The sequence below is a fragment of the Hippopotamus amphibius genome, chromosome 8 (genome assembly GCF_030028045.1).
Source record: "Hippopotamus amphibius kiboko isolate mHipAmp2 chromosome 8, mHipAmp2.hap2, whole genome shotgun sequence".
NCBI lineage: Eukaryota > Metazoa > Chordata > Mammalia > Artiodactyla > Hippopotamidae > Hippopotamus > Hippopotamus amphibius.
Window position 1 is genome coordinate 3,779,113 of NC_080193.1, and position 53,935 is coordinate 3,833,047.

The window sequence follows — 53,935 nt, forward strand, 5'->3', positions numbered from 1 at the left end:
GAGGAGGTTCCAAGAAACATCAGGGAGTTGTTACAAAAGAATGGAATGGATGCTGGTCAGTCCAAAACAACTGATGTCAATGGTAAGTCCAGATACTGAAAAAGTTTCATCTCTGCTCATAAAGTTGAATGGTAATAGCTGGCATTGTTCCTTCCTTGACAATAAAAGTATTCTGGAAAAAATCATGAGGAGTAAGTTTGTCTTCTACTCAGGAGGCTTGTAATCCATTTGAATGGAATAATCACGTCCAATAGCATACTCTGGATGATATAGAGTTTCAACGTAAGTACTTGGTGGTCATGGGTCTGAGAGCCCAACTGTCTTGCTGACATGAAGCAGGACAACCAGCCTCCCACTGGCAAATAGTACTGTGATGCTCAAATCAGTGGTAAATTTTAAGTTCAGTGGAGAAGTTTCCTTATGTTCCTTTAAGTCTTTTGCCAAGTTGAACTGGTACATTTCTGTGAGTACTGGTAAATCAGATTCATCTCTGTATTACTGTAGAAGAGAGGAATGGACAGTGATCTCAATCTGCTCTACTCCTTCAGATCTGGTAGAAAGGGTCCCAAGTGCTGAAAATGACCTAATATACATAGGCATAGAGGCTTACTCTGTAGTTTAAAAAACAAACAAACAAAAAAGCTGCTGGTCAAGGAGTATACAGCATGGTCCTTCCTGTTCTGAACATTAAGTCTTGTGGGTGAGGTGCAGGTTGCTTCTGTTCAAAACCCCTTGGTGGAACTGGGTATAAGATAGACCAAGATCAGCTGTAGTCTTCTCAAGGACAGCCAGTCTAATTGCAGCAAAAAGTCAGGCAAGGGCAGAGTCAGGTAAATAGACAAGTAAGTAAAGTAGCTTTAGCAGGGCCAGCCATATCAATAGCCAGGCTACGATCTGGAGTAACAGGCAATTTAATATTGAAGCTCTGTCAATTAGTTTTAACCCTGAGTACTCCAGGGTTAATTCACAGGGTTTACTCTGGATACAATTTTCTGATCTTAAGGGGCCAGTCAGGTACAGCAACTTTCATTTTCCTACTCATCTGCCCAAGAACTTTCAGCTCAGGAGGCCATCTCCTTAATCCAGACTTGAGGTTCTGTTTAGGAGTCTATGCTACATCTGGGAGTGACAGGGTTGGGAGAGCCAGGTTCATCAAGGTTGGCCCTACTTTCTTTGGTAATTAAGTCTCCATCTTCTGTAACTCAGCCCATCTCTGAGAATCATCTTATCAACAAGTCAAGGCCTCAGATTGGCTGAATGGTACTGCTGAAAGATGAGGTCTGAGGCATGGAGATAGTAAGATACTAGGTTTGAGTTTCAGGCTTTTTCCACAATCTTATACACAGTGTACATTAGACTCTTGAACAGATGATCATCTTTACCTTAGGTCCCTCATTTTGACAGGATTAAAGGGATGACTGGCAGTGTAGATCAATGTCTTTTTCGGTCAAGTACAGGAGAAAACAAAAATTGAGCTGACATTTTGAAGGCAGTAGAAAAACTGAGCTTGTAGATAATTTCTTCTTTACAAGTAATAATTGTATATACAACCAGGCTACTCATCAGATTTTATTTGTTGAGGGTGAGCAGTGTAGAGTAACCAGACTTAGGCCTTGTTTGATGATTTGTAGACCGAGTCATATAATCATGGTTAGTCTAGAGGATAAGAGACAAAGATATAAACACTTCCAACATTTAACCAGTGCATTCGTTAAAGTAGTTGAGGACAGCTGGCCCTTCAGTCAATTCTGAAGTAAAGAAATGAGATTTTTCTCATGGTACAAATCAAAGTCTACTTGTTCTACATGATCTGGTCTGGGAGTTCATGAATCAAATCCCTCCTGAACAGATAAGTTGTCTTAATGCCTGAGAGTATTTCACGACAAGGAATGAAGTCAGACACTCTGATTCAGTGTAAAACAACAGTATTGAGGCAGATGAAATTCCATGAAAACATCCACAAGGACAGGGGACTGTGGTCTTGTGACATTAGGAAGAAGCGGCAGGAAGCTCTTGAGTCTACTGATAAAATCTTTAGCTGCAAGCTTTGTAGATTTCCTTTCCAGTCAGTCTACATTTCCAGCAAAAAGGTAGATGATATGCAATTTGAGATGCCCACCAAGTAAGCCATCAAAGCCTGGTCAAAAGGCCTACCTCCAAATATCATCAACATCAACAGCTGATGGTACCAGACATCAAAAGACCCATTTTAAAATCTCTCATTGGCTGGAAGAAAATTTTCGAAATGGCCACGTTTTAAATCTCACACACGAGAAAGGATGTTCAGAGACTGTCTCTTGTGGGTCAGGTATTACACGTAGTTAGAGCTGAGAAGTATTTATAATTTTGGAGCAGAATAGGCAGATATGCCAGTGATGGAGGAATTGTTTTAGCGATTTTTCAAAGGTTATTAGCTCATTTATCCTGGAAACAGCAATAAAAACCAAGGAGTAGTGTTTAATTGCCACTGGTTGAGTGATAGTGAGTTTGAGAAGATGAATAATAACCAGGTACCCTTTAGATAATGTTGCCAGTCTTTGAATTCTGCTTTCATAGTTCATGGTCTTCCCTTGCATATGAAGTAGAGTACCATAGCTGAGGATGGGAGGTCCAATGTACAGCTGGTCTAATATGGCCTTAAGGAGGCATCAACTTCAACATCAGCTTCAATACCCGGTGATTCATGTATCCAAGGAGGATCAAGACGTCAAGGTCATGTATTTCAAGTACCATTAGAGCGTCTGGTGTTTGTGAAAGAAGCTGGGTAAGGGGGTTTGTCAGTGTAGAGTATGTATGAATTGCTCTCTGGCTTCCAGGAATCACTGGAAGTCCATCTGTGGGTAGAGGGCTATTACTCTAGGTCCATTTGATACCACTTTCAGCCCATGTGACTACTCTGGGGGGCAAAGATATGCCCATCTTCTTGTACTTTTCTGAGTTTGCCCACAGTAAGTATTCCTAAGAATGTTCAGCATCAACTGAACATGGACTGTGTTGGGTAGAGGTGTAGAATAGAATGCCATTCAGGTCAAACACATTGTTGTCTAGGGCAGTGGTTTTCAAACTGTGCTCTGAAGAATTCTAGTTGTTGTAAAGAAGTCTCCTTAGGTGTCACCATGGTGGAAAAGTAAGATGCTTGTGGCAGGTTTCAGGCCCCCCACTTCTGCTTCCTCCAGAGCAGCTTCACTTTTACTCTAGGCTTCCATAAAGTTTTCATTCAAAGGGCTTCATGGCCACAAAGCCTTTGGAAAACCAATGATCTAAGAATAAGTTGTTCACAAAATGCTGAAATACAAAAAATAGGTCACAGAAACCAGAAACTGTGTGAGCAAAGCCTGTGGCAAGCCAAGGTGTTTTCCTATTTATTCTTTCCCTAATGTGGGCCACATTACAAAATGAAGTTAACATTCAAGTCTGTTACAAATTCAGATTGCCTGAAATTGGGCTTGTAAGTGACTATCAGAGAACAAGCCTATTGGTTTTAAGTGACAATAGCGCTGGGGTTTTACAGTCAGCATACAGCTGCAAAATGCATTCATTTCTTTGTAAATATTATTTCAAGAAGTCCCTGGCTGGATGACTTCAAGTATTAATAAGATCTCAATGGGCCACAACTCAAATCCTAAGAAAACATCTCCTTCTCACCCCTCCTCCCCCTTTTATTCTTTACCTCCTCCCTTCCCTTCCCAGGCTCCTCACCCACCTGAGATACAATTCCCTTAAACTAGACTTACAGCACAATTCTACGGACAGAGAAGTATACTGCTAAATATCATAGAATTCACCTTATTTTGTGGCAGAATTAACTCCCCCCCATTCCCCTTCCTGTGTATCCCCACAAATCTTCGAGAGGTTTCACTGACAGAAAATAAAGCTAACTGTCAAGGTGTGGGGCTCTCAGATGATGAAGACATACTAATTCAAGTAGTTATGGACAAGGTAAGAAAAAGGGGGGCGTTTCAAAGATGCTGTTTATTCCTGGGTCTGCAGGGCAATCTGTTGTCAATCAGGAAGCACTGGCTATACTGCTCAAAAGCAGTTTCCCATTCCATTAAAAGGAATGCTGCAAAAATAACATTCTGTGTTTGAGTACGTGTAGGACACACTGGACCAAACAGCTAAATGAAGCTCTTTATGCAAGCCTTCTGAGATCCTTTAATATACTACACTGCATCATGAATCAGGGAAGGGGACACATTTTACAGTATTTTACCACCTTGCTGGACTACAGAAGCTCTATGATATATATTATATGTGTATATCAAATATATACATACACACACACATATATGTGAACAGTACTGCTCAAAAAAAATTGATGGCTCATTCTACATAAATATTAGTTTGGAGATAGAGAACCACAGATAAGATCTTGGTGTCCAGGAATATTAGTAAGAATTAAACAAAACAAAACACATGATACGAACAGGGATCCCCAATCAATGAGGCCATCTTTGGGAAAACCATGAAGATGGATGAAAGATCTAAAAGTAGCTTTGTGTTTCATAATAGGTAATCTTGTTGTCAGATGAACATCTGTCTTGTTGACGGGACAATCTACCACCACGGAGACAGTCTACTGATAAACCTCTAAACCTCGGAGACACTGTCATGGAATTCTAGTCTAGGTACAGCTATCACAAGATTACATGTATGACATCCTGACTAATTCAGGACACCAGATCAGGAAGTTGGAAACTTTTCTGGGGTTCCCAATCTCCAGTTATTTTAACACTGTGGGTAAAATAGAGGCTAAATTAATTCCAAGGAGAGAACTGGACTGGGAGTCAGAAGGTCTGGCCTCTCTACCACTTTGTAGCTGTGTCACCTTGGACCACCTTTTAAATTTCCATTTCCTTGCTTGCAAAAAGGGATTATAATTGGTGTTGATAATTGAGATTAATGCATATAAAAGTGCTTTGAAACTGTAAAGTGCTATATAAACATAAGGGATTACCATAAAGGTTCTACCTGGATGTATCAAGAGGCCTTTTCTGGAATCTGACTGGAGCTTTGTGACATGCTGTTAAGTAAAGGGATTCCTTGGTAGAATTTCTTACATTTGTGTGAAAAGTTCTGGTTCCTGAGTAATCCCAAAGAAGATGCTGTGAGTTCACTGTGCCTTTGTTTTAATCCCAATGGGTCAGAATATCTGCTTGCTCAATCAGTAGGCTACTACAGATTTGAAATGGAAAAAAAATGGGGTCCAGTTTATACGTCCTGAATTTCAATCATTTAAGATAGTGGGGCATGGTCCAATGCGGTTCTCAAAAAGATGTTGCCATTCTTCAGACAGTGCTGATAACTAAAAATCCCCTGGTCCAAATTATTAAGTGTCTCTGAAGCCTTTAACTGAAGAAACGAAATGCACACTCATGGAACAAACTGAGCCTTTGTTGTGGTAAAACAGCTTTAGCTATTTGGCTTGAGGAGTTTGACTTCACTACAAAGGGCTGTGTTGAATCTGGGTAGAACAGGACAGGAGTGGAGGTGAAGGCCACATCATGATGATTCGCTGGATGCCTCCTGGGTCACAGTGGTCCACTGGAATGATGTCTTCTTCAGTAGTAAGGTGGTAGAATCACCATGGGCAAAAATCCAGGTACCAGATCTGTAGGCTGATGGAACAGCACAAAGGTGGTCAGAAGGTCCAGGTGAACACTCGGCAACCAGGAGGCACAGGACTGGAGGGGAGAGGGACAAAACATAAGATAACAAATGCTTGGAATTACAAACACAGGACTCTAACACTGGGATGAGGCTGCTGTTAGCACATCAGCTGCCTGATGGATACTAATTCTTGACAAGCCTGGCTTAGAAGCTGACAGATGATAAATAGGGGGAAAAAAGCCTTATGATTAATGATCAGTGATGATAAGAACAGAAAGAGTTTTCTGGCAAAGACTGTTTCCTGACTCTTGAGGATAAACTGTCTTAGGGAAGCAACAGATAGGAACTGACCCAAGTCTCATACTTTGGGGGAGTAATTTGATTGTATTCCGGTTGCTGGGCAGTGGTTGGTGGAGGAGAAAGAAGTGGCTCCACAGCTGGTATGAGAACTGGATTTAAATTTATATACCAAAACCAAAGCAAAGGAGATACTGTTGTTCTTCCTTTTCCATTGCCTTCCACAAACTGTCTCATGATCTTGTATTTGTAAAAGCTATTCTTAACTTTCGTTTTAATAAGATTCCATCTTGAGTGGGAGAGAAATAAGGTATGCAGGGAATAAGGCCCTGGCACCCCTCTGTAATACCCTAAGCAACACAGCAGTTTCTCTTTATAAAGCATGAAATAAAGGAAGAAACATGGCCCATAACCAGTGACTTTTTCCCTAATCAGGAGTAATTAGCTTATCACACGGCAACTAAGCAAACATTTATTGAGTGCTTATTCTGAGACAGCCTGTTCTCTAAATTCCTTCTTTCTATGAATGCTTCATCATATGTGGTAATATGTCTGGGGAAAAGATTCCCAAGACAAGGCCCTTGCTTTCAAGGGACCTGCTATCTGGAAAGAGAGCTAATGCATGCAAAAAAATACAAGCTACTGTATACAAAGATAGATAAAAGATACATAACAACACATTTTAAAACTTGAAAAAGATAATTTCTGGCTAAAGTTAGGAGATTCATGAAGGAGAGAGCATCTGTGTTGGATATTGAGGAAATGGCTGAGTTTTGATAGGTGAAGAAGCAGAGGAAGGCAATCCAGGGTAGAGAAGAGAGCACAAAAAAAGCACAGAGATGGTAAAGAATAAGGCATTTTGGAAAATGGCAAGTACCGTAGTTCACTTTGGATGGAGCATGGCCAGAGTTTGCACTGAGGGTTTGGCGAAAACTCAGGTCTCCGAATTCCCAGCAACAGTGCTGGTGGCAGTGCTTGCTCAGTCATTGTCTCTTTTCTCAAAGTAAAGACAACAGTCCCCAAATTCAAAAATAAAAAAATCCAGCTCCCGAGTTCCTGTCACACCTCGATAATCTCTTCCAGGTCCCAGATCCAGTTCTTGAGAATCTGGAGTCCACATCGTGACTATATTGAAAGACATCTGTTCCAGCAAGAGCAGAACACTGTAGTGAAAACCTTTCAACCTCCTATCCCGGACAGCTCATGTTTTGTCACATAATTTCAAGCTTTGAGTTCCAGTTGTTTTTTTCCTCCTTCTCCTGAGGAAAGCATCTTATCACCACAGTCTTAAGATTCTCTTGAGGTACATCCAGATTTAATTACAAAAGAGCTAAAAGACCAACACATTTTTCTCCAAAACAGTCGTTTCTCTGGAATTGAGATCATTTGTCTCTGCCCTCTAGGTAAAGGGAATAGTCAATGGATTTTTTCCCAGACATTTGTATGAAATAGCAGAACCGGCTAACAACTAACAGACAAAACACTTAAGTGTGTTTGCGTTTGCTTGCTTAGAGCTGTACCACTGGTAAGCACCACTCCACGAAATGAAAATGTTTGAAATCCAAGTGTTCAAACATTTCTATAGTGTTTGCTGGATAATGGCCTGGAATTTGATAAAAGCAGCTGACAATTAACAAGCAAAAACTGGCATTTTGGCCATCTTAGTAACACACTTGCAAGCAAAGAAAACACAAGGCAGGCCAAGAAAGAGTCAAGGTTTGAAACACTTTCAATCTACTGATTTTGAGGTTCAGCAGAAGTTCTAACAAAACTTTTCAGAGAATGTTAACCTTCAATTAATAAAGACAAACCCCCAAACATCTTCAGGAATTCCATGCATGGTTCAGTCTGTTCCAGTGAGCCAGCTTGCTAAAAATCCACCTGCACCATTAATTAGCTGGACTTGGCAGCACCATTTAAAAGTAAGCCTGCTCACTACCAACCACACACACTAAGAATATAAAATAGGAGCAAGAAATGTATGGCAACCATGGTCATGGAGAATGGTCAATGAAACAGTCAGAAACGTAGTCAGGCACCAGAAAACAAAAAGTTGTTGGGCCAAAGATTAAATAGGCTTCTTAATACCAGAAAACACATCCACTCCTAGTTTTAGCTGCTTTATATTGGGTGCCTCTGTACCATATGCGTCAGCCACCCTTCAGGCAACCCATGGTGAAAAGACTCACAATAGAAGCCAAGCAGTGGAGTGTTGTTACCCCGAATATCCACTATGCATAGAACAGCTCACATATCCCAGGGATTCAACAGGGGCTTCAAATTGGTTGTAACGGGTCCCAAATGACATCTAGGCCTCAGTTTCCTCCTTGTGGCAAAGGAATTGTGGTTCTTAACTCTTCTGGGTCACAGCCCCCACTGAAAACTTGCTGGCGATAGATCCTCATTCCCCTAAAATGGACATTCCCACTAATTTTTGCACACAATTTCAGGGAGTTTGGGAATATCCAACTCCAATCCAAGGTTCCCAGGTTCAAATCCAAGGACTGGGCAATTGCAAAGTTTTCTTACAACTCAAAAAAAAAAAAAAAAAAAAAGGCCAACCCTTACGAACAATAATCATCCCTTACATTCACCGACGCTTTATAGTTTACAAAGCGCTTTCAATCCCACAAACGTTGACAGAGGAGGAAACTGAGGCGCAGACAAATTACAGAGTGACTTGCCTAAAGTCACTCGGCCAGCTGGTGGCTAGGCCCGGAAGCAAACCCAGCTCTTCCGACTCCGGAGCTTGTTTCTCCACCCCGGAGATGCCGCCAGAGCTCCCGCCCCTCACTAAGGCGGCATAAGGAGGAAAAGGCAAAGTAGAAAGCCCACCACCAACCATCCCCCGGCCCCCTCCTGCCCCCCCAACTGGGTCCTTGCAGGCCCCGAAGGGTGGCGCCAGGCCTCCAGGCCGGCCCCGGCCACCCCAGCTTCCCCGGCCGCGCCAAATCCCGCCGCCGCCGCCGCCTCCCCGGGAGCGGGGCGGAGCAGCTGCCCGCCGCCGCCGACCACCCGGACGACTCCTCGTCGAATCGCAAACGCATAGGCCGCCGCCCGAGTTCTGCGTACGAGAAGAAAGACGCGGCGCGAGCGCCAACGGCCACCGGGCGCGCGCCGCGGCGGCCGGGCCTGCGCCCCAAGAGCTGGATGCCAGAGCAGGAGAAAGAGCCGCCAACCGATCGCTCGATCGACCGCGCGCCCGCTCCTTCGCCCTACCAGACCGGGGAGGGGGGGAGGGCGCGCCAGGGCTTCTTCGAGTTAGGGGCCTGACTCCCCGGCGACGAGACAAGATGGCTCCTCCGGTCCGCGCCGCAGCTGCCGTCCCGGCTGCGTCGCTCGGCCCGCCCCCGGTACTGTTTCTTTAAATGGCGGAGCGGGTCAGGAAAGCAGGAAGAGAGGCGCGCGCACTCACGTGATGGGGGAGGGCCCCGCTAACAAAATCCGGTCACGTGGAGACACGCTACCCACCAATCAGGAGGCGTCGCATGAGGGCGGGGGCGGGAGGAGTTGCGGCTCTGTGATTGGCCAAATGCTCCACAGAGGCCTCGGGGGCCTGGGGCGTCGGGGAGTGCGCGAGGCGGTGCGGATTGTGTGCACTGGCGGAGACAAAGCGGTGGCCAAGGTGGCAGTGGCGGCAGCGGCGGTGGCGGCGGAGCAGCCCTAAACGCCGAATTTTGTGGTACTAAGTCCGGTCACCATCTCATCCAGCTCGGCGCGCGGGCTGCTGGTCTCGCGGCGGCGGCGGCGGCGGCGGCGGAGGCAGCGGCGGAGGCGGCGGCAGCACATGGTTCCAAGAGCGCGCTGCGGTTGTTGGGTTCCAATTCCGTGGGGAGGGACAAAGGCAGCTGTGAGCGCCGGGCAACGCCCGGTCGGGTGGTGCGCTCGCCACTGCCCTCGTTCCAGGCCTTGAAAGCTGGGACTAACTTCTCTCCGTGAGGAGGAGACCACGGAACCGAGGCCCAGCGAGGGCCCTGAGAGGCTGAGGCTGTTGTCTGAGGGAAGTGGGGGAGGGGCGCAGCCCGCCTGTGTTAATTTGGGCGGGTCAGTTCAGTGGCGACTTAGTGGGTCATTGTGAGGTAATTTCACCCACTACCCGGAGGAAGTTGGGGCGCACAGCAAGTTAGGTTTGGTCCCGGGTTTGAAAACAGAAATCGGTCTTCAGCGCTTTTAGGAAATCTTTCAGTTGGGAGGTGGTGAAGCCGGAACTGACGCCATATGCACTTCTTCAACATCGTGGTTGCCAGTCTGGGGCTTATTTAAGGATCCTGGGATCATTGATGGCGAAGACGTGGGTGGTTGTCCAATTTTATGACTGAAGTTGCTAAATTTCCGGTTTGGTAGGTTTCCGGATTGGTAAATTTCCTCACAGGAAATTTAGAGGAACAGAAAAGAGGATCCAAGAGCATGAAGATGAAACAGTAATTAAATCGCCAACTCCAGTACCACCTACTTTAGGACCAACCACATTCCACTGAGTGAACTATCGCAAATTAACGCTGAAGCTGCTTAAGACTACAGATTTATGACATAATTCTTTCGAAAACATTACATCAAAGTCATTGAGAAGATTAAAAAAAAAGGAAAAACCAGTTTTTGTTTCAGACATCTTTTGGAATATATTTTGGATAGATGCTAGATAACCTTGTTTAAGGAGAATAGATTTACCAAATCTCTACCGGAAGGAATCCTGAAAAATCTGTTACATTGTAAGCGTATAGTTCCCAGTTAGTGGGTGAAGAACTGGAGACCTCACCGCACTCATGGCTTTCACAAATTACAGCAGTCTGAATCGTGCTCAGCTAACCTTTGAATATCTACACACAAATTCGTAAGTATCCTATAGGTGTCACTGAGGTCATTGATAACTCATTGCTTGATATTACTATGGAAATCCTTTTCCCAGAAAATTTTGCATTCTTACTTTTTGGAATGTGTCACTGGATGAGTCTTGAACTCTGTGGAGGAACTGAGATCAGTGAAATGTTTGTTGCTAATCCAGAAGAATATGATCTTCCATTATTGGATCAAAATTTATCTGACCAAGTGCAAATTAGTTCCTTGAAGTCAATGTATTGAGTTGCTTCATTCAAGTGTTTGATAGGAATCAGCAAGTACTGTTCTTTGGATCGGCGGAAGTGGGACTATTCTAGTATCAACTTCTCTTTGATGAGAACAGCCAAAACAGTTGGGTTGCAACAAGTCTTTTTTTTTTCTTTTTATAAGAAGGAAAAAAGGAATGAAGACATTTAAATGACAACTTGTGAGAAGAAATTATCTTTTCCCCAGAAAACAGTTGGTTTTATCTTCTGGGAAATTCGTCCTCATCTGTTTTTATATGCTAAGCAGGAAGCAATAATTTGATTAAACCCATGATTTAAATAGCCTTTCCCCAAAATGTATGCAAATCATTGAACACATACTCTGTTCATGGTTTTTGAGTTTGTGAGATTACCATCACTCCACATTGGTCTGGAATATTTCAGGGTTAATCCTTAGGCCCACTCTCTTGGAATTGATGCAGTGGGGGCATAACTATTTAGTTTTTTAGTATATTCATCTGGCATTTTTGAGATGAAGGTGAGTATTCTCTCATTTTAGTACCCGGATAGGTGGTGAGCAGTTAAATGAATGGCCCAGAGATCAGAAGACCCACCTTCAGAGAATATAGACTTCAGTTATCCAGTAATAGTACAATAACTTAGCCTTTTAGGGGAAAGAACCACATATTTGTGACAACATCTAATTTTTTTGTTTGCTATTTTTTCCTATGAAGGAAATAAAAATTTTGTGAGTGCTGAAGTTAGTTGCTGAGTGAGAACCTGGTTTGGTTTTGTTAGATTCTTACTGAACTGGAGTGTTTGAGTAGGTATTGTAGAGTCACCTAGGTGAATTCTCAAGCTATGAATGGTGAATCTGAAATCCAACTAGATAAGGTCTCTAATCAAAGGTTGTACCCATCTAGCTCATAGCATAGCCATGGGCAGAAGAACCTTTAGTATCCTTTTGTGTATTTGAACTGCCACATTAAGAAGTAGTTGAAGGCCACTTAGATGTTCACAGATGACTGTTTGATAAATTCAGTTCTGAATTTTGGAATGAGGGGCCAAAACAGACTGTGATAATCTTGGCAGACAATGAACCAGACTTTAGAAACTGGATTCTTGTTCCAGCTTTGCCAAAGACTTTAGTTGATAGTAAAATAATACTAACAACAGTTAATTGCTTCGTGCCAGTCTCTTTTCAACATGGCCGAAAGTAATCTTTATAGCAGCGCTACTGGAGTAAGAATTATTCCTATTTTACATTTGAGGAGACTGAGGCTCAAAGAGATTAAGTTACATGTCAAAGGTTACACAGCTGCTATGTGGCAGATTTAAGGCACCAAGGTTTAAGGCAATAAGATTTATCTGGTCTCATGGTTAGTGCTTTTAACCATTAGACAACACCACCTGTAGTCAGTTTTACCCTTAAAGGTTTTTTCCCTTGTCTATATAGCAAAGGGTTTACTTTTCATTTTAAAAGTCTTCAATTTTAGTTTATCTCAGTGAACCTCTAATTTGATGAGTCTGGGCTATTTCTCTCTGCTTATTTCTTTTGCTATTTTATAGCTATTAACAATAGGAGAACAGAGTGAAGGCAAAGAATGGAACCTCAATTGAGTCACTTGTTTGAAGTTGGAGAATTTTCTGGGAATTCGACTTACCATGTTGAATTGGAACCACTTGCTTGCATAAACACTTTGAGGGTTGGATGTATCATTTCGGAAGCTCTGGAATTTATTATCTGGATCACACCTTAGAAGTTGTTTACTTTTGAATGTGTCCAGTCATGCCAGAAGAGAATATGAACCCCAGAACACCTAGATAAGTTTTTGGTTTGTAACCAATTTCAAGACCTTTCTTGTGACCTGACTGGAAGTTCATTTCTAGAGGAAAAAATTTTCATAAAATGTGACTTGTTAATCTTAATTATGGTAGATGTTATCTCCTCTGGGTTAAGTGCTGCAATGGTTACCTTTGGAGAAGGGAGGATTTGTCTTCTCCTTTGTTCTGATTAAAAAAACACAGGAGCATTTTAGGGTGTCTGACATCTACAATAGTGCCATATTGTAAATTGTGAAAGAAGTGATCCTTTATCTCCCATTTAGCAGAGTCCAGGATAGAAGGGTAGAGATCAGTGTGTTGCAGTAAAAAGAGCACAGGCTTGGGAACCATCCAGGCTTATGTTTGACTATTTCCTGACTGTTTCCTGGCTGTGTCCTTGGATAGGTTAGCTTATCTGAGCCTCAGTGTCTTCATCTATAAAATAGGGTTAATCTGACAATGTTTATGAGAATTATGTAAAATAATGTTGATAAGGTAATTAGATCACACATGGTTCACAGTAAATGTTGAATAGATGGTGACAATTATTTGTTCTATTTGTAATATTAGCTCATATAAACCAAAAGTTGGTCATTGTGGTAGCAACTTGCTGTTTGGTGGTAATCAATAGGGAAATTAATTTTTAGTGAATTCTGGAGCATCTGTTGGAGATGATAAACACCTGCCTTGAATTTTTAATTTTTTTGGTTTTAGGTCTAAAGTGTTGATGCTTATTCTCTTGATTATATCAGCATTAAGGTTTGAAGCAGGCCTGGGAAATTCTAACATGAAAGTCTTAGACTTGTTTCTTTTGATACTGCATGTTGCTCATACAAGATGATTGAAATTAGGGTTTTTAAATAAAAGTTTTATGCTGTTACTGTTCATTGGTGGTGGGTTTTGTGACTGCTGCTAAAAGTTCATGAGCAGTCTAGGTGCCAGATACCAGATGTAGCAATGGTAGTGATGTTCCTTTGGCATAAGGTGCGTATCTTAGTCTGTTTGCAGTATTGCTAAGTGGTCTGATAGAACAGGGTGCTTAAGTATAAGATGGTTGCTTTCTGTGTCTGTTCCTGTCAGCACATTTAATAACTTACTATCTTGGCCATATAATATTTTGGGGCTTTATCGGTATGTGAAGTGAATGTAGAGGAACCTTTTAACTCTAGAGACGATATATCTTGTGATTTATAATCCTGTTGAAATGTGGGTGCACACTCTAAATGTATTAAAGCCATTGAATGTTGCCCTAGAATTTTTTAGCTTTATTTTCTAGCAGTTAAGGCAATTAACTCTTGACAGAATATCCAGGAACTCAGCAGAAGCTATCCCTGTGTGATGGGGTTATGGATAATCTATGGCTTTAAATTCAGGCTGAATATAAATAGACCATTTTCCTTACATAATGAGTAGATTTACACTTGAATTTATCACTGGAAATGCTGCGCTGCAAAGCTATTTTGATCGTGGCACAAATGGTATAAAAGCCACAATCAGCTGAAAGTGAAAGTTTGCTAAAAATCGTTGTCTTTTTCCAGATGGTTGGTCTTTGAGAACATGCAAAGAATCTTTAGGTCTGTGAGAAAATAATTTCCTTTGATACTTGTACAAGTATCTCAACTGCTAGCTAGCAATGAGTGCACCTTTTTGAATATTATTTGAAAAAAAAGGGGAGAGCTTATGCAGTTGGTATGTTTTTGGTTCTTATGATTTTAAGAGATATTTAGAACTTTGGCTTTAGCATTTGTTATAGTAGAATCAGTTATTCAGTTGGAGGTTTGGAGAAGATTCTGAGTCTTGTCTCTGACCTTATAGGCAGTTGTCACAAAAGGCCCCTTTTATGATGTATCAGTACACATCACAAAAGCACTTCTTAGCTACCTTTTAAAGTTATCTGTTAACTTACCCGAAATACACATTGCCTTTTTGACATCTTTTTAAAAAAATTAATTTGTTGGCTGCATTGAGTCTTCCTTGTTTTGTGTAGGCTTTCTCTAGTTGCGTCTAGCAGAGGCTACTCTTCATTGCAGTGTGCGGGCCTCTCGTGGTGAGCTTGTTGTGGGGCATGGGCTTCTAGGCACGTGGGCTTCAGTAGTTGTGGCACACAGGCTCGGTAGTTGTGGCTCTCAGGCTGTGGAGCTCAGGCTCAGTAGTTGTGGTGCATGGGCTTAGCTGCTTCGCGGCATGTGGGATCCTTCCAGACCAAGGCTTAAACCCATGTCCCCTGCATTGGCAGGCGGATTCTTAACCACTGTGCCACCAGGGAAGTCCCTTGAGATCTTGTTGAATTCTAAATGTCTTTAATTTTCATGTGAAGCAGTCAGAAATATATATTGGTGAGATGCAATTGCTATTTTTGTTCTTTATTTCTTTGCTCTGATGGCAGAAGTTTAAGAATTAGTTTTCCAGATTATTTCTGTTCACTATTGTCACTACCAAAGACCAGATATTTCATTCTTTAACTTATCCCAAAGATTTCTACATAAAAATTATAGTCTCATTCTTACTAAGATAGCACTCTTGTTATTTTTTTTCCAGGAGCTATGTTTCTGATATTTCTTGACTTCAAGTACGCAGTCTTTTTGAAATGAGAAATATTACAGTAGAATTTATTTTACATTTTAGCCTTCAAAATTAAAAAAAAAATTAGAGTATAGATAACTGATTCACTTTACAAGTTTCTTAGTCACCGCTAAGTCAGACAGGAAAATGATTGGTTGAAAGCTTGAGAGCAGGGACCGTGCTTCCAATGCGGGGGGTTCAGGTTCGATCTCTGGTCAGGGAAGTAGGATCCCATATACTCTGCGGTGTGGTGGGAAAGAAAAAAGCTTGAGAACAAATATTAGATTTACTTTTTTTTTTAAGTAGATTTAGTTTTTAACTTACAGTACCTTCATCAAATCACGTTAATTTTCCAGCTTATTTCTCCCTATTTAATTAGTGGAGTATTGGGCAGAATATTTTTTTGTTTCTTCAGCTGATAATTTGAAGAATTTAAGGTGATGATTTTGAAGGCAAATTTTTTAAATAATTAAAGATATGAATGTTTTATGCAGCTTTTTTCCTTGCAAAATTTTTTTTTCCAGGTAAAAGAATTAAGAATTGGATTTTAGTCAGAAGAATTTGAGCTCTGTTGTTAGGAGAAGTGGAGATAAAATTTCTGCTTTTTGTTAATACATCGTGGTACTACCTTTGGATCAGCAACAGATATATTCACTGATTTCATGGGAAAATTCCAAGAACTGGTAGTTTTAATTAAAAATTTGCATTTGTAAAAGTTTGAAGATTTACTTGAGGAAAAACCAGTGTTCCTGGACAGTTGAGTTTTGGGTGTTTATTTTATAAAACAAGTGTTTTATAATGTGTTTTGAACAATATAGTAAGTGCTCCTAGATCCTAGACACAGGTTATTTAATATTGGGAAATTGCATTCTAAATTTTTAGAAATTTTCACTTTATCTATTGGCTGAAACTTATACAAAAAAAAAAAATCAACTGGAATAATCTGGTTATTTCTGAAAAACTGATGATGGTAATGTATTATGTGGGTTAATGCGTTTATATTTTCTTTAATCAAAAGTCAGAGTTTCGTGACTTCCCTGGTGGTCCAGTGGTTAAGTCTCCCGGCTTCCATTGCAGGGAGCAGGGGTTCAATCCCTGGTCAGGGAAGTAAGGTCCTGCATGCTGCAAGATGTGGCCAAAAAAAAAAAGGAAAAAAAAAAGTCGGGGTTTCTAGGTGGTTCTAGGTAGATGCATCTACTTTTATATCTAATGAGGACTATTCTGAAAAATAGCACAAGTTAAAGAATGTGTAAATGGAGGAGGAAATGTAAGGAGACATCTTATGCATAAATACCTTTATTGAGTTCTGAATACCATGGTAATTGTGAATCTGTCCCACCCGAATCTTGAACAGCCTCCTAGAGGAGGATATGACCATTAGCTACCCTCCTTGAAGGGGCTAACTTGAATAAGGGTGCTAGGACAGCACACCAAGCCCTATCCTCTTAGGCGGAATTGTTCAAGGGGGTCTTGGATTCCATTCTTTAATGTGGAGAAAGTTTTGTTTTTGACCAAAATCAGGGAATGTCAAGAAGTGAATTATTTTCTCCTTTCTTGCCACTTTCAGATGGAGTATTTTTGCTTATAAATTGCACAAAACGGAATGGGTTTTCACCAGTAAATCACACAAAGGTGTTGGTAAAGCCAAGTGCTAACAACTTGTCCATTGGGAATTCTTAGAGAGATGCAGAAACTGACAGCAGGTTAAGGCAATGGAGAATAAAATATAGGCATTTTCCTAGGTAGAATGTGGATTGTGAAAAACATTGCTTCGAGTATTAGTATGCGTAGGAATCTTTTAATGTCTTACAGAAGATTCCTCTACTCAAAATAGTAAGAATAAACATTTCTTAGTAGATAGCAGGACTTGACAGATTAACACTGGAGGATGACTGGTGAGCTCTGGAAAGAGTTGAATTGTGGAGACGTTTAAATTTCAATAGTGTAAATTGGTGATGCAAATGGCAATTTTAGGGTTTTTTTTTTTTTCCCAAAAACTTTTAAATATTTCATAACTTTGACTTTTTATTGGGAATCATGGTTTAATTCCATAATTCTTTTCCTGACTCTCAATATTTATCTTTTCAGAACCACTCATGAATTCTTGTTTGGTGCTCTTGCTGAACTAGTTGATAATGCAAGGTATGTAGTCTTCAGGTATACAGTCTGCTTGAAAACTTTTTTGGGTCATTGTGACCTTTGCTCTCTGAAGACTTGGGAGGAAGGCAATTCCATTGCAAAATGACTCACTCCTAAGGGGCCTCTTACCCAAAAAGTATTTTTAATAGCACATTAGTTGATACTTTCATTAATTTATTGCTGTTCCAGCCTTAAAATAATGAACTTATGACCTCCGAAGCTACCTTCCCTTGTGTATTACAGCAAGATAATTGTAGTGAACCACAGGGAATTAAGATAAAGATTTAGTAATCTAATTACTAGGACAGACAAGCTCTGTTTTAATTTGTGCCACCAGGACAATACACCATCTAATGTCTTTAAAATTATGCCAGAGTGCTGTGTTTTCTCAAAATGTAGTCAGCTGCCTGTATCTGCAGGTTCTGCTTCTGTGGATTCAGTGAACCATGATTGAAAGTATTCGAAAAGTTCCAGAAAGTTCCAAAAAGCAAAACTTGAATTTGTTTCACGCTGGCAACTATTTACATAGCATTTACATTGTATTAGTTATCATAAGTAGCCTAGAGACAATTTTAAGTAAACATGAGATTGTGCAGAGGTTGTATGCAAGTACTACACTATTTTATATAAGGGAGTTGAGCATCTGCAGATTTTGGTATCCTTGGGTGGTCCTGGAACCAATCCCCTGCGGATACTGTGGAGTGACTATATTTTATTGTCAGATGACTTGTTGATCAAAGCATCTTCCATTGTTAGCAGCTGTGCTTGGAAGAAATTATTCTTCAGCACTGTGTTATACCGAGTTCTTAGTGATAGAAGCCTATAAATGTTACTGAGCAAGACTGAAAAGAAGTTTGGGTTGGTTCAGAGATAAACAAATAGCAAAGTCCAAATCAAGTCTGCTTATAATTATATCACAAAAATATTCTCTCAGTGTTGTTTCTGAATGCAAACATAAAAATTCAGACACGGAGTTTATTGATCAAGTGTTGATGACTAAGGAAGGAAGAAGAGGATAAGAGTTCACGAAAGTACTTTCAAAACAGATCTCCAGTTAATGACATAGTGATAATTATGTCTATGTCCATGCTCTAAACCTATACTATCATTTTGTTGTTATTCACTGGAGTGCTCATGGAAGAGTGCTAGTTAACAAGTCGTTTAACCAGAAAACTCCCATTTTCAGTGTTTTCAATTATTTCAATCCTGGTTGACTCATAATTTTTATATTCAGTTTTAAAATGTTGTAGCTTAATGGAACTGTGTTTGAATTTGCCACTTGTTAGTTTAGTATGACTATAGTGTGTTTTGGCAGACTGCTTTTTTGTATGTCATTTGGTGAACTGGAGATTGCTTGGGAGTGTGTTCCTGCTCATGCACACATTTTGCCAATCTCTTTCATTTTTTAAAATGTTTTTAAGTTTTTTGGAATAGGTACATGTAGAGTTGTATGTATGTGAGTGGATCTTTTGCATTTAAAACCAGTGAAACCCTGTGCCTCATTTTCCTTGCTTACAGTTGGCAGAATTGGATTAGATTACTTCCAAGCCTTTGTGGAAGACTTCATTGATGACTGAACTTTTATTTCAGCTGATGCTGGAGTCTGTGGGGTGCCCTAACTTCCTTTCAAGCTTAGGGAGGATAAGGTTATGGCTCATGCAGACTATAGTGTGTATACCATGAGACCTGATTTTTCTTAGGCTTTGTGGCAGGCTATTGTTTTCCTTTTTTCTTAAATCTTGGACAAGAAAAAGGAAAAATGGACAAGTTATTGGAACATTGTTTATGATTGCAATCAAATGAGTAATTGTAGTCATTTCTTCGTGTGTAAAAGAAATGTTCTTATATATCCTCTAGATGTTTTCAACTGTGAAATTTTTATTAAAAAAAATGTGTCCAGGCCCTATGTGTCAAGTGATTATTTTAAATAATTTGGAGCTCCAAAAGTGTTTCACAGACACTTGTGTTACCAAAAGTAAAAGTATATCTTTAACATATGTAGAATTTCTTTATGACTTCCTGAAAAATAGATTCAAAATAGTATGTATCCCACTCAAAATATTGTGCTTCTTCTTGGTTGATATTTCATATTCTTATTTGAATCTTGATTTTTTTTTTCCTTTTAACTTTGCAGAGATGCTGATGCCACCAGAATTGATATTTATGCAGGTAAGGCAGACATCAGTCCTTTCTTCTAATGCCCAGTTCCCAAAAGCATTTATTGCTGTACCTAAGAAGAAATGAGTGGGAAATAACTGGTTTCTGGAGCATGGGTAGACAGCCTGATTATTCCAGGTCTTATGCAGAAACAGGGCAGCCCTGGTCAGGCATGTAATAGAAATCAAGAATATTGGTGTAAAGGAACTAACACAGGGTGCCCAGCTCTGTAGATCTATTTAAATAAAGCCACTCAGAGATTTACGGAGGCATTACGAAGTGAAATGTCCAAGTACCACTAATTTTCCTGATTGGAGTTAACAGATGACCAGGTTGTGGTTCCTGCAGCCAAAGAGAGAGCTCGTTGAAGGCTATCTTCTCCCTCTGCAGCCTTGGTGAGGACAAGTCCCAACTTGAGAGTTGCTGGTGTCAGTTGTATAAAACAGTTGTGTAACTGGGTTGGCACTGAGGTTTGCAGAGATGTTCTCAGGCAGAGGAGTCACGTAGGAAGGAGGACTGCTTTGCTTGGAATTTAAAGATATTGACAGCGTCTACTGTTTTGCTTAGTTGGCTGTGCTCTTTGGCAGTAAGATCCTTTATTTTTTTTTATAGAGTGGGTACAATAGTGGAAGAAATCTTAGTCATTATTATTTATTTATTTATTATTTAATAAATAGCTTGCTTTCTGCCTATTCAGTGTTTGTACCAGCACATTTTTTGGTCATTTGAATGCTAAAAATTTGGAAGTGGAACAGAGAAAGACTTCTAAGTCCAGTTTGGGTAGCATTGTCTAGCTAGTTTTTGAGAAAACTTGAGTGTTTTTATGGGAATATATGGTTATCAAATAATCCGTCTTTTTCTTCACAGACCTGTTTGATAAATGGGGATAATCACACAATAGGAAGTAATTCTTAGAATGTCCAGTATCATATAATTATGAAGAATTTTCCCAGATACGAATTTTTTATGCCTTTCTTTGGAGTGAATAAAATATTCAGAACAGCTAAAAGTCAGCTGTACTGCTTAAATTCTAAAAGTCTTCTGTTCAAATGGCTCTGCCAAAGTGGTGAAAATAAGACTCCTTTTATTTTTAGAAGAAGATAACAGGAAAAGGGGGCATAGCAGAAGAATGTTAGAAGATAGTTACTAAACCCTCAGGCCAGATGGAGGCATCATTCCCAAGCCACAGTTTGTCTTACATCCCAGTGTGCTTTAGTGAGGAGTAGGAACCACCCCTCTGAAAGAAATGGTGGCTGTTTTAATCATTGCACAGATGGCAAAGTAGAGGATGGGCCTCCATTCCGAGTGATGTTGAAGGGACAAATCATAATAGCCAAATCTGTTTGGAAGAAGCCTTTTTTTGGGGGGGGGGGGGGCTGTGCTGCGCATATTATAGGAGTTTAGTTTCCTGAGTAGGGATCAAACCCAAGGCTCCTCCTAACCACTGGACCGCTAGGGCATTTCTGGAAGAAACTTTTTAGAAGAGGTCATCTCTGCTTCTTTTACCACCTTTGGTAGGTGAATTTCAGCAAGGAAATTTAGTGCTTTACACTTAGAATGTAGCGAAACAAACAGTTGGGTTTCAATTTAAGTGAAAAGGGCCCAGTGTGCATTTATTCTGTGCTCAGGATTACTGCTATTGTGCTTTGGGAGGAGTCCAGAGAATATGAGATGGGGCTTTTGCTAAATTCTCATTAGAGAATTTAGTCGCTAATTGGAGAGCCAGCAGTCTACAGATGATTAGAGAATAAGGAGATCTTGAGGGAACTGTCAAGGTAGTTAAGGATTAAATGGTGTGATAGAAGCACTAAGCACTATAGCATTTTGAAAAAAGACTTGATTTACTCCAAGTACCTTGAGATTGGGGATCTTGATTGAGGTGCCCCTAACATCACACTTTTCTACCTCAGTGCCATATTAACACATTCAACAGGAGGAATAAAAGCAACCTTATTTTACAAGTAGAATAATAGAATTAGTAATATACTACAAAGTTTTTGTTATTACTATATTGGGGAAAGTATTTTCCTGTCTCCCATTCTGTAACTAGATTTCGGAAATCTCCTCAAACATCAGGTGTAGTTTGAATTCACCACAAATTCACATTGTAATTTAAAGAAGGGTGAGGAAGGAATTAGACTTCCGTACCCAAAGCATTCCTGTTAGGTGGGGCCAGACCATAACGTGCCTGTCAGAAGTAGACTCTGTTTTTACTGACTTTCTGGACTTCCTTTGGTAGGGACTGCCATGCCTCAGAGAAAGATCCCTTTTGTGATGCCAGGTCAATGGTTGGTAAATGGAAAATTAGAGCAAATGTAGCTGAAACGAATACTGCTCAAACACATTGCAAAGTATGAAGAACTTGAGTGTGATTCTGTTACAGCCTCTGTTGAGGACAACATCATTTTATCACCTTTGACTTTTGATTTATAGCTCCATTTCACACCTCTCCAGCTTCTTTCTTTTTCCGGTTCTCCCCAATGGGAGTGGGATGGAGGAATGTTGGGCTAATTTGGAGAAGCCAGACTTGGTCATATTGGGGGAAGCTTAGATGTGCAGCCTTCCACATTGGTTCTGTGATTGCACATAGCTGCTACCAGGGCCTGAAGCACAACTGCAAAGAAGGCAGTTTGGCTTTGCTCTCCTTGTCTTGCTTCTGAGATGTATGTTTTGAGGGGGAGCAGACAACCTCCAGCTGCCTACTGTCAACCTCCAACTCCTCTCTGTCCAGAACTCCCCTCATCTTCATAAAAATCCTTTGCTTGAAGGCTGCAAATATCACTCAATGGACTGATTAAAGTGAATAGAACGCGTTTGGAATATGTCTCTAATGGCTGGAATGTCTGGGGAGATAGTTTTGAGCAGGGAAGCCTTCTGGTTCTTGCTAGCTCTAGCTCTCTGCTTCTCAAAGAGTGGTCCAGTGGGACAGTATTGGCATCACCTGGGAGCTTGTTAGAAATGAAAATTCTCAGGTACCACCTCCGACCCACACTTTTAGACTCTCCAGAGTGGAGCCCAGAATCTCTATTTTAACAAGCTCTTCAGGTGATTGTTATGCACACTGCTGTTGCTCTAGCTGACACCCTTCTCAGTCTACTTCTGCATAAACCGTCGCGCTTACTGACCTGCTACAGGGAGTAGGATCCTCTGGACTGTAAGCTGCCTGAAGACAAGAGTCACATCTGCATTGTTCTTGGCTGTGAGCTTCATCACAGAGCCAGGCACATCGAGTGAACCAGTGATTTGCATAAGCGTTGTAGCCAAGTGAAGATGCCATACTGCCTGTTTACAAGGTTGAAGGAATTACTGCTGTGTCAGCTAGTCTGTCTTGGCCCTGAGGCAGTGCTGCACATTACCATGGACCTGAACACTGCTAGCTGCTAACAGGCTTTTGTCACTATGTGGCCAGGAGGACCGTCCATAGGTGGTTTTCTTACCCTCATAAACCATATGTGAAAGCTTTAAAATGAAGTTCTTGGGCAAGAAAGGGATCTCAGACCCAATATTAAGTGATGATTGTGTGTGAAAACAGCCTGTGAGTCCTGTTCTACCAAACACAAGGGCTTAGAAGTAACTTCCTAGGCAGTGTTCAAGAAATGCCAGTAATCCTTGGAGGTTTTTCAGATATCTTGGCTTGAACCAATTTCTAGATCCCAAAGCAGAGTCTTCGTGTACCTTTTATGGCTAAAGCATACAGCAAATGGCTCTTGGCTAGATTTAGAACACTTGCTTTACCACGCTCTGTTCCTGACCCAGTTTGAGTCTCCATATGACACTTTGCTTCCTCCAGAAGGAAACTCTGAAGACTTTTTGCACCTTTTTTGCACTTGCTTCTGCTTCTTAGATCTCATTTGGATTCTCTAAAGTGATAAAGGGCACCACCACAAGGAGAAATTTTCTTATCTACCAGTAGTACTTCCAGGAAGCTCCTTATCCTCGAACTTTCAAGAAGCACCTGTTGGTAATGTTTCGTAAAAGTTCAGCTTCCTGAACATCAAGTGATACTTGAAAATCTCTGTGGTTTATAGTACTTCTGAAATAGCATTTTAAATTACATTAACTAGTCCATTTAACACAGGCGATTATAACTTACTTGAATCTTTAGCCTGAGGGGAGGACAAAGAGCATTTGAAACTGAGCTTCCCCTGCTTAGATGTTGTATAAAGTTGCTGAACTGCAACTTGGGGGAGACAAAAATGTCCTCAGTTAGGGACTAGACTCCAGAGCAGCCTTGGACTTCTCCCTGTAGTACCTTAAACTGACCTTCCTTTTAGTACAAATGCTCTCCTGAGTCCAAAGCCTGTGCTCTTCCTCCTTTGTCTACCTAGTCCTCATCATTGGGGTCAGAAGACACCTTGGAAAGTCTAGTTTGGCCCTCTTCCCTATTTGGGAGTCTCTTCTCCAGTGTTTATGATGTGCTTGGACCCAGACTACTCTCAGAGACCACTTGCTGCTCTAGAAGACAGCTGCTGAAGGAAGGGGTTCTTCTAGCCACTGGAATGGCAGCCTCAGTCAGATGGCGTTTCCTTCCTACTGGCCAGGATGCCCTGTATCTTACTGTCAAAGGACAGTTTCTCCCTCTGGTTGAGCAGGTCCAGTTGGAAACCTGGCAGCTCTCACGACACTGCGCCATCTCACTCCTGGGATGGGGAGCCGTTTCAAGGACCCCTAGCAAGGAGGAAATGTGACTGATGGCCCAGAAACTACAGCTGGTCTGGGGTTGGTCACCTACTGACAGTAATTCACCTTCTAGGTAGCAGCTGTCAGCACTGTGTCCGTAGCATGTCTGGCTTGATCACTTTATCTAAAGGCTACCCCAAACTTAACCCACACACAAGGTGCCCTGCTGAATTGAGCAGTGTCGATAAAGTTTCAGCATGTAGTAGTTGGAGTACTTTAGTGTCCTCAGCAGGAGGCAGAGCCGAAAGTAATCCAGGTGCTGAGAAGGCAGAAGGATGGTTGAGGTGTGTGTGAAATATGTGCATGTTCATTGGGCCTGGCTGTGGCTAAATGCTGGACTAGGGATTCTCTGTCCCCTTCTTATGGATTCTCTCTTGCTTTGTTGTGAACTAGGATGCAGTGGAGAACCTTTGATGGAAATTCCCACCATCAAAGGCCCTGACATTTAACTTACACTAGCTAGGACTGTTAGAAGGAGAAGGCCTTTTGGACCAAGCTTCACATTGATCCACCTTCCAGTCACACCCAAGTTGCTGCCCTCTGGTAGGTTACTGCACAGTAATGGCTGCTCCTTCTTTTACAGAAAGGCGAGAGGACCTTCGAGGAGGATTTATGCTTTGTTTTTTGGATGATGGAGCAGGAATGGATCCAAGTAAGTGATGGGCTGATGGCTTCTTTTGAGGAAGATGTAACCATTTTTACAGAATGCTTATTGTGTTAACTTGTTTTTCTGCTGCCTTACTCTTGTGACTAGAAGGGAGAGGAAAGTCTCTTGCAACATGTCAGGCTTAATTCCACTCACGGATTTGCTGGGTCTTGTCCTAACATGGGAGATAGGATCTGAATGGCAGCCTGAAGTCCATCAGATTACCTGTCTCTTGACATTGTATTTGTCAGCTTGCGTAACATCCTGGAGCTGGAACTGCGGTGGCCTCCCCCAGCCTTATTACCACTCTCTGGTAGCAGAACAAGGGCCTAGTGATGGCTTTACTGGCAGGCTAGTCAGAGGTTTCCTCCATTTGCCTCATGGTTGTGAATTTCCTTGGACAGAGGTTTTCAGTAGACAGACAGTCCTGCTTGGATTTAACAAGTCTCAGACGTTTGATTTTTGAGAGCCTGGGAAAGAAAAGCAAACTTTTCACTTTCTCTTATGCCTGCTACTTCAGGTGATGCTGCCAGCGTGATCCAGTTTGGGAAGTCGGCCAAGCGAACACCTGAGTCCACCCAAATTGGGCAGTACGGGAATGGGTTAAAATCGTAAGTATACTAGAAACCTGTTACAGGAGTCAAAACAGGATCGAGTAATGCTCTCCTGCTTCTGTCCAATGAAAACGTTCCCCCTCCTTGTCCCTCCATCGCTGTAATTCTGCAACAGGAGGAAAGTCAGGAAGGAGTGGTGATTTGGGGACTTAACAGCTGATGTCCACCCTACATCACAGATCAAAGAGTACGAATGTCCAAAATCACTGCGGTGGGAGAAGCCGTATTTCTCTTGGCACTGTGCTCTGGAACGGCACTTCTCTTATTGAAAATTCTTACTTTTACCCTGTGGTTGAGGATGCAGGTGGTTGTTTTGTGGGCTTGGGGTACATCTGAGATGGTGAGGGGGTTGCCCCATGGTGCAGCATGTCCCCTGAGCACCTGTCACGCTTCATGCCAGGCACTGGGCATCCAGGGTGAGTGAGAGAGACCCAGATCACCCCCGCACCCCCCACCCCACCCCTGGGAAGACCTGGTTGCTACTCATGTGTCCTGCCAGGCCCTGTAGCAGGGACCTACCTAATGTCTTCCCATCCCTTGGGACCTTCTTTCTCAGCCCCTGGTTCCTACTTGTTTGGTGTTTGGAATGTGTTGTTCTGGTTTTGAGTGAAGCCCCAGGAGAAAGATTTCTATTTCTGAAATGCTCACTTCCAGCTGTACATACCTTTGGATGGAATAAGATTTAGTAGGGTTGGAGTTTGTACAAATGGAATTCTGAGTCACGTTTCTAGTCTTGCTGTGGAAACGTGTTGTTTTGTTTGAGGGTGGTGTTTGGTCAGGCAGCAGCATCAGTTGTCCCTCCGTGCAACCAGCTTGGGCATGTGGGCAAGAGGAGTGCTGCTCACGACAGCAGGGACCTGGTGCCTGGACCTCCCACTTGTCTCTCAGTAGCAAGCACTTGCCATGTGCTGGGTGCTGTGCTAAAAACATGACTGGGATGATTTCGTTTAATCCTCACCATAGCCCCGTGAGGTGTAGGTACTGTGATTCTCATCTTCAGATGAGAAAGTCGAGGTTTGTAGGGGTGAAGTGACTTGCCCAAGAGTAGAGCTGGGATGTGCAGCACACTTTCTGACTGCAGTCTGTCAGTCTCACTTCAGTCAGACAAGACAGAGTTCAGATCTCACATCAACCGCTTAATTACTTCTCTGAGCCTCAGCTTCCTCCTTTGTGTAACATGTATGAGTAGGTTAAGAATTAAATGCTGTCATTGCTATGAGAGCCCTAGTGTGGTTTCTCCCGTCTTATTTTCTCTCTCCTTCTTTGATCTTTCCATGGCAGGTTTTTGGCCTGATTTAGTGGGTCTGGGGTAGGGCCTATGAATCTTTTTTTTTTTTTCTCCTTCCGTATGTTCCCCAGGTGATTCTGGTGTGATGATCTAAGTTTCCAACAACTGAGATCCTCTAGAGTCAGATGTAAGAAACCCTGACTTCCCTTCTGGATTGTAGGCGGCCGCCTCCTCCTCCTTCAGACAAGCCATTTCACCTCTCTGAATATCTGTTTCCTCCTGTAGAAAATGGGCTTCTAATCTCTGACATTCTTCCTTACTGAGCAAGTTTCAGGAGCAAATGAAATGTGATCCTGAGAGAGCTTAGAAGACCAGGAAGGAAAGGATACGGAAGTTGGGAGTGTTGTCATCACTGTATTTTGGTAGAATGGCTTTATGGAAGGAGCCGTTGAGATGGCGCCACCTAGTGTTCAGAGCGAATTCACTTTTAAACCAGTGTAGAAATTGAAAGCGAGTTTCTGGAGAAGGTGATTGGTGGTGAGAATAGGGCTGAGAAGAAGAGAAGCCTGCAGAGAAGTGGCATTTCTGGGTTGTTGCTATTTACCCTCTAAGGTCAGGATCAAAGACAGAGGGAGGGGGTACAAAGTGAGAGGGTTTGCCAAATGAGAGCAAGAGCAAGCTTTGAGAGACGGCAAGCTAATGTGCCTTGTTTTGCCACCAGTAAGTTTCAGGGAGGCAGGAGGAGGAACTGTGAGATTATCTGGGGAGGGAGCATTGCCAGCACCTCGGGAACTGGAAGAGGAGAAACAGGCACCCCCGGGGTCTCTGTGGATAGTGTCCTGGAGTTTTCCCTGAACATGCAGGGAAATGGGGCATGGCATTTATTTGAGTGCTTGGCATGCTGGCCAGGTTTGTGTTTGCATTTACGTAGAAGAGAATAATGAGGCTTCCCACGGCCATCACCTCCCTGGGGTATTAGGAGGACTAATGAGGTGAGAGCCGTAAAGCCAGAAGCTGCTCAGAAGACAGGAGGTCAGCAGCCCGTTACTCGGTGGCGCTCCTCCCACTGGTGCTTCACGCTTTTGCCCTGTTACGTGTTGCTGGGAAAGGGCTGTCCTTGCCTGCTCCTCAGAAGGATTAACTCAGCCAAATAGAGGAAGGAGCAGTTGATTCCATTCAGACTTTTGCCTTGTGGAAGTCAGCCTTGGGGCACATTTCTCAGAAGCCAGTTGCACCCTGAAGCAGAGACCTGTGGCTTAATGAGTTGAGGTGGCAAAACAGTTCAAGACACAAGATAGCTGTGGTTACAGGACAGGAGCCAATTGTAGGCCTCCTTGGAACTGTGCTCAGGAACCATACTTTGTCTGGTTAGCCCTATGTTTGCCTGAGCCTTGGTGTCATCCTGGTGTTTTGAGGACTTGAAAGCATAGGCAGTGCGCTGTTTCCTTGACGGTGCTGCCATTTTGATAAGTGGATGGGAGGGGAGTTTGTGCCAGTGAAGGAAGGACAGGGTGAGGCGTGGATGTGCTCAGCGTGGAAGACGATGTGTTGGTGGTGTTACTGGAATGAAACCTGGTGGCACGTTCAGGCCACAGCAGCCCAGTGTGGCTGGGATAAACCCAGAGCACGGGCAGCAACAGGCTGGGGGTGAGACTCCCCCGCGGCTGCTGCTTGGTGGCAGGAGCACCCTGCGTGCTGGGTAAATGTGGTCGAGGTGATAAGGAGAGACTGAGGCCCATGGAAGAGCAGGAAGAGGAGTGTCGGGATGAAGAGGGAGCAAGGGCTGTGGAGCTCAGCTCAGGGTCCTGGGACCCGGTGAGGCCTTTAGGAGCACCCTCCAAAGGCAGTCTCATCACGTCCAGAGGTGGATTTGCTCCTTTTTCAGATGAGCTTTTGAATCTCTGGGAGAGTAATCCATTTCTGCTTCCCTTTCAGGGGCTCGATGCGCATTGGGAAGGATTTTATCCTCTTCACCAAGAAGGAAGAGACTATGACCTGCCTCTTCCTGTCGCGCACCTTTCACGAGGAGGAAGGCATTGATGAGGTAGGTCCCGTTCTCATGCTCCCAGTCCCCATTCCACTCCCTGGTTCTGCCCAGGCTGTTTTCGTAGGGCATTTGCATGCTGGGCTTATTGGGATTACAGGATTGCAGCCATGCCCCCGTCATGGGATTAGCTGGTTGGTTGGATGAATTGCTTGAGGGGTTAAGGCAGTATCTTAATGTGAGAGGAAGTAAAATCTCACAGCTTCAGAGAACAGTTGTCCTGCTTCAAGTGGCAGGAGCCCAGAGTTGGATTTGTAGCCCTCCTGGGTCTGCAACTTGAATTCAGTCCTGGGGTGGGGGGTGCCACTGGGGAGAGCTGTTTTATCAGGGGGAGTATCTGGGGCTTCCCTGACTATAGGTGGAGACCACAGCTGGTGATAATAGGAACAGCGCTGTCTTTCCCATACGATGGAGATTTTGTGGAATGTGCTGCGAGCGCGTTTTCCTTTTGAGGAAATGTATTTCTTTAACCATCTGTATCAGAAGCAACAAGTCTGATACCTGCAGGGTCTGGGCAGGTAGTGAAACAGGTGAACACATGGAAAATCAGTGTAAGTTCTTCAGTAAGTGGCAGCTGAGCCTCAGCCCCAGCTGATTATTGTTATGCTGGAGGGAAGGCCTAATGACTCGGATATTCTGACTTTGAAACCTTTTGGTAATTAGCTATGTAAGTTAAACACATGCACAGCTGATTCTCTTTGGGCCTGATGGCTCAGATATCTGCAGAGCTGGTCTGATGAGGTCTGGGCCCGTTCATGGGAAGATCAGGGAAGGCCTTGGCCTGCCCAACCTCAGACTGGACTCTTATCTCCTGTGTGAAAAATGGAGGCCAGAGCCTGAGAGAGGGGGACAAGAGGGTCTGCAGAGAGAAATCCACTCCTGTCACGTAAACGGGTGAATTCAGTCAGAGTTTCAGTCTAACTCATCTTTTTTTGTTGGCTGTGATTAGATTAGTACTGGCCTTGTTTAGATGTGAGCCTAAATCATAGCACACCAGTTGACACTGGTAACGAAAGGCTCTTTTTCGGCCATCTTTACTTGGTGAGCCACTGTGTTTGTTTGCTTTTTTGGTGAGTGAGAGAAGTGCTGCAGCCAGAAAGCGCTCCCGGGAAGGTGGGGCAGGAGGATGTCTCTGGCTGGATTGTTTACGGATGAACTTGGTGGTTGTGGGAGGAGGGAGTGCATGTTAATAGAAATGGTGTGTTCAAAGCCCTGAGAGCTGGTGGGGGCTATGGAAAGGGACTTGGCAGAGGGGCCACCTGATGAGACATGGTGGCCTCTGGGAAGCAGGGAGGGCAGGTTGAGCCTGACCTCTAGGCCTTGGGGAGTATGTGGTACTTTATTAAAAGCAGCCACTAAAGGGAATCTAAGCAAGGGTGTGGCAGTATCAGATTCTCTTTGCAAAGATCAGTTTGGTTATTGTGTGGTGGCTGGATGGGAAGGATTGGGGTCTTGGTGTCGAGAGGCCCTGGCTGTCTGTATCCTGGAGGGACTCCATCAGGGAGGTGAGATAAACAGCAGTGCTTGTCATCTCTTGGGGCTGCAGATTTGGTGTTTAATGCATGGAGGAGGGAAAGGGGAAGGAGGGGTTCTAGTGTGGCACTTGGGGGTGGGGTGTGTGTAGCTAGGGAAGGTTGGAAGAGTGGCGGTTTGAAGGGGAAGTGTGTACATTTTGTTCTGGACACACAAAGTTAAGTCTGGGTCTGGAGCTTGGAGGAGGCTTAGACTCTGGGAATCTTATTAGAGAATGGGCTCACCTAAAAGAGTATGTGGAGTGAGAAGAGGGCCTGAGGTCTTCGGCACGCCTGACCACACTAAAGGCTGGGGAGAGGGGAAGGCAGCAGAGGAGACAAGAGTGGCCAGAGAGGTAGGAGGAAACCCAGGGGAGCGGTGACACTGAAAGTAAAGGCAGACTGTTCCGGTGCCAAATGAGGTGAATGCCCACAGGTTAAAGTAATGCCATTGTCACTTGGGACTGCTGTGAAGATTGGGAGGTGTAGAGTGAGGCACAAATTCATAGAACACAAATGGAACTCAGTTCCCCTGGTGAAAAAGCTAGGTTGAAGTTTTTTCCTTACTTGGTGCTAGAAGGTCACTGTTTTGGATTGTACTCCAGTGTGAACTCAGCCAAGATTCAAAATAAGATCATTTTCAGCTGGGTGGGACTATGTCCAGGCCAGCCCCAGGGCTGAACACTATAACTCCTTAGAAACCAGTAAAGTGCCTCAGAACTCTTAACGGTTTATCACTGCAGAGCTTGTTAAAATACAGTCCCCTTTTCCACGCTTGGGTCGTCTGTTTTGAACCTCTGAGGTGCCTGGACTGGTTTGCTCTGCAGAGGGAATCCCAGGCCACAGGGCTCCCCCGCAGCTGGTAGGGGGGTGGGGGGACAGGGAGGTGCACTTGATGGCTCTGGGGAAGTGGCATTTGAGGTGGGGTTTTCGAAGAATGAGTAGGATTACCCCAGGTTTATTGAGGTATAATTGACAAGGGTAGGATTTTCTAGAAGATTACTTAGATGTAAGGTTAAACTTCATACATATGGTGGAAGAGTGTATTAAAATATATTTATATGTGTATAACTGAATCACTTTGCTGTATAGCAGAAATTAACACAACATTGTAAATCAACTAGGCTTAAATAAAAAAAAATGACCTATGTATGTTGAGAGAATAATTAGAAAGCAAATACCCACGTAGCCACCACCATAGACTGATGCTGGAAGTCCCTGTGTGCCCCTCACCAGTCATATTCCTCATTGCACCTCTGAAAGAACCACCTTGGTGATGGTTGATCATTTCCTTGTTTTTCTTTATGGTTTTGTCACCTGTGTATGCGTTCTTGAATAATAGTTTATTTTTTACCTGTTTATGAATTTTATATAAATGGACTCATACTCTCTGGGGTTTTGGTTTTGTTTTTGTGTATTGCTGCTTTCACGTAACATGTATTTGTGAGATTTGTCCATGTTACTAGTAGCTGTTAGTGCATTTTCATCACGGCACGGAATTCCTTTATATAGATATGCTATAGTCTATCCATTCTTTAGTGGATATTTGTGTTATTCTTACACATTTGTTGCTAAGTATGTGTAGGAGTTTCACCTAGGATATATACCTGGGAGCAGAATTGCTGGGTTATAAGTTATGTTTGTGTGTGTCCTCAGAGTCGCTAGTGTTGCAAATATATGAGGGTGAGTCAAAAATTATCTGCACTCCGGTTATATTAAAACTTCTGTTGGCCGCACTGTCTTGTTAGCGCTTTCCGTTCAAGGCTAATGTCTTCCCAGGCACTGCTGTGCAGGTGTGAACGTGTTACATCAGTTCATTTGTAACTGCGATGAGCAAAAATGGATGCCCCACTTGGGATTTGCACGAAAGAAGAGCATCGTGCAGTGATTCACTTTTTGTGGTCTGAGGGTGTGCACGTCCGGACACTTCTGCCCACACTTCTGCCCACCCTGTCGACGTTCTGCAAAAACTTCGTTTTGAGGTGTTAAAGCATCCTCCCTATAGTCCTGATCTTGCTTCATCGGAGTTGCACCTGTTTGGTCCCCTGAAAGCAGCCCTATGAGGACAAAGATTCACTTCTGATGAAGAAGTGAAGGGGCTTCCTAGGTGGCGCAGCAGTTAAGAATCTGCCTGCCAATGCAGAGGTCATAGGTTCGATCCCAGCTCCAGGAAGATCCCACATGCCGCGGAGCAACTAAGCCCGTGTGCCAAAAAAAAAAAAAAAAAAAAAAAAAAAAAAAAAGAAGTGAAGACAGCAGTGCACTCGTGGCTTGCAGCTCAGCCTAAAACAGTTTTTAATGAGGGAATGTGAAAGCTTGTTGACAGATGGACAGAGTGTATTGAAAAGCAAGGAGATTATGTCGAAAAATGTTGTATTTGTCTTTTCCAAAAGTTAATTACAGGAAATTCTGCAGCCAGAGTGCCTATAATTTTTGACTCACCCTTGTATTTTGCTTAGTGGAAAAAGTAGAATTATTGCCAAATTGGGAAAATGACCAGGGACGTCCCAAGCAGGAATTGCTTATGCAGAGAGCCCCAGGCTGTAAACCAGCATACCCAGGAGACCTAGCAACGTGAGGCTGAGTCTTGGGAAGGGGCAGAAGCTAGAGCCTCTGGTGCCAGGCTGAGGGCCTTGGGCCTCACCTCTGGGGCAGTGTGGGGCCACTGTGGGGAGGGACAAGATGGACACACGTTTGGGGGAAGGCTGCTCTGGGGCTTCCTTCAAAGCTTCTGCTTGTGGTTACTCCAAAGGTGATTGTCCCGTTGCCCACCTGGAACGTTCGGACCCGGGAACCTGTCACAGACAACGTGGAGAAGTTTGCCATCGAGACAGAACTCATCTACAAGTATTCTCCCTTCCGCAATGAAGAGGAAGTGATGACTCAGTTCATGAAGATTCCTGGGGACAGTGGTAAGTAGGCCTGCAGCCCCTAGCTTCGGGGAGCTCCAGAGCCAGGAGTGGTGTGGGGGTTGGCTGGGGGTGCCTGGCAGAGCGACAGGAGGACTCCTATTCCCTAGGAACGCTGGTGATCATCTTCAATCTCAAACTCATGGATAATGGAGAGCCTGAGCTGGACATAATCTCAAATCCAAGAGACATCCAGATGGCAGAGACTTCCCCGGAGGGCACGTGAGTGTGGCTGGGTAGGGAGGAAAAGGGAGGTGACTTGAGGAAGAGAAGGCGGAGCGTGTTTCCTGAATTCCCCAGTTTTAGAGTTGATAAAGCTGAGAACACCACATCTTCCTGTCATGAGGCAGAAGGGATGAACAGAAGGGTAGCACGTCCTCAGCTAATCCAGACCCTTGCCCCCAACTCCTTAACTTGATGGAGGAAGAGTCTGAGGCCTAGAGAGGGGAGAGAAATTGTTGGGTCCGTGGTGGGGCAGTGGTGGGGCTGGATCAGGCGTCTGTGCCGTGGATGTAAGAGCAGGTGGGATGTGGTGCCCACACGGAGGAAGCGCCCCTCAGGGCAGCAAGAGAAGCCGAGATGGGAGGTGAAAAGGTGGAATGCCTGCAGAGAGGCTTTCCAGCTGGGCCCTGCTTAGGCTGATGTTGGGGCGGGCGACAGCACCCTCTGTTCTCGCCACCTCCCAGGAAGCCGGAGCGCCGCTCCTTCCGCGCCTATGCTGCTGTGCTCTACATCGATCCCCGAATGCGAATCTTCATCCACGGGCACAAGGTGCAGACCAAGAGGCTCTCCTGCTGCCTGTACAAGCCCAGGTAGGGGCCAACCCCACCACCCCCAGCCGGCCTGCTGTTTCCCTTGGGCCAAGGATGGGGCCTGGCCTTGTGTCTCTGGGGCATCGTTGGAGTGATGGTGAATGAACAGCCCTGACAGTGTTGTCTGCATTTGGGCCTTTGAGCTGCGTGTGATTAACTGCGGACAAACTGCTAGATCACGAAGGAGGGGCAAAGGTGGCTGGTGAGGCTCATTTAGGATGCTTTCTGCGAGGTGGAGGGTGCTCGGCCTGGTACGGTGAGCGGTCTCGAGCTGTTTGAGCCTCTCGGCTTCAGGGCTGAGGGCCCTTTAGATGCTGCACAGGGAAGCAGAGGCCCTGCCTGGTTGCTGAGGTCGGTTTTTGCTGTGGGAGTAATGACACACCTGGTGAGTAGTGAGGTTGTTTTTCAGGGATGGAGCAGGAGGCAAGGGGCAAATGGAGTGGGGAATTGAGCTTTTTACTAAAGTACGCTTGGCTTTGACTCATCGGGGAGCCAGGATAGTTGCTGCCCTGCACCCCTGGTGCTCGGGCCCTCAGGTTACAACCCCCACTCCCCCAGGATGTACAAGTACACATCAAGTCGCTTCAAGACCCGTGCGGAGCAGGAGGTGAAGAAAGCTGAGCACGTGGCACGGATTGGTAATGACCCCTGGGCGGGAGGGTTGTCTGGGGGACCTTGCTTGTGGCAAAAGCTCCATCCAGCACCCAGGGGTGGGCTGTCATGAACCACTGGTCCAGTTCCTCTCTCACCTCTCCCTCAGCAGTTTTTCTCCCCAGGCTACTCCTTCAGCCATTTTTAGGCACTTACCTAAAGCAGTACCAGCTCCTTGGCTTGCCTGCCCTGAGTGAAGACTCCCACACTGTCCTCTGGCACAAATACTTGTGAAATTGGTTTTCTTGACCCCGTGGCAAAAATCTCAAGTTCTCTCGTGATGACAAAGCTTCTTGGCTACTTGAGAGTGATTGGCTGAGGACATTCCAGCTCCCGCTGAGGGTTTAACTCTGGTTGCCTTGGGCAGTGCTCGACCTGTTCTGATTCATTTGTAAAGCTGGAAAAGCGTGTCTGTTTTCCTTGGGGCCTCTTTGACTTTCCAAGGAAGGAGGCTGCTCTCTCAGCTTCCCTCTTCCTTGACAGTGTATGAACGCTCGTCCAGCAGGGACTGCACTGTGGGGTCCCGGAGGGATGACTGAGAGTTTTGACCCTTTGAACTCTTATCATGTTTTCTTCTGGGTTTCAGCTGAAGAGAAGGCAAGGGAGGCGGAGAGCAAAGCTCGGACGTTAGAAGTGCGTCTGGGCGGAGACCTCACGCGGGACTCCAGGGTGAGGCCCCAGACCTGGCAGCTCTTCTCCAGTGTTGCTGCCCTTAGGATCCAAGTGCTGGCCTGGCTCTGTCTGCTGCCAGTTGTGAACCCCTTGCCATAAAGCTGCAAAATGGGATGTGATGGTGTTTCCATAGTGACTATCGAACACACTGTATGGCAGAATCTTGGCAGCCCTATGAGGTGGACACTGTTAGTATCCTCAGTTTATAGAAAGAAATGGAAGAGGGTCACTTGCCCCAGGTCACACACACCTCTGCAGACTACTGTTTTGGTTGAGAGTATTTTCTCCTTCATGTCAGCAAGTCTCTTCAAGTGAGGTCAGGTGATGCACAGCTTTTGTGTTTGTCCTCAGTGAGGGCCCTTTTCTGTGGGAAGGAAGTAAATTTCCAGGTCTGGTTTTAAGTCCTTGTGATTTAAAGTGAGAAGTTTTATACGTGGTGTTGTGATATCACTGGCTGCGGCCCAGAGCACCTCCTCTCCTCACTTGGTGCTGGTGTGTGTTTCCAGGTGATGTTGCGGCAGGTCCAGAACACGGCCATTACCCTGCGCAGAGAAGCTGACGTCAAGAAGCGAATCAAGGAGGCCAAGCAGCGGTGAGTGCCCGGCTGGCCTGGGTCTTTTAAAACCATGTAGCTTTTGTACGGGTTATTGACAAAGAGCTTGAGGAATCCCTCTCCACCCTGCGAGATTGCCATTCTGTTGCACGCAGATTGCTTTGAAAATGCTGTTAATGTTGTGATTCCCAAATGTTTGTCGTGTGCCCACTGCAGGAGAGGTTCCCTGGCTCAGCTCCCCCCGAACCAGGGCGAGGCAGGCAAAGCCAGCACCTGCCTGGGTTGAACACCAGCCCATCCTCACTGGCGGCTGTCTCACCTTCCCTCCCTGCTTCCTCTCTCCCTACCTCCCTTCCTTTCTTTCTCCCCTCTTCTCTCTCCTTCAGTCTCCCCCCCCACCCCCATCCTTTTCCTCTTCCATTCCTTTTTCCTTCTTTTTTTCCTTTTCATTTAAAGGGGAGGTATAAAATGCTTCTTGTATACAGCTTGTAAAATATAGAACATTTAAGAAACACAGTTGTAAACTCCCTTATACTTCTCCCACCTGATGGTATCTACTCTTAATTTTGTATCCCTGGTTACAAATGTGGAGTGATGCTGTAGGTCGAGTTTGGTCCTTTTCATCTAGACTGGGCATTTGTCCTGGCTCATTACACAATCTCCGTGTCCCCCTCCACGTCTGGAGCCCCTGCAGGCTCTGGGCCTGAGTTCCTGCCTACTTCTTGGCCTCTTCACCACAGGCCTAGGTTTCGATATCTGCCCCATGAGTCTGTTCACTGATCATCCATCCGCTTTTCAGTTTCCATGATTTTGTTGACATTTACCCCGTGATCGTTTCTTCTCTCACATGTTCACTGTTCTTGTAAATTTTCGTCTTTTTAAAATTAATTACTGCCACATTAGTGGAGTGCATATGCAGATGACTTTGTGTTTATTCCACTGTTTCTGCAGAGATTTGCAGCAGCTTCAAAGAATCCCATTCATACTTAAATTCATCCCTGTTTGATACTAAAAGCCAAAGTCATGTGCTTTTAATTAGGGAGCTTAGAGTGACTGCACAGTGCGTATCCTTACCAAGTCTAACAGGTTGCACATTGAATGCAAAGACAAAACTTAAATGTCTCCAGTTTCAGCTTAAGCTTAATGCATCTTAAACACCATGGTGTTTGTGTGCTAATGGGTTAATTTGCTTGAATTTGTCTTTTGTCTTCTCAGAGCGCTTAAAGAACCCAAGGAACTGAACTTTGTTTTTGGGGTCAACATCGAACACCGGGACCTGGATGGCATGTTCATCTACAACTGTAGCCGCCTGATCAAGATGTATGAGAAAGTGGGCCCACAGCTGGAAGGGGGCATGTGAGTGCTTCCCAGGGAGAGCTTCAGCCCAGGATGGATGGCGGGAGAGTTATGGTGGGAGAGTTGTGGCTGGTGAGGTGACAGAGTTGTGTCTTCCTCCTCCTGCAGGGCATGTGGTGGAGTTGTCGGGGTTGTCGATGTGCCCTACCTGGTCCTGGAGCCTACACACAACAAGCAGGACTTTGCTGATGCCAAGGAGTACCGCCACCTGCTGCGGGCGATGGGGGAGCACCTGGCACAGTACTGGAAGGACATCGCCATTGGTAATGCCTGTTCGCTTCACCTCCAGCCTTGGGATCCTCTGGCTCCCTCAGGGGGTTGACTCTTCATGCGATGTGTGGGTGCTTGTCTTCCAGCCCAACGAGGAATCATCAAGTTCTGGGATGAGTTTGGCTACCTCTCTGCCAACTGGAACCAGCCTCCATCCAGTGAGCTGCGTTACAAACGGCGGAGAGCTATGGAAATCCCAACCACCATCCAGTGTGGTGAGTTGCAGACCAGCACCTCCTGCTGACTCCTTTCCATCGTAGTCCCCGTGTTGGCTTCCTGACTGAACTGACATTCAGGGACTTATGTCCCACTAGGGATACGAGCCTGTTTGGTAATGGCCCTGGGAGCTCAGTCTTGGGGCTGTGCTGCACCCACCTGTCCTTCCTGAATGAGGCAGGAAGTCATCTAACCTGCCAGGTCTCACAAGGTTTGGTGCCACATCAGTAGAAGTGTGAGTGATGACCAAGCCAGGATCCTGCTGGAGGAGGGAGAGGGGTGGGGGCCGCGGAGGGTCTGTGATATAAAGTTTCCATCCTTGCTGGAATCGCTGTCCCTGAGAAGAGTGACTTTTCTGTAGGGAGGGCAGAGTTGAAGCCAGAGTGAGGATCTTTGCATGAAAAGTCAGGGGCATCTCTGCCTTGGGCCTGGCTGGGAGGAACCTGATTATTATTGGTGGGCATGGCTGATGTTTTGTGGGGGTGTTTTCTGTGTCACAGACTTGTGTCTGAAGTGGCGGACCCTCCCCTTCCAGCTGAGTTCTGTGGAAAAAGATTACCCTGACACCTGGGTTTGCTCCATGAACCCTGATCCTGAGCAGGACCGGTGAGCACTTTTTCTAACAAGGAGTTTGTGGGTATTCCCTGCATCTCCCGTGTTTTCTCTGCTCTTCCACTATGCTTCTTGAGGTCATTGCTCATATCCTTCCATCTCTGTCTTGCTGTGCATAATAAGTGTGGAAACAAGAATAGAAGTGTATCCTGCAGTGAGTATTAATTCTGTGTGTTTGGGAAGTCTGAGGTTGCTCTGATGAGAAATAGCATGGGTTGGCTGAGGAGGAAGGACCCTGCCCTACCTGGAGCTGTCTTGCCACACCCTTCCTAGCACTTTTTCTCTACAGGTGTGATGCTTCTGAACAGAAGCAGAAAGTTCCCCTGGGAACATTCAGAAAGGACCTGAAGACACAGGAAGAGAAGCAGAAGCAACTGACAGAGAAAATTCGCCAGCAGCAGGAGAAGCTGGAGGCCCTGCAGGTGTGTGGGCTGTGGGCAGATGGGCAGGACGCTCAGTGGCTCCTCTGTTCCCTCAGGCTCAGTTTCACCATCCTGTCACCCATGAATGGTGCCCAAGCTTCCCAGCCCCAGTCTCCAGGCACACTGGTTCTCCAGTACGCCTTGATCATTCTTTGAAAAAAACAATTTTGTTTACGTAGTACAGAGAGGTCCAGTTCATTTAGAGTGTTTTGAAACTCCAGAAAGGTACATATCCTATTTTAGAGGTAACCACCATTAACTACATATCCTTCCAACTTTTTTATGACCACTACAGACACATAAATACTTGTATTTTTTATTAGAAATACAGAGGTTATGACATATTTGTGTCATATCACACACACTTTTTTTTTAGTGAGTAATTATTTTCTTGGGATAGTTTTCCAGAACTGAATTTGAAAGAGTATAAGGGTTTTAAAAGTTTTATGGCTTTTTATAACCATTTCCAAATTATTCTTCAGAAGATGTATTATATTTTGTTTTTTTTACCAGCAGTATTTATTTTTAAATGTTTTTGCAAATTTGATAAGTGAAGATATACATTGTAAATTTGAATTTCATATTTCTAAAATTGAACAATTTTTTTCATGTGTCTGTTTCTTTTAGAACCGCTTATTCTATTCTATTTCTGCTGTTTAAAATTTTTTTTAGATGTGTGTGGTATCAACCCTTTATCATATTTATTACAAAAGCCTTTCCCTTTCTGGCTTCTGCACAGGCAGATGCTATCACTGTATACATGCCTCCCTGTCAGCCAGATCCCACCTGTCCTTTCTGGCTTTGGTTATCAGGAGTCTCCAACCTTTTTGGTTTGCTTTATAGGAATTTAGTCCATTGACACTTTTCCCCAGTCTCTTAATTGCTGAATTAATCATATAGAATTCTTTAATTTGCTGGTAGTTTAGTGTCTGTGAATTTTTGTCTCCTCGGTGAGAATGGGAGGCTTGTAATAGTAGGACTGTGGCCCAGGTGTTCTTTTTTTATTTGCCCACTGTCCCAGACAGAGGCGGGCTCTAAAAAGAGTTTGCTTGAATGTACCAGATACGCAAACAACCTCCTCATCATGTTTATCCTGCAGAAAACCACACCCATCCGCTCCCAAGCAGACCTGAAGAAATTGCCCTTGGAAGTGACCACCAGACCTTCCACTGAGGTAAAGCCCAGAGGTGGGGGAGGGGCTTTTCCTCAGGTGTCTCGTGCTGGGATCCATGTTCTCACTCTCTCTGGGCACCTTTCAGGAACCTGCACGTAGACCTCAGCGTCCTCGGTCGCCTCCTTTACCTGCTGTGATCAAGAATGCCCCGAGCAGACCCCCTTCCCTGCAGGCTCCCAGGCCAGCCAGCCAGCCCCGAAAGGCTCCTGTCGTCGGCAGCACCCCAAAGCCTCCTGTCCCGCCAGCGCGGGAGGAGGCCAGTACTTCCAGGCTGCTCCAGCCTCCTGAGGTGCCCCGAAAGCCTGCTAACACTCCCGTCAAGCCTGCGCCCAGGCCCACCCCTCCTGTGCAGCCACCGTCACCATCTCTGCTGCCCAACTCCAAGAGCCCTCGGGAGGTCCCTGCCCCTCGAGCCATCAAGACTGCAGTGGTCAAGAAGCCAGAGCCGCCCAGTAAACTCTCCCTGGTGAGATGCTCCTCCTCCCCCAGCCCTGCCACAGTGGTGGGAATGGAGGGGGCAGTGTCAGCTGCATGGGGGGCTGGTGGGGGGTGGAGAAGCCTCGGTGGAGATCAAGCTTCCCTGCTGCCCCTGCAGAGGAGGAGTCTGATAACTGAAGGCACTTGGGAGGGGGCACAGAGCTTGTTGGTTGCCTGTCCAGGGAGCTCTTTGGTGCCCCCTCCGAGGTTTAGTCCTCCAGCAGACTTGAGTTGCTTGCACTGGCTTCTCACGCTGTGGGCAGAGGTTGTAGCCTGGTGACAGTCTTGGTGGGCTGCAGCAGTGGTTGGTGTCACTCAGAGGGGAGTGAACTGAGAGGGTCCCCTGTGACAGCTTTGAGCAAAGGTCCTCGTGGTTGCAGGGGTCAGGGGTTGCTGTGTCCCTAGTACTGTCGGGAGCCCAGCCCTCGTGGGGACTGAGACCCACAGACCCCTCTCTGAAGGGCTCCTTTAGGCCATACGGGATCTTCTAGCACCTGAGGGGCTGCCAGGATCCCTCATGTTCCCGCTCGTCTTGCGGTAGGCCACTCCTGGTCGGAAGCGGAGTCTTGGGGTCTCTGATGAGGAAGAAGCTGAGGAAGAGGCTGAGAGGAGGAAGGAGAGGTCCAAGCGGGGCAAGTTTGCTGTGAAGGAGGAAAAGAAGGATGTGAATGAGGTAGGTTCTCAGCCTCCTCCCTCCCCAGGGTTTCCACCTGCCACGTGCAGTCTGTGACACAAGCCTTCCGGAAGCCTGGTCCATTTCTGAAGGACTCTGTCACACAGATGAGTAGAAACATGGTGCCCAGTGGGAGCTTGAGTGAGACTGGCTTGTGGCTGTACTCATGGGCTTGAGGTGACACTGACGCACATGTGTTTCTTTGTGACATTCTGCCTCTGGCCTGCTTTCTTGTTTACTGATGTTTTTGGCAGCAGATGTGTAGATACTGAGATAGTGGTTGAGAGAGTGGCTCTCTGAGGCCTGGGGATTTAAACAGCTGCATGAAATGGCATGAGGTGATGGCTGATGACCGTGGGAGGACAGTCTGTTCTTCAGGGGCGCTGGCGGTGCCTCTAACAGACTGTTCTTGCAGCTCTCAGACAGTGCTGGGGAAGAGGATCCAGCTGACCTCAAGAGCGCTCAGAAAGGTGAGTGCAGGGAGGTGCCTGGAGCCTGTGGGGAAGTGGGAACGGGGCCCCTCGGCCAGCAGCACCATATCCCGAAGGCTCATGGAGGCTTTCCCTGTTCCGGACTCTCAAGCACAATGGTTTCGAGTGTAATTGCAAGGAGAATTCTGAGGATAGCACGCCCTCATGTTCATTTTTAGCATCAGTTCCTTGGTGCTCACCTCCGGCAGTCAGTCATCCTGCTGCTCTGTGGCACCCTCATGACAGATGGGGAAGGAGACCAAGGTGGCTGGGCTGCATGTCTGTGGCATAGTGGGGTCAAGCTCCTGGGGGTTCTTGTCCCTGTGAACTTGGGACGACCTTTCTTGAGGTGGCCCTGGCTGGGTGGGGGCTCTAGTCTAGTTTTCTGACTCCAACCCCATCCCCACTCTCAGATAAAGGGCTGCACGTGGAGGTGCGTGTGAACAGGGAGTGGTACACAGGCCGTGTCACAGCTGTGGAGGTGGGCAAGAACGTGGTGCGGTGGAAGGTGAAATTTGACTATGTGCCCACGGACACGACACCAAGAGACCGCTGGTAACGCCCCTTCTAGGAGGCTGGGTTGACAGAGTTGGCCAGGGCAGGGGCAGGCAGCCCATCCTGGGAGCCTGGGACACACATGACACAAACACTGGGTTCTCCCTAGGGTGGAGAAAGGCAGCGAGGATGTGCGGTTGATGAAGCCCCCTTCCCCGGAGTATCAGAGCCCGGACACGCAGCAGGAGGGCGGGGAGGAGGAAGAGGCGCCGGTGGCCCAGCAGGCTGTAGCCACGGCGGAGCCCTCCACCTCGGACTGCATTCGCATCGAGCCCGACACCACTGCCCCGAGCACCAACCACGAGACCGTTGACCTCCTTGTCCAGATCCTTCGGTGCGTTGCCCTGCTCCAGGGCCAGCAGTGCCTCTCCACCAGCTCCGTGCCATTCTGACTCCCACCTTCTTTCTTGTTTAGGAATTGTTTGCGGTACTTCCTGCCTCCAAGTTTCCCCATCTCTAAGAAGGAGCTGAGTGCTATGAATTCAGATGAGCTCATATCGTTTCCTCTGGTGAGTCTTCTGCCGACCTTTGGGTTTTGACTCTACGTGCCTGCCCTGCTGCCTTGGTGCCTGTTGTGATTGCCAGCTGTTAGCTGTGAACCCCCTTCCCAGCTCGGCCAGCTTCCCTTTCTTCTGCTGAGGGAAGGGAAGGGGGGACTGTGTATTGTGGAGAAGCTGCTGCTTAGCCGGGTGACTGGTACGCAGCTGGTGAGTCCTCGCTTAGGGACAGCAGGCCCAGTGTGACTTTTTTTGTGTCGAGTGTGTCCCTTTTCCTCTGCTGAGGCATGAAACAGTGAAGAGCTTAGGTTCAAAGTGCGAAAACATGACTCTTGGAGGTATAGGGAAGCTGTGGTGTGTGGAGATAAGGCCGGGATCTTACTTAGCAAATGCAGATGCGGTGCCTCAGTGCTGGAGCCTCCAGGTGGCTTGAGAGTTCGTAGAGACTGAATTTTTAGCAGGTATCTAGACACGAGGCTGAGAGCCGTATGTGCTTTGCAGATGGGTGGGAGGACTGGGGCAACCTGGGGGAAGGTGGGAGAGCGACCTGGACTGAAGAAAACCTGGGTTTGGGCGAGTGTTTGTGGAAGTGACAGGAAGTTTTAGGCAGAGGAACTGTTGTGAACAGAGGCTCAGGGATGCAGGAGCAGGTGGGGGCCAGGGCAGCGGGCTGTGTGGTGAGCACTCGGGGAGAAGGGCCCCCAGAGCCAGGATGGGAGGCATCTGGGGTGCCCCCTGAGGCGCAGTGGCTTAAACTTTGTGTGAAATGAAGGCCCAGCTAAAGGTTTGAGTGGATGGAATTGTCGACTTGAACCATGTCCAGGGCAGGAGTCAACAGACTTTGTCTGTAGAGGGCAAGTTAGCAAATATTTCCAGCTTTGTGGACTATAAGGTCTCTGTGACCTATTCAGCTCTGCTGTTACAGTGTGGAAGCAGCTGTAGACCATACTCAAAGGAATGCATGTGGCTGAGCTCTAGTAATGCTTTGTTTGCGAAAACAGGAGGCAGTGAGTAGTCTGCTGACCCTGCCCGTAAGAGGGTAACTCTGGTTCTGGATGGGAGACGCAGGGACAGGGAGGCTAATCTAATGATGATAGGTCAGAGGTCAGGGAATGGGGATGGGAGCCCTGGCAGGTGAGGGGGCCTTGTCAGGGGTCCTTCTTTGAGTGAAGGCAGATGATGGGGAGGGGGCAGAGGTCGTGTGCTTCCCTGTCTCTCAGGCCTGTGGGAATTGGAGGTTGATGACAAAGCTCTTAACTGGGAGAGAAACAGAGGGTGAAAGTGAGGAAGACAACTGTGTTTTGTCTTGGGTTGGAAGTACTGGCACTACATTTCTGGTGATGCCCGGTGCTGGACGTGAGATGGGGGCTGGCACTGGGAGGGGTAGGAAGGCCAGGGCTGGAGGCGGGGATCGGGAGTCATCCACATCAGGAGGATGTTTCTACAGTAGGAATAGCTTACATTTTCTAGGGAGGAGTTTCTGGAATTAAAACTGCAGGATTAGTATGTTCAAGATGGCAGGCCCTCATGGGGTAGCTGTGTGCTTGATAAAGTTTGCCAGAGAGGAAAACATGGAGTTTTGTCTCCATTCTTCTTTAAAAGAAAGGGAATGAGGCTAGGAGTTGAAGACACTCAGGTACAGAGAGTTTGTTCAGGTGAACAGTCTGTCTTGATAGAGCCCAGATTTGAACTCAGAGCAACTTGTTAGGACATGGGTCTTGCTCCCCTGCGAAACGAGAGGGGCCCTGCACGCTGGGGAAGCTAGAAGGTGGAGGATTCATGGTGGCTTCACAGAAAGCTGCTACACCTGAATGCTTGCCCTTGTTCAGGCTGCAGGCGTCCTCTGCAGGTCTCAGAAACAGACAGCTGACAGGCCAACTCTGTTGGCTTGTCATCCTCTTGTCAGGTTTGTTGCTTTGGGCTTAAACTTGTTGCCAGATTTAGAGCAAAGCCTGGGTGCAGTGGGATCTCTGCAGTGGGCCTGCCCACTCAGGCCAGAGCACAGTGAACAGGGGCGTCTGAGCCTGAAATAGTCTGTTGGATTATGCTTGTAAAGGGAGGTATACCACTAACCACTAACACATCAACTTAATAGCCTCCTAAGTGAAATACCTAAAATAACTCAAACTTTTTTTTAGTGTTAAGGACGTAACAAGAGTCTAATGTTCATTGTATCCTTGTCAGTTTGTAAATGACCTTCTTTTTTCCCATGATGCTGGACCAGGAGTTCCAGACCCTCAGGGGTCCTGCAAATATTAGATTCAAATATGTATACACATATATATATATTAAAGTAACATAACTGCATGTGAATCTGTACTGGTCTAAAAATGAAAAAAAGTTTTAAATGAGTACAAATCATAGTTAGGCTCAAGGCACCGTATTACATTTTAATATTTTGGGCACCTGCTTGAATGTTTATTTTGAGCTGCCAAGTGATTATTTTTTGTGTAGAACTTGAAGTTTCTGTTGTCATCTTGATTTACTAGGATAGTATTCTACATTGTAGATAGTTAAATAGTTCTAGATTGTAAATAGTTATTTTTATTTTTATTTTTTGAGTCTTTTCAAAAAATTAATTTATTGGCTGCTTGGGGTCTTCGTTGCTGCACGTGGGCTTTCTCTAGTTGCGGTGAGTGGGGGGCTCCTCTTCGTTCTGGTGTGCGGGTTTCTTATTGCGGTGGCTTCTCTTGTGGAGCACAGGCTCTAGGTGTGCAGGCTTCAGTAGCTGTGGCTCGCAGGCTCTAGAGCACAGGCTCAGTAGTCGTGGTGGTGCATGGGGTTAGTTGCTCCACGGCATGTAGGATCTTCCGGGACCAGGGCTTGAACCCATGTCCCTTGCATTGGCAGGTGGATTCTTAACCACTGCACCACCAGGGAAGCCCCGGGCATCTTTTAAACTGCAGATCTGGGTTCACTAGGTCTGGGATAGAACTTGAGATTCTGCACCACCAAGGAAATCCCCTAAACACGTTTTAAAAACAGCATTTTCGCCTTTCAGTGCTAAGTATTCATATATCTTCACAGAAGTAAATAAATGCTACAGTTGGCGAGACTGCAGTGGTCAGCCAGGACCTGCTGGTTATGGGTTTGTGTTCATCAAGATGGCTTCATCATTCTTACGGGTGATTTATGAGTAAATCATAATGTTAAAACTTTGAACTTTGGAAATAATTAAACATAGAGATTATCTAAATTGTTTTTTATACTGAGATTCCATGTAACTTTCACTTGAAACAAGTGTTCTGCTACTTTCTAAAAGTTTGAAAAGCCTCGTGTCTAGAGAAACTGCTAGTTTACATTTCTACCCCACCCTGGGGAGTTTCAGGTACTTAGGGAAGATGGTGAAAAGCTCTGATGCTGTATAAACATACTACACAAACCTGGAGTTATCTGCCTTTTTTTTTTTTTTTAATAAATTCATTTTATTTATTTTATTGGCTGTGTTCAGTCTTCGTTGCTGCACATGGGCTTTCTCTAGTTGCGGCGAGCGGGGGCTACTCTTCATTGTGATGCACGGGGCTTCTCATTGCAGTGGCCTCTAGGTGCGTGGGCTTCAGTAGTTGCGGCACATGGACTCAATAGTTGTGGCTCATGGGCTCTAGAGCACAGGCTCAATAGTTGTGGCGCACGGGCTTAGTTGCTCCGCGGCATGTGGTATCTTCCTGGGGCAGGGATCGAACCCATGTCCCCTGCATTGGCAGGCGGATTCTTACCCACTGCGCCACCTAGGAAGTCCCGAGTTATCTGCTTTTGATAGGTGCTTGATAAATACTTGTGGAAGAGAACTTTTGATCTTGACACTGTTGGGTGTGACTTGGAAGTAGTTTGCTCAAGTGCTGTTGTGCAGTTAGGAGGTGAGTGGTGAGAATCACCCCTCACACTTACTTGCGGCTCAGGGTCTGCCAGAGCACTTTGCTAGGTGCTTCACATGTGTGATCCCGTCTTCATCCTTGTGGCAGACCTGTGAGGTGGACGTTGAGTCTTTCTTCTCTGGAGCTAGAAATCACTTGCTCCTGGGTCTGACGTCCCTTCAGACTCAGCTTCCTTGTGTTGAGCCAGTTGGGGATACCAGTGCTCGTCTAGAAGGGCACTGGAGACCCTTGTGAGCTCATGCACTCACCCTCCGGCTCCTTTCCCAACAGAAAGAGTACTTCAAGCAGTATGAAGTGGGGCTCCAGAACCTGTGCCATTCCTACCAGAGCCGCGCCGACTCTCGGGCCAAGGCCTCCGAGGAGAGCCTGCGCACCTCCGAGAGAAAGCTCCGCGAGACAGAGGAGAAGCTGCAGAAGCTGAGGACCAACATCGTGGCGCTCCTGCAAAAGGTGCAGGAGGTGAGCCAGGCAGCCCTCTCATTGCAGTGGACCACCTGGTGTCTCAGGGAGGGGGGCCCGGGCACCTCCTGCTCCCTTCTCCCACTCACAGGAATTTGTGGTTCCAACCCTGGCTGCACAGCATCCTGACCAGGAGGGCTGGAGGTGGTGCGGCTGCCTGGGCCTCATCCCAGCCAGACCCACGGTATCAGACTTTTGCCCTTGTTTAGACATTCTGATATAAAACCTGGTTTGAGAACCCTACAAGTTATAAAACAGAAGGACATTCTCACTTTTCCAGATGACGCCCAGATGGGATTGGGTAGCCCAGTAGCGGGGAGTGCCCCTGTAGGGTCTTAGCCCTTCATCCAGACAGTAAACACTGAGGACCCCTGCTTTGTGCCTGTCCTGTGGATCCCTGGGGAAGCAGATAGGCAAGATAGGAGCCCTGCTCTCACAGCCCAACAAGTGGAGGAGACAGAACTATTGATGGCGGGAAGTGCTGTGAAGAGACAGAAAACAGGGATTCCACTTCATTAGAGTATTCAGGGGAAGCCTCTTTGAGGAGGTATTTGAGCTGAAGGCAGAATTAGTCATGCAGCAGTGGGATATGAGAGCTCTGGGGAGAGGGAAGAGCAGGGCCCCAGGCCCAGGGCAGGGAGATGTGAGTGATAAAAGAAGCAAGCAGGACCCTCCCTGTACCAGGTGGGAGGTCCCTGGAGGGTGTGGCACGAAGACATTTGCAATCTAAGACATTTAACTCTGGTTGGTTGTAGGAGGGCCTGGAGGGGGCGGAGGTTAGAATCCGGGACTCCAGTGAGGAGGTTCCCACTGTTATCTGGGTGAGAGATTCTGGCGGCCTGAACCTTGTATGGTGACAGTGAGGAGGGAGAGAAGTGGGTAGATTTGTAATGTCTGAGGGAAGGGGAGGAAACAAGGGTCATTGTTCTGGTTTGTCTGAGCCCCTGGGTGGAGGGAAGGTGGGAGCAGCTTAGGGTGGGCTTTGAGTGGTTGGATGTGTTGAGTCTGAAGCCTGCAGCATGGCTGAGGCAAGCAGGAACTTGGGGTAGGGGCAGGGCAGGAGCATGAGATCTGGGCGTCATCTGGGCACAGAGGATGGGGAAGGGGCGGATGATCAAGAAGGGACAGGCCTGACAGCCAGGGTAGAGGGTGAGAGGAGGGGGCACAGGCTGCAGGAAGGGTGGGGAGGCGGGCCCCCCACCACCCTGTGGCCCCCAGCTGACCCTGTCCTGCTCTGTTCCAGGACATAGACATTAACACAGACGACGAGCTGGATGCCTACATCGAGGACCTGATCACCAAGGGGGACTAAGGGGACCAGAGCCAGAAATCAGCTGCCTTGCCCCTCAAGGCAGAACTCCTGGGGGTGGCGTTTCATTTATGGGTTGGTGGACTTACCTTGGTTTGACTTACACGGGATCTTTTTGCTTTTGGAGGGAAAGAGACTCTGATTCTTTGAATCTTCCTCCCTAAGTTTATAAATATTTATTTTTTAAAAGAAACAAGATGCTGTGCCTGCTGTGAGACCATACATTTTTTTGGTGACTCTTGGGCAAAGGACAGAACCAGGATGCCAAATTTGAGCCACTTCTCTTGGCTCCTCAAGATGTGGTGAATCCAGCGCCGTTTGGAAGTTGGAGAGGCTCCAAGGGCAGGACTGGGGGAGGGACAGGGCCCCCTAGGCTGGTGCCCCCCCGAGGAGCTCCAATCCAGGGGATCCCCCCAGGGCCACGGTCAGGAGGAAGCTCAGCGCTGAGCTGCTCCCTGTCTCATGGCTCCTACCTCAGGTCAGGGATGAGTGGTGACCCGAGAGGTCAGTCTTCTTGGCTGTGGCACCATTCAGACAGCTTGGGGAAGAAAGATCCTCCTGTTTAAATTCCCCATCTACCACCTAAGTTCTCCCTGCTGGAGATTTCCTCAGCTAACAGTGGACGGTGAGGTTTCCTGCCTCAAAAACTTGAGTCCAGGTTAAGGCATGGACAGATTCAGCTCTGGTCAGACTGCTGACCTGGGTAACTCATTGAATGTTTGAATTCCAAAGGATTCCATTTAGGAAAGGACCTAGTGTGTGAAGGAGCCCCTGTGCTGATCTGGTGGCGGCCTTGTCTGCGGGTTGTGGCAGGGTCCCAGGGAGTGAAACTGCCTTGATGGTGCCGGCTGTCTGGAGAGCCTGCCGCTGCTTTTTCTCTTACTACTACTCTGTCTGGCCTCACCAGGCCCAGTCAAGGTCCCTGCTTTGGGGCAGACGGGAGGAAGGGGGGTCAGTGAGCTCCTCGGCCCACAGGTGTGGGAATTGGGCCACAAGGACTCCAGAGGCAGCTCTGCAGGAAGCACACCATGCCTTCCCTCCTACCTGGTCACAGCCTCATACAGCTGTGTCCCTCAAACAACTTCTCAGGGTCAAAGACAAAGGCAAGAGTTGCTGAGTTTTCTCTTTAATGGCTATTAGAAAAATTCTGGTTTGATTTCCCCCGACTCTCTTCTTCCCCCTCTTTGAGGACTTTTCTGAAGGCACAAGAATTGTGGCCTTGTCCCACTGGTCTGCGATTCATTACCTCTCGGTGTGTTTCTAGCATCTACCCACCTCTGGTCAGCAGTGGCCATGTGCCGCCCTGTGAGGACTGCAGAAGACTGCGAAGCACTGGCCAGGGAGGCAGGCCACATGGGAATCAGAGGTCTTCGCCCACTTGTGCACATGGCCAGAAGTGCCCGTGACTTGTGGGTTTGGGACTTCTCCAAACCACATCCCTGGGCTAGGGCTCTTTGGGGGAAATACCACTCAGAGAGGCCCTGACCTCTTCCTCTGGAAGATTCACTATGAATCTTAGGGTTTCTTGAGATGGTGTTTTCTCTCCTGTCCAGCTTGCTCTCTTCATCACAGGCAGCATATGGTTCATTTTTATCCCCAAACCTGTTTTAATCTAAATGGAAGCTGGTTCTGCATTTTTACCAGAGCGTAATACTCAAGTTTTTTATTTACATACCTGTGATCAAAATGCAATACTATAAACTTTTACTGGTGAGATTCCTGAACTTGGTCTGTTTTCTTCTGTTAGTAAAATCCAGCACCTTCCTCCTTCATTCTTTACCCCATTGTGGCTTTAATCTGTCTTCAGATTCTTATCTCCACCATCTTGTCTTTTACATCTTCACCGTCCTGGGCACCCACAGAAACTGAAATACTGAATTTCTTAAACGTTTTAGCTTCAACTTCTGTGTTCCCACTTTGCTATTTAAATCCAGCCACAGCTGTGCTGAATGCAGCCTGCTTCCGGGCAGAGCTCCTGCCATCCTGGGTGGGAAAATAAGATGCAGGGATTCCTCTCCCTTCCCTGTCCTGGATAACTAACCTACCTGGAATTGTCTAACAACTTGAGAGAAGAAGATGGTCTGGCGGTCTTGGCAGGAAGGTCCTGAGTTCAAGGCTGCAAGAAGGTGAATGAGTGCAGCAACTCTTGTTTTTAAGGAGTGGGAGGCACGGGGACTTGTGTGTGTGGTGTGTTTTCAAGTGACACGTGCACATGGTAAAAATTCAAACAGTGCAAAAGGCTGGACGATGAAGAACAAGGCTCTCTCCTCCCCACCTGCCAATGCTCATTCTCTCTGGAAAGAGTGTCCATCCTGAGCACACAGCTACATATCTACCCTGTTCTGTTTCTGCCTGTTTCTCAGTGCATCTTGGGACTTGTTTCTGAAGAGCTACATGGGTCGACTTTATTCTTCTGAACAACCACACAGCATTTCATCATCTTGGATGTACTGTCATTTAGGGGTCCCATTTATAGACATTTGATTTTTAACGTGTATGAAAAATGCTGTGATGAGTATCTGTGTGTGTGTATAAGTATCTACTTAATCATTTTAACTCAGATCTGTGTTTATATAGGATAAATTCCAAAGAGAAATGGCTGTGTCAGACGGTGGATGCATTAAAAATTCTAGAAAAGATACATACCAGAAAAGACTTCCCAATTTCAACTCTCACCAAAAGGGTACTCCTTGCCACGCCCCCCCCCCCCCCCCCCCCCCAGTGCCAACTTGCCCGTCTAGTCTCTTCCATCTTAACTGTTTACTAATCGGAAAGGTGAAAAGTGATGGATTTTTGAGTTGGTTTGAATTAATTTACATGAAGTTGAACATCTTTGTTGCCTGGCTGTGTTTCTCTCTGGGACAGGGCTGTAGTTCTGACCCTTGGGTTAGGGACTTTGTAAATCAGATGAAAAACAAGGGGCTAGTCCTCAGGGAAGTGTTCACCTTATACCACCCCCCCCCCCCCCCCGCCCCTAAGTGTGCCATGGATTTAGCATTAAAAACCCCACATCAACACTATTACTAGGTCAGGACAAGGGCTTGACATTTTTGTTTACCAAAGAAAGGCATGAGTTAATAGACTGAGACAAACTTCTCTGGTTCCTCCTGTCTGAGTGGCACTGCTTTTTGGCTCCTCTTGTTGGGTCCAGGTCCCCTTGAAAGACATAACTGCCTTTCAGACCTGTAGTTCAAGAAGCACTGGGCAAGAGTTCACAGCTCTACAGACCAGTCAGTGTTAAAACAGATAAAGGTGAAACTTCTTTCCCTTTTACATAGAACACAAAGTTTGGCCTGAGTGGGCAGTGCCTCCACTGGCTACTCGTCCCCGATAAAAGGCTGTCCTGCAGGTGGGCCCGGCTGTAAGGGACCTGTTGGCAGTTACCTAGATGTCTGAAACATCCTCAAAACTGGAGGACTCTGCGCTTGTTTGGAGAAGGAACCTCTGAGGCTTCCTTTGGAACAGCCACAGTGCTCTTGGTTCCCTGAGCAGGTGGACAACCAGCTTGGCCACAGAAGGCAGAGCTACAGAAAGAACATGCATCGTCTGCTGCCTTGTTTGAGGCCTCCGACTGTCCTCAGCACTGCTGGGGGCACCCTCTCCATAGTAAGCAAGACACAGACTGGACAGAGGAAGAGCCTGGCGAGGGACATCCCACTCAGCAATCCCCCAGAATGTCGCGAAACCTGTCTGGCAGTTTTCATCCAGCAATTTGGGATGTGCTGCGCCCAACTAGGACTCCTTGTGGATCCTGCAGAAATTTCCTTCTTTCAGCTCACAAGGTGTCAGACAAATGACTGCCCCATCTTGGGTCCCCTTTGCTCCTCTAAAATAAAGGCGCAGAATGACAGTAGAGGTGTTCTGGCTTAGTAAGCCGTAATTCTCCACCAAAAATTTATCCAGAGGCCCATATAGATGGCCAATAATTGAGCTGGTCTCAGTTGGAATGGGGCCCAAAGCCCTTACTGCCCTGACACCTTATCTTTGCTTCCAAGAGCCACTGGCCTCCCTGCTACCTGTAGGCCTTACACGGCTTACATTGGCCCCTGTGGGGTGTTACCCCATGGTCATCCTCATGGTCTTCTAACCAACCAGCCCAGTTCAGTATCCCGAGGTGAGGAGGGTGGGGCTTCCATCCAGCCTCCTTCAGGCTGCACGGGGAGGTTGCCTCTGCTAATTCCTGGGGCTCGGGCTTTCTCAGCAGCTTCCAGCCAAAGCCTGGAAGTAGGGGAGCCCATGCCACTGAGGCCAACCTGGACCACGTAGAAAGGAAGGCACTGACGGACACATCCCTCCTTTCTTGTCCCCTCTAGACTCTAATGAAATGCTTCCATGGGATTCTCTGGGGCCACTTCCTGCCCGAGCAACTGCAGGTTTCTTAGGAAGTTGTGGGCAGCTCTAATCCACCACTTTGAATTCACGGTCCTTCCTTCCCCACTTCTTCCTCTGCTGAAGCTCTGGGCTCTCACTCCCCTCCCCAGCTCCCCACCATTTAAGCCAATCTGGCACTACCCGCGTTTGGGGGCGCTGCGATGCGAGGAGAACCCCTAATTATCAGAAGGAAAAGTTTTGAGTTCCTCACACTAAATCATCAGCTAGCACAACACAGCACAAGGACTGGCTGCAAACTCCCACCTGGCCCAGAGGACGCAGCCAAGACCCGGCCTCATCGGCCATCTCTCTCCAGAGGCTTTGGGGGTGTCCAACGCTCAAGTCCCATCTGGGCGCCTGCCTTCTCCCAGGTCGCCAACGGTTCCGGGATGCGGAGGGCGCCGCCTCGCAACCTCCTCCGGGGCCTCGAGGCAGTCGCACAACGGTGCCTGCGCGGTGTGGCTGCGCGGCTCGCGCTCTGCGTCCTGCGCATGCGCCGTGGGAAGGCGGCGAGCCCGCCTACGTGCCCGAGCTGTGCGCGAGGGCTTGCGCGCCTCCGCCGGGGGGAAGGAGGGCGCCGCGACCAAACCCGGGTTTCGAGGCCCGGGGGTGGAGGCCTTGCGGGTCCCACATCCTAGGGCCAGCGGGAGGCTTTGGGGGTCCAGTGTCCGGCTCAGACCCCAAGCAGAGAAGTGGGGAGAGTTTCCGGTGGAGTCCGCGTGTGAAGCGCGGCCACAGGCGAAACTTTTCCCCCTGTTGTTTTCCAACTTTTTTGGTCGCCACAGAAAACTTTTTTGTATAAATGTCCTGGATGGTGTGGCGCTTTTTCATCTGCAAGACACAGGACCTGGAAAAGAAGCTGCATGTGTTACATTTTGAATTATCTTCTCCAGGTAATTTCCTCTGAAGGTGCAGCCCGCGTCTCTCGGGACCTGAGGCGGAGCACCTGAGGCCTCTTGGGTTTCACGGCTTCGGCTCACAATTTTCTTTTCTACTGGTGTGTCTTTCCTTGGCTTGCTTTATGGCGTTTCTTGAAAGGTTTGGGGGTTTCCTATCATGTTAAGAACATCCTTCCTCCTCTACCCAGCCCCAAACGTTCTCTTGCATTTTGTTGCACTGTTTTAAAGTTTTTGTGTGTGTCAGCCTCCACTCCCTGTGGGAAATATTTTAGTATCAGCGGTTAGGCAGGAGTCAAACCTTGATTTTGGTTTTTCCAGATGGAAATTCACTTGTGCCAGCCCCATTTAT

General features: G+C 46.3%; 2 protein-coding genes across 8 annotated transcripts; one reads left to right on the plus strand and one right to left on the minus strand.

Annotated features, from left to right (window-relative positions):
- Nucleotides 1-809: 809 nt before the first annotated feature.
- Nucleotides 810-9,168, minus strand: TUG1 (taurine up-regulated 1; the record flags this gene model as incomplete). Its single annotated transcript, XM_057746456.1, has 3 exons — nucleotides 810-3,285; nucleotides 4,972-5,684; nucleotides 6,785-9,168. A coding segment is annotated over one exon (468 nt), but the record flags the coding sequence as incomplete, so codon positions are not given.
- A 172-nt stretch (nucleotides 9,169-9,340) lies between these two features.
- MORC2 (MORC family CW-type zinc finger 2) lies at nucleotides 9,341-48,521 on the plus strand. Of its 7 annotated transcripts, none has more exons than XM_057743905.1 (27): nucleotides 9,341-10,738; nucleotides 17,424-17,477; nucleotides 19,609-19,643; nucleotides 24,895-24,963; nucleotides 25,478-25,568; nucleotides 28,735-28,843; nucleotides 33,107-33,266; nucleotides 33,374-33,485; nucleotides 33,950-34,075; nucleotides 34,634-34,713; nucleotides 35,313-35,395; nucleotides 35,905-35,990; nucleotides 37,167-37,307; nucleotides 37,416-37,570; nucleotides 37,664-37,792; nucleotides 38,294-38,399; nucleotides 38,695-38,827; nucleotides 39,927-40,001; nucleotides 40,087-40,467; nucleotides 41,020-41,151; nucleotides 41,567-41,621; nucleotides 42,035-42,176; nucleotides 42,286-42,510; nucleotides 42,592-42,685; nucleotides 46,819-47,007; nucleotides 47,763-47,828; nucleotides 48,251-48,521. In XM_057743905.1, exons 1-27 carry the CDS (start codon nucleotides 10,671-10,673, stop codon nucleotides 48,317-48,319), a joined length of 3,165 nt encoding a protein of 1,054 aa, XP_057599888.1. In that variant the 5' UTR covers nucleotides 9,341-10,670; the 3' UTR covers nucleotides 48,320-48,521. The 7 variants fall into 7 exon arrangements, with proteins under 7 accessions (XP_057599888.1, XP_057599891.1, XP_057599887.1 ...); XM_057743904.1 differs by lacking the exon at nucleotides 47,763-47,828 and adding an exon at nucleotides 47,099-47,191 and having other exon boundaries at nucleotides 9,342-10,738; XM_057743906.1 differs by lacking the exon at nucleotides 47,763-47,828 and adding an exon at nucleotides 47,129-47,191 and having other exon boundaries at nucleotides 9,342-10,738.
- The last annotated feature ends 5,414 nt before the right edge of the window (nucleotides 48,522-53,935 follow it).

Bases quoted from the DNA above. Each gene is read 5' to 3' on its own strand.
- MORC2 (XM_057743904.1), top strand. From the start codon at position 10,671: ATGGCTTTCACAAATTACAGCAGTCTGAATCGTGCTCAGCTAACCTTT. The intron at 38,828-39,926 runs GTGTGTGGGCTG...TTTATCCTGCAG, and splicing joins AGAAGCTGGAGGCCCTGCAG to AAAACCACACCCATCCGCTC. The intron at 41,622-42,034 runs GTGAGTGCAGGG...CCCCACTCTCAG, and splicing joins CCTCAAGAGCGCTCAGAAAG to ATAAAGGGCTGCACGTGGAG.